At 39.1% G+C, this 72,089-nt stretch overlaps 1 pseudogene; it reads right to left on the bottom strand.

Moving 5' to 3' along the window:
- Positions 1 to 40,766: 40,766 nt before the first annotated feature.
- LOC123644130 lies at positions 40,767 to 64,288 on the bottom strand (annotated as a pseudogene).
- Between the last annotated feature and the right edge of the window lie 7,801 nt (positions 64,289 to 72,089).

The following is a 72,089-nucleotide window of genomic DNA, read 5'->3' as shown; positions in this document are numbered from 1 at the left end:
GAGTTTCTCTGTAATTTAAAAACTGCTCTATCGACTTAAAAAATTCTTAAACCCTCTTCCTGGTATTCTCCTTCCCTAATCTAGTCCCCAGGGCTCCTAAAGTCCTCTTGTTGACAATAATAGCTACTGTTTATCAACGATTATGTACTAGTCACTTTTGAGGCATTATATTGTCTTTGTAAGAGCATTGAGGGAAAAATTGTTATTTCAGTTTTACAGATAAAGAAACCGAGGCTCAGAGAGTTTATGTGAGTTGCTCAGGCAAGCTCAGCTAGCACGTGACAGAGCTGGGCTTCAGAAGAATATCTCTTTGATGACAAAGCTACCTCTTTGTACTATGATGTGTTTTGTGACTCTACCATTCCCACTCAGCCGCCCATATCTGACCATCTTATCGGGTTCATGGACCACTACTCCAGCATAGCTGTAGATTGTTAGCATCTCGCCTGCAATACCAACCTATGCAAAATGAGACTGGCCTGGGACGAACCATATGTAAGTTTCTCTCTAATTCCTATTATTTGGCCTTCTCTTCAGGTTTTTAAAGGTCCTCCCACATGCATTATTTTTTTTTCTTTCAAGAGCTTAATCTGTTTTTAAAAGTCTTATGTGATTCCTCAAGCTAACACTACTTTTCCCTGCTTTCTAAACAAAGCTGGTTATTGATTTATTACTTTTTCAGTGTGGCAGCAAATCAATACACCAAAAAGCAGTTTGTCAGATGATCCAAAGAATGCAGAGCAATTATTTTCTTGGGAAAATGAACACCAGGGCTTCCTGTGTGAGACTTGTGGGTGATCCCATCTTCCCAGCCCATCTTTTGTCCTGGAGGAGAAAAAGCTGGTCTGATGATTACTCACATCACATTTCCAGCTTTGCCATTCCCTTGGGCACTAACTTATTTTCTGGCATTTGAAAAGATAACTTCCCCAGGGTTTAATTGCAATTAGAAGAACAGGTTGGAGAGAACATCAAATTGCACTCTAGGAAAAAAAATTAATGTGGAAGAAGGGAGGAAGAAGGAAAAAGTTATTAATTTCCAAAATATATTTTACAGAAATACAAAGCTAATAATTTATACTTGGTGTTCCTTCTATTTCTGTGATTTGGCTCTTGACAGGCAATTTTATTTGCCACTTTATAAATTAATCACGAAATCAAACTGCTGATTGGCATGTCTGCTCCTTCCCCGGATCATCCTGGCAGCCTCCGGCTGACATGTCAGTTCTGACATGCGCAGACAGCCCCTGACTGTGAAATGTGAACCTGTGTTAATTCCCGATATGGACACCTCCTCTCCAACCCTTTAGGGGTAGTGTTACCATTTCTCCAAACAAGTCACGCTGCCTCAGCCACCTAACCTTTCCCTGGGGTCCCTTCAGTCTTTTGGGCTCTCTGTGTTTTGAAGAAATACCTTTTAAGAAATCACTATTCTATTAAGGCATTTTTTTTTTTTTTACTAAGGAGCTCATTATTATTATTATTATTGTGGTAAAATATAGAGATACTCTTTTAAACATATAAAAATTGAGATCAAATTCATTAACCAAACACCATAAAATTAGATTCAACCACAGATTGAGTATTTTCTTACTGTTCAGAGGTCAAAATTATCTACTCTTGTGTGCTGGAGTCCTGGCTCCTCGATGTGATGCCCCCTTACTTCCTGTGTGTTTCATATTTCATACTATTTTTTTATTCTGTTATATTTTTTATCTCAGTATAACTTGAGGTTCTCTTTGGGACAAAGGGGGGTGTAAATAAATTAATTGTCTGAAAAAGGGCATAGACCAGGAATTAAGATTTGCCATTAATTAGCTACAGGATCTAGAACAGGTCTATTAGATATTCTGGGTCTCAGTTTCTTCATCTGCAAAATTATAGGGTCGGCTTGAAATGATCTCTAAGGTTTTATTTTTGTTTTTGTTTTTCTCATTCTTACCTTGGTATAATAAAACTGCCACTCAAAGGAACGAATAAAAAAAAGAAAGAATATCTCAACTAATAGTAGGACTCAATGTGGTCATTTGGCTCTTACCATCCAATCCCACTTTCTTCTAATGTGTGTTTTTGTTCTGCTGAGGCTACAAAGCTGAAAATTACATTCTTTAGTCTCTTCCAGGTTGAGTTCTGGATGTGAATGAAATTCCACAATTAATGCACTTGCATGCAATTTTGAAGGTGGAAATAAAGCAGAAATTATCTTGGTGCCTTCTGTATTTTCAGTTGCTGTTGAGAAACAGTGTCATAGAAATGCCAGACCCAAAGTCCATGAACTTTTGAATGGATAAACAAAATGCGGCATATCCATACACTGGAATATTATTAAGCCATAAAAAGGAATGAAGTTTTGATACATGCTACCACACGGGTGGACCTCAGAAACATTATACTAAGTGAAAGAAGCAGACATATAGGTCACATATTATATAATTCCATTTATATGAAATATCCAGGATAGGTAAATCCTTAGAGACAGAAAGTAGATTAGGGGTTGCCAGGGGCTGAAGGAGAAGGAGAATGGAGGGTGACTGCTTAAAGTGTTTCCTTTCAGGTGATAAAATGTTTTGGAACTAGATAGAGGTGATGATTGCACATCATGTGAATCTACTAAATGCCACTGAATTATATGTACACTTTTAAATAATTAGTTTTATGGTATGTAAATTTTACATCAATTTAAAAAAAAAAACCTGGCGTACTTGTTCTTGTCTGCTGAATTAAGTATAAACTTCCTACTTTAGCTGGCATTTACTTTTCATTATCTGGCCCTATCTCTTTCCAACTTCATCTCCTTCCACATCCCAAACCCAGTGGGATGCACTGATAACTGCTTGAATCTTCTATGCTCTCACTAGCCCCCACACCTTCGAATGTGAAATGTCCTTTCTTTCCCCTTCCTATTGTGCTAAGCTAACTTCTACTTCTTCAAGCAGATTTGCCCTGCTCAGATTTGCCCTCTCCGGACAGCGTTTCCTGGTTCCCTCCCTCAGTCTTGTTCCCTGGCTCCATTCTAACCACGGGCTCCCGTCACACCCTTTGCATACTGCGGTTGTCACGATGTCTTCTTATTATCTATCTCCCCCTCCAAACTGTGAGTTTCTCCAGAGCAGAAATTGTGCCTTTCATCTCTATTAATAGCTCCTGGCAGTGGTCCTGGCACACAGCACATGCTCATGAAGCATTGGATTGTTAAACTTGATCACCACTTTCTCCAGCGTGATTTTTGCTCACGTGCTTCCTCCCTTGTTTGCACGTCAGCCTTCCTCTGTTTCTTTACCACAGACCACAGTCTGATCTACCCAGTCCCCTCACCACTGTGGGCAAGTGATCGCCAGGAGAGTGTAGGACTGGATCCTGACAAACACACGACCTCTGCAGAAACAGCTCGGCATTCGTGCCCTTTTCCTAGCAGATCACCAAGGTCATCTCTATTTAAAGGTATACAAGGGGAGAACAGAAACAGGAATGTTCTGAGGAGTTTCTGTTCCATTTACATGAGTAACATGAGTAACTGAGGCAAGCTGGAGGAGCTGGTGAATCCTGCTATCCTGGTACCTGATCAATGACTCCATTGTTGGGAAACGGTCTGGTGTGGAAGATCTATGCTATTTCACACAATGAAAGCTGCTTAAACTCCTGCCCAGAAAAGACAATATTTTATCAAATAAAATCCCCAATAAACAGCTCCCTAGCTTGAAATTGGAGTAAAAACTCTTTAGCAAAGGGAGTTGTTTGATTTTACTATATTGGTGAAATATTGTTTTACACTTTTCCAATGAGTTATATTTTAGAAAACTTTGTTCTTGCACTGAAATACTTTGTGATTTCCATTTTGTGACTCCCACTAGTGATGACTTAAGGGATACCTTAAACTTACCCATTCGTCATAAAAACCTAGAGTCAAGCAAGATTGACCAACTTTCCTACCTATGGTCAGTAATTGTTTTTTCCCCAATTAATGGCTAGTTTTAACTATAGTAAAATGGATAAATAAGGACAATAATTAAGTAGTTAATTTGGACTATTTATTTATTTACAGAATCTCTGTCTCCAGAAGTGGCATGATCATAGCTCACTGTATCTTCGAACTCCTAGGCTCCAATGATCCTCCTGCCTCAACCTCCTGAGTAGCTGGGACTACAGCACATGCTACCATGCCAGGTGTTTTTTGTTTTGTTTTTTGTTTCTGGTAGAGACAGGGTTTCTCTGTGGTGTCCAGGCTGGTCTTAAACTCCTGCGCTCAAGTGATCGTCTCACCTTGGCCTCCCAAAGTGCTGGGATTACAAGTGTGAGCCACTGAGCCCAGCCTAGGCTCTTTTTGTATTTGCTTTCTATAAACAAAAATTGAATCCAGTTTGAAGGAGTGATTCTTGCCATAACCTATCACAGGAGCATGAAATAGTCTAAGAAAAACTTCCAAGCCATGCACATCAGGAAAGCTTAATAGAGTAAAGGGGAAACCACTTCTAAAAATAGGAGAAATACTGCTTCCTACTTTTAGGTACCAAACAATCTGAGAGCTCTTCTATTTTCCATCAAAATTAAGAGTTTCTTATACAACCTTTCTCTTCCCCAAGCCTGTCCCTACCAAAAAAATCACAGCATAACCAGAGAGAGAAAAGTGAGAGACCTAACTGCCGTTTATAATTTGCAAAGAATATTCTGAAGAAAACAAACTTTAAGTTCCAGCTTTGCCTGAATCAGTGCAATAGTAAATTGGTGACAGCAGTAGCTTGAGCAATAGAAACAATGCATAAGACTTATCTAAATCTAAGTTTACACTCAAGTCTAAACATTGAGCAGTTACTGACTCCCACAAAATTAATACTAAATTCCTATGCAAATCTGCGTGGAGCAGGGTAGAATGATGAACTAGAATGATCAAAGAAGATAGAAGGTGTTTGTTTCCTAAATGAGGAGAGATTGGAAGTTAACATCAAATGGTATCATGTGTTATGTTTAAATTAAATGTTAAAGAAACCCCAAAATATGGCAACTAAGGAAGGCTTTTCCAACTGGCCCCAATTGTTTTGTCTGACAGTCTCTCCTAACACCCACCCCAAACAATCACAGCCACACTACACCAAAACATGCCTTTATCCAGTGCATACCCTTAGCAAATTCCTACTCTTTCTCATGACCCAGTTCACTTGTCATCTCTTCTGTGAATCCTTTTACCCAGACACTTTGCTTCATGGTATCACACAGCTTCATTCACTTCTCTATTAAAGCACTTATCACCTTCAACTGTAGTTCCTGGCAGTACTTGTCTGCTTCTCATGTCTTTTATATTTTTGTGTTCCTTGGACTTAGCAAACTGTCCAGGGTTGAGTAGGGGTTCACAAATGCTTGTTGAACAGATGACTGCACCTCTATAGTTCCTTGTCTAGCCAGCCAGCGATCTACCTCCACAGCAGCCTTGGAATCCCAGTTCCTATGTCCTACACCAAGTCCGAGATTGTATTCCTCTTTGAGATACTAACATAGGGGACAGATGAGTAAATTTTGGTTGCAAGATCTTTCCAGCATCATTTACTGTGGTTATGGGGAACATGCTAATTGCCTAGCCAAGGCCAGAATGTGTAACCATGCAGTCTTTATTACCAGTGAATTTATATCAAAGGAGACCAAAAGGTAGACAGGGAAGTCTGAAAAGATATTCACATATATTGTGCTCTACTAACTGGTGGTAGAAGATAAGCAAAGCAACTAGAGGAATAAAATACTACCCTGCATGCTTCAACATTCTTAAGAAGAATTTTCAGTGAAGATGTATTATGAAAGTTTATAGAGAAAAGAGGGAATGAATATCTGATTTGTTATACGTTGCTTTTTTAAAAATAGCATATATACACTATGCTGCACGGTCATGTTCTGTTGTTCTGAAGTATGGTTGCACTGGTTTGTTTTTCCTTGCCACCCCTCATCCATTTTCTGCCCTACTCTCTGCCTTGCTCTCTGTTCCAGAAGGCTGACTTGAATTTACTGTATCACTGGGCTGCCTTGCCCTCTGGCTTCCATGTGGGCCTAACCCATGGGATTCACCAGTTGAGATCAGAGGGCAAGGAGAGGGACTGGTGTCTATTTTCCCTGCACCCTCCCCAGTCAGGGCTCTGGCAGTGGCTGCATTCCTTACCAGCCCCTCTTCCCTGGCTCCAGCTCTCCCTAGACTCAAAATCCTGTTCCCAGCTAGCTGATTGTGCCTTCTCTTTCCATGAAGGAGCATGACTGATACAATGGTCACCTGCCCACAAGTGGAAAAGTATGTGAATAAAAGAAATACTGCTTGGGTGCTTTTATTTCTTGCTCTAGTGTGTCTTCCACTGAGCAGTTTGCTCCACTAAACCTTTTACTGCTGAGGGGAGATCGTGAGGCTTGAGAAGTGCAATAGCTAGAAATTCCAGTTCTAAGCCCATTGACGTTTTGCCCATCTCAGTAGGATTACAAGCTTTGGTGGAACAATAGACAGTTCCTCTTGGTGATTGTTTTGAACATCGACAATTAGACTTCACCAGGAGCACATGGCTAAAGGCTCCCCATTTCTTACTCCTACAACTAATCTTCTCAGAAAAAAGCAGTGCAACTGTGGCTCGCTTCCATTCAATTCAATGAACTTGCTTTGAACATCTTCAATTATTCATTAGTGTCAACCCCCCCCCCAAAACAGTGAATATCTAGGGAGGCTTGTGTGGCCATGTGTTATCTGTGTGAGATTTTATTTGTGCTCTTTTGTTTAGAAACACTTTGGATTCCCCTGAGATTATGATGATGCAGAACCATATTTTCAAAAAGATTCCTCAATTCTTGCCAGTAAAAGCTCATCTGATCTCTGCTCATTTTTCAAAATGGCTTGAGTTTCCTCATTACTGGCACCATCTCATTTCTCCCTTTCTGGTTGCTGAATACTCATAGCAGATTCCACAGGCGTGGGGATAATGTTGTCTGTCACTTAGAGAAAGGCAGATTCTTCTGGGAGTTAAAGGCAATGAATTCCAGAAAATGTTTTTCAGATGTTTGGGGTTTAATGAAACACAGGATGTGCATTGCCAGGTAGCACCAATGTTCATTTTTAAGCTTTCCTTATGTTACCATATATTTGCCTAAAACACTGCCTTATGTTACTTTGCCTTTCTGTTTGCCTACATTTCTGTGCAACATTCCTAAGACTCCAGACTTTTTAAAGCCCATTTAAAAAATTAGCCACCAACAAAAGAAAGATTAAAAAAAAAAAAGACCTCAGGCAACCACGTTCAGGTAGGAGCAAAGAATTTAATTTGCAGCTCAGAAGTAATGAGGCTTACGGGAATTCCAGACATGGCTCAGTACTACAGGCTTGAGAATTCCTTTGAACAAATATCCTTCTTCTTGTATTAAAATAACAGTTTGAGATATAAATGATATCTACAATATCAATCGGTTTCAGAGCCACAAACCCTGGTATTATTGAGGGAAATAGCTGTTCTGAGCTCTGGTCCCCTGAAAACCTGATTTTTCTGGAGGCTGATAGCTTTGAGTCAGTAGGAACCCTCTAGATTTCTGTAGCAATTTTGGAGGCCATTGGATCTCACCTGCCTCTGAGGGTCTGAAAACAATATTTATTCAGCCCTTGATCTATCTGGAGTTCACCATTAACAGTGCCACTAGTGTAAAAGGAGGGAAAGAAGAGGTAGCACTACCCTGCCCTTGGGAACCTTTAAGAAGTCAGGAGCACTCCAGAAAAAGTGAGCCCACAGATGCTGCATCCATATAAGGAGAACGTTTCCCAGCACTATTTAGAACAGCCAAACAAGAATACAGCCTAAAGGAGTTTATTTCTTCCTCCACATTGTGTGTCTAGAAGAGAACTCTAATAACGTATATGATCAAAATGAATTTGAGGCCAGGCATGGTGGCTTATGCCTGTGATCCCAGCACTTTGAGAGGGCAAGGCAGGAGGATTGCTTGAGGCCAGGAGTTCAAGATCAGCCTGAGCAACATAGCAAAACCCTGTCTCTACAAAAAATAGAAAAATTAGCTGGGTGTGGTGGCTCACACCTATAGTCCCAGGTACTCGTGAGGCTGAGGCAGGAGGATCCCTTGAGCCCAGGAATTGGAGTGAGCTATGAGTAGGCCATTGCACTCTAGCCTGGGTGACAGAGTGAAGCCCTGTCTCTAAAAATAAAAAGAATTTGAGTTCACTTTACCACAAAGCCCTTCTACATTGCTATGGCTAGAAACATGTTGGGTTATAATCATGATGACCACCAGAGTCCATATTATTGCTTTTCACAATCTTATTTTGTAAGTTAATTAAGCAGCTATTGAGTCTATGAAACAGTATCTACTGGGCCCTATTCCAGGTATCCGGGTGGAGAAATAGAGATAAATAACCAAATATGGTTTCCAACCTCAAGTTTGCCATGTGGCTGAAAAAGCCACCATACTTAAATGAAATTATTCCTGAAAACTCTGCACTTGTCTACAAGACTAAATCAGAAGAACAAAGACAAGTATTTGCAGAGGAGGAAAGAGATTTCCTTTGCCGGCAAAGGAGGAAAAATGGCAGACCTTCTCAACTCAAAATCCGTATTTCCTGAACATTTGCAGAAATACAGAGCTTTTAAAAGATGGATTCTCAGCTTCAGGCAATTACTGTTCAACCACAGGTGATGATTCTGATCATCCTGTCTCCTCAGCTGAAGACAATCTCGTGAACTCCACCCAGGACCCCCCTTTACCAGGTCCAGGCTGGGCCATCTCCTGTTGCACAAATAAACAAAAGACTTACCTTGTCCCTCCCAACCACTGGCCTGAGGCAGGGATGAGACTTTAGTTCTCAAAAAGGAGTGGAGGATGTTTTAAAGAGACAGAAAATATTCTTGCCGTTTTTTTCTAGGCCATTCCCTCTGTTACAAAATGGGTTGGGGAATAAATAAATACATGATCCAAAATACAAAATAACACATGTTGACTCCATTGGAGCTAAGGTAAACAACGATGTTAGTAACAAAAGCGATCAGATTGAGATCAAAATGTCTCCTGTCATCTAATCATTTGGTAGTGTAACTTGTATGTCTCGGGCAAAACTTATCTTTGAGAAAATTATACCCCAGGCCTCCCACCAGGCCCTTCTATAGAGTTGCAGTTTTACTCTTCTTCATGCTTGCTGGGTTGCATAGTTTAGATAAATGGTATGCTGAGCTTCAAGACAGACATGATTTCTCTCTTTCTCTTTTTTAAAATAATTCTACTTTACTCAGAACCCAATGTTTTTAAGACCTGATTTAAGTTCTTCCAAAGCTAAGGAAATAGTTTTCAAAATGTGTTTCAAGGGCCTCCTACATGAAAATCAATAGGGTGCATGCTAAAATTCCGTTTTCTGGGCTATACCACTCTCAAGATCTCTCAACCTAAAACGTCTGGTGGAATAGCCCCAGAATCTTAATTTTAATGAGTATCTCAGGTTATTATTATGCCCCTACCACCAATAGTTTGAGAATCCCTGGTTTAGGGCCTGTGCTGACTCTGAGCATCCTCCTAGCCCTATTTTTGACAATGAAATCTGCACTAAGAATTATCCTTTCTCATTACATTCTCCTCCATATTGCAAGAATTCTTAGCCTTAGAACCACTGATTTCTACAGAACCCCTGGATGGGCTTCAAGACATGGTTAGAGCCTCTTGAATGTGTATGCAAAATGGTGAGCAGGTGTGTGTTTTTTCTGGGATAAGAATCTATAGATATTTTCAAATTATCCAAAAGTCTCCAGGACATAGAATAGCTGACCCGCTGCTTTATGGGACTGATAATATGTAAACTTCAGGTTCCCACTGCTAAAATGAGATTACATGGATATTAAGAAATCTAAGAAACAGAACTCTTAAGCTAAGTAATCAAAAGAATGGGCGTTTGTTGAGCATAATGAGTGATTATTATGCACTGGACACATTCATTCCTCACAGCAACCCTTCTTAGTCCTTTAGAGTGGAAAGTAGCATTATCTCCATTTAGGTTTCTAATAACAATAATAATGGTTAACATTTATTGAGCACTTACTATTTGCCAGGCACTATTCTAAGTACTTCTCATATGATAGCTCATTTAATTCTTATAAACACCTCTATAATTCTTACAACAACCCTATAATCTATAAAGTGGATTCTACTATTACCCCCATTTCACAGATGAGGAAACAGACTTTTCACAAAGACTCCTTTTCTCATCTCTGTATCACTAGTAACAATAATAATGATAGTAGCTAACCTTTATTGAACTTATTATGTACCAGGCACTATTCTAAGTGCTTATTTTATGGAAGAGGTACCTAAGGCACAGAGAGGTTAAGTAACTTGCCCAAAGTCACCCAGCTAGCAGGAGACAGAGCTAGGATTCAAACCCTAGGCTAACTAGAGAGACCACACCCAGCGTGCTCGCTACTGCTGCAAATTCTAACCTCTACTGAATAATTGTTGATTCTATAGGCCCAAGTTTCTGTGGGTGCCTACCTCAGTCTAATGGATTCCTTTTCTTTCTTCATTTTAAAGCTCCATTTGCATCCCAGGCTTCCAGGCATGGTCTCCCAGTTTCCACACACGTCCCCATGGCCACCTCGTGTTGCACACGGGTCCTCAGTGGGTGTGCCAGGCCACCCGTGGCTCTGTCCCAGTTCCCAGACCACACAAGGTCACACCAGTTGCTCAGGGATGTCAGAGCTCTCAGATGCCTTTTATGATCCCAGACACAATAGGACCTGACAGCTCTGCTTGCTCGCAGGAGAACTGGGCAGTGTCACATTTCAAATATTGCCTCTGTGTAATGTGCTGAGACCATTCAGAGCCCGGTTAAAAAAACACAGTCACGACTCTCCTCAAGGCTGGGGCTGTTGATTTTGTTAGGTGAGATCACTTGAGGAATATAAAACGCAAGCGAAAGAGTGGCAAAGAGGAAAAACAATAGACGAATATATAGGGTCAAATAAAAGTCACCAAGCAGTGGAGGAACTGCCTGGCTGCAGCGTTCCGCTCAGTTTAAACCTAAGGTTTAAGAGCTTAAGGAATTAGTCAATCTCTACTCATTTCAATTCCTTCCCAATTGTAAAATGTTTACTTGCACAGTGGCTTTTAATTCTCAGTGTGTGTGTGTGAGCATGTGTGTGTTTGTGTGTGAAAGAAGCTAAACTATGACTATTAAAAAACCTGACAGTAGCCCGTATTTCCCTGCCCAACACACACGCACCTCAATGGTTTTGCATTCAAAGCACACCACATTTGTGTGCCTAACCATCGATTTATGCTAGGCTTTTAATGTTATGCAAGACTTTTTCCTTCCTTTACTCACCACTGAGTGACTGTGCTGATTCAACATTTTATAGACGCATCAATTTTCCTTTAGAAGCTGTGCCGAGTGTGTGACTCCCTGGGCCAGTTTCTTATTGAAATCAGATGATGCAGAAAGTAGCTCACATTTCGGTGACAGGCTGCCCCCTAGTGAAAATTCTCAACTACACATTCAATCTGTAAGTTTATTGTTGCAAATACCACAGAGCTTTCTTGACACAAAGGAAGAATGTCCTTCAGTTGCAGAGGATGTGATAGAATAGTGTCATTTAATCCCCAGCCTATTTTCTGCACATTTCAGTGTTTTGTAAAATTTTCTTTGATAATTAAAGATTTCTATGTTGTTAAAATACTGTCCTGCACTGCGTTATATATGACCTTTTGGTCACTGATGGACCACATATACCACATTAGTCCCATAAGATTATAATGGAGCTGAAAAATTCCTATCACCTAGTGATGTTGCAGCCCCCATAAGGTCTTAACATAACGCATTACTCACTTGTTTGTGTTGATGCTGGTGTAAACAAACCTACTGTGCTGTCAGTCGTGTAGACGTATATACAGTACAGAGCCTGGCATGGTGGCATGCACGTGTAGTCTCAGCTACTAGGGACACTAAGGCAGGAGGATCGCTTGAGCCCAGGAGTTCAAGGCTGCAGGGAGCTGTGATCAGGCCACTGCCTTCCAACCTGGGCAACAGAGTGAAACTCTGTCTCTAAAAAAAAAAAAAAATACAGTACATAACACTTGATATGACCATGTTACTGGTTTACATGTTTATTATACTATATTTTAATTGTTATTTTAGAGCATACTCCTGTAAAACAACCTCAAGCAGGTCCTTCAAGAGGTATTCCAGAAGGCGGCATTGTTATCACAGGAGATGACAGCTCCATGCCTGTTTTTCCCCTGGAGACCTTCCACTGGGGACAAGATGTGGAGGTGGAAGACAGTGATATTGATGATCTCTGTGTAGGCCCAGGCAAATGTGTGGATTTGTGTCTTGGTTCGTAACAAAAAAGTTTAAAAAGTGAAAACATGAAAAATTTTAAAATAGAAAAATTCTTATAGAATAAAGATATAAAGAAAATATTTTTGTACAGCTGCACAATGTGTGTTTTAAGCTAAACATTATTACAAAAGCGTCAAAAAGTTAAAAAAATCAAAAAGCTTATAAACTAAAAGAGTTATAGTAAGCTAAGATTAATTTATTATTGAAGAAAGAAAAATATTTTCTTATAAATTTAGTATAGCCTACGTATTCTGTACAGTGTTTATAAAGTTCACAGTAGTGTGCAGTAATGTCCTAGGCCTTCACATTCACTCACCACTCACTCACTGACTCACCCAGAGCAACTTCCAGTCCTCCAAGTTACGTTCGTGGTAAATGCCCTATACAGGGGCACCATTTTTTATCTTTCATAGCATATTTTTACTGCACATTTTCTATGTTTAGATACACAAATACTTATCATCATGTAACTATTGCCTGCAGTATTCAGTACAGTAACATGCTGTACAGGTGTGTAGCCCAGGAGCAATAGGCTATACCATGTAGCTTAGGTGTGTAGTAGCCGTGCCATCTAGGTTTGTGTAAGTACATTCTATGATATTCACATAGAGTGCGAACTAAATCCCCCAAGGACGCAACTCTCAGAATGCATCTTGGTTGTTAAGCAATGCATGACTGTATACACACAAAATCACACAAAATATATTCTTTCCTAAGCCAGTAGAAGTATCTTCATGGAACTAAGTGAAAGATGCTGATGACCAGTGCCCTTCCCTAGTGAGCTGTGTGTGTCTTTACATTTCCACTTATTTTATTTCATTTCCATTTATTTTATTTATTTCATGGTATTTTTTCCTGTCTAGGATAACTGAACAAAGTAAATGATTTTGCCATATCAACATTCTCAATACTTCAGTGTTCAATGCCTCTATTTTTTCTTAAGAGGGAGGGTCTCATTCTGTTACCCAAGCTGGAGTGCAGAGGCATGATCATAGCTCACTGTAAGCTCAGCTCATTGGCTCAAGCAATCCTCCCTGAGTAGCTAGGACTACAAGCACATGCCAATGTGCCCCACTCATTTTTTAATTTTTTGTAGGACAGGGTCTCACTATATTGCCCAGGGTTGTCTTGAACTCCTGGCCTCAAGCAATCCTCCTGCCTCCACCTCCCAAAGTGCTGGTATTACTGGCCAATGCCTCTATTTTTAGTTGAATATTTGTCCTTACATAGGTCTATAAGATAACTTATATGAAATATTTTGCATATAAGGGAAGACTTAGAAATAGTCATTGCTACTATTATCATAGTAGACAAAACTTATTTTGAATGTTAAATAAAAATATAGTCAGTGTTTGGTTTCTAGGTTACTTCTACATTGTTGTACAGAAGTGAAATAGTTTTTATGACAGAGTAAAACATAGTCTTTCCATTAAAAGTTAATATTTAGAAACTTGAAAACAGTGGCAAATTTGTCCATCTTTGTTATTTTATTTCTCCATCCCACATCCCTCCCATCCGTCTAACATCAGTAGAAGGGATAGTGTATTGTCTAAATTAGCCTTTTCAAAACTTATAGGACTTAAGCGTGAAAAATCAATGACAGTGAACAGTTGTTATAACATCTGAGTGCTTGGAAACTCATTCCTCTTTGCTTCTCTATTTAATTTTGTACAGATACCATCCAAGAATAGGATCAAAGAGCACTCCATACTTTATTTTGGTGGTTCTTCCATGGATTTTAACCTCTCTGGAGTCAGAGTTCTCTTAGTGTCTCCTACTCATGTACACTAATGAATACCTTCCATTTTGTAGGTAGCTAAGGGCTCCTTTGTGTGAAACTCCCAATGCTGTGAGATAGGCATTAGTATATTCACTTTAGAGAGAATGAGACTTGGCTCAGAGAAGTCCTGTCACTTTCCCAAGGATACACAGCTCATTAATGGCCATGAGAATTCAAACCTTGGCCAACTGAGGCCAAGTCCCATGCTCTTTCTCATCAATGTTGCTCCATATCTTGCCCTTGGCTTATTTATTAGATTGTACAGATAAAGGCTGTGTTGTCCCCATTTCAACAGACAATATTACATCAAGAAAGAATAAAAAGCCAGGAAGTACATATAAAGGTCAGTATTTTACCACTAAGTATAACTGTTGAATTGGATGTTGTATATTAAGGAAAGCTACTTTTGCTGATCCTTGAGAAGAATGAATGGGAGCTGTCCCTAAGGAAGTGAGAAGGGGTGGCAATGCCTCTCTTCAGCGATTCTCCCCAAGGTGGGATCCTCCTTCCCAGCCACGAATAAGTTACGAAGGTAAAATTTTTCTACTTACACAGAGACATTGTTATCATGGAAAAAGAAGGAGGATTCAGATAGACACTGAATTATCAAAAACAACAAATAAATAAACTGCTCTATGTGGGATTACTGTATCATGGGAGTTTAAGAAAGTTACTTGAATGACAACATCCATAAACTGTGATTCAGCATTGAGTTTGGAATTTCATGGCTGAGGGAGTATCAGTAATATTTTTACCTTCAGTTATCAAGGTGGGTGAGCTTTTGTTGGGGGGGGTTGTTTGTTTTGGGGGTTGTTTTGGTCTTGTTTTGTTTTTTGGTCCATTATCTACACTCTTAGGATGAATAACAATAAAGAGTCCTGGCTTCTGGAAGTTTTGAGATCTTACTAGAATGTGTAATCTGCCTTTTTAAAAACCATGGCAAGGTGATCTGTAATTATTTTTCTGTTTTGAAAAATCTAAATTCACTTATAAAAAGCAGCAGTTTACGGCCAATTAGGTAATGTTCAGCAAATATTTGTTTGTTCTCTGTGGGAGGAATATATTTCCCTTCCCCCTCCCCCTTGTTGTTAAGCTTGACCACGTGGTTTCCTGTGGTCACTGTAAGGTGGGTGGAAGTAAGAGTGTCCCAGCTCCACGCCTAGGCCTTAAGAGAAATCATGTGTCTCTGCTCACCCCTCTTGCACTCTTACCTTTGCCTCAAATAGCTATTGGTCCAAGAAGACGGGTTATGGCAGTCCTGTATCCAAACCACAGTTTTGAGCCAAGCTCAACCAAACACACTTAGATTAGCAAAGCTCTAGCCAACCAGCAGACAAAGAGAAATAAATGCTTATTGTTGCATGTCACTTAGTTTTGGGTGGTTTTCTATGTAGCCTTATTGTGGCAAGAGTTGACTAATACAAGCCTAGTAACACCGAATAAAATTTACATCCTAGTGGATTCTACATTGTGTAAACAATACATTTACCTCTCAAGTAGGAAGGAATCATATAACTGCTCAGCTTGGTCACCGAGACCACACTGAAGAATAGGAAGAAAGCAAAGCTGGTCCTGCGGAAAGAGACTCTCAGTGGTCTGTATACCGACACCTGCATACGTTATTCATGGGAGAGACTCTTCTCACTGAGAGTGCATCCATCTATTATTACTCTAACAGGCTTTGTTATCTAATTTTCCAGCCACTTTACAGTAGGCAGGGAGAAATTGCTAGAAGCAAACTTGCTGTAAAAGGGGAAAAAATAACTGCATCAGTGAAGAGAGAGACAGAAAAGCCACAAAACAGGCAACACAAGAATTCAAAATCATAGGAATGTAGGATAAATTAATAGGAAAACAATTTCCCTAAATGTATCAGTTTCCTAATTAATAGCAAATAGAATAGGGAAGTTAATGATCGATTGCCAAAAATTACTTCAAGAATTGCTTAAAACAGTTCTTAGTGTTTGGGGATCATGGTCCATTTTTTAAAAACTTGTAAAAATTATGGATTCGCTCTTCAGAAAAATGCGCGTGAGAAAAACCCCACAAAATCTTCCATATAATTTTAGGCAGTTCAGAAACTCCCTAGAACTAATTCATAAACCCTGGGTTATAAAGCATTATTTTAAAATAAAAAATAGTCTTAGTTTCAGGAGGCATATAATTTAACTATCTGAAATTTTTTATTTCCGTGAAATAGGCTTATTCCTGTGAAACATGATTCCAGATAAATGAGGTGTCCTGGAATTCATAAAGCTGTAAGAGGCCTTCCCCAATCACCACCCCAATACTGGCTAACATGGCCCCGGAGAGATTAATAACCTTTACATCTCAAAGACTCCATGACACACCGTAGTGGTACATTTCCACATCTCTCATCTTCGTTTTTATGAACTTCAAGTTTATGAGAGCTTAGTAATTAGATCATTCTTCTACACTCTTGTAATCTCAGCTTCCATGTCACTGGTTCATTGCTTCTGGGAAAAATGAAAGCCACTGGTGCCATTTTCTTCTTTTTGCTGATATATTAAGGGATTTTTTTTTGCGATATCTGCTCCTTTAACTCTAATTCCCTCTATGAAATATGAGGTACCTATCCTGCTTTTGCTTATACTGACCCCCTAATATATGAGTAGTTATTAAGGTTTTCATCTCAGATTCCTGAACATTTATTTCTACAACTCCTTATTGTCTCATCCAAAAAGAAAAAATAGGCCGGGCGCGGTGGCTCACGCCTGTAATCCTAGCACTCTGGGAGGCCAAGGCGGGTGGATTGCTCGAGGTCAGGAGTTCGAGACTAGCCTCAGCAAGAGTGAGACCCCGTCTCTACTAAAAATAGAAAGAAATTATCTGGCCAACTAAAATATATATATAGAAAAAATTAGCTGGGCATGGTGGCACATGCCTGTAGTCCCAGCTACTGGGGAGGCTGAGGCAGTAGGATCGCTTAAGCCCAGGAGTTTGAGGTTGCTGTGAGCTAGGCTGACGCCACGGCACTCACTCTGGCCTGGGCAACACAGCGAGACTCTGTCTCAAAAAAAAAAAAAAAAAAAGAAAAAATAGAGCCCCACAAACTGACAGTTATTGTTAATAGATATCACAACAGCCCAGTGTTCTACAGCTACACTTGGTAGACCTTAGGATCAAATTTACAGATTTTGAAGACCAAGATAAAGTATGCAAATCATTCTTAATAAAATTATTGATATCATGGTGCTATTACCACCAATAATAATACCTTATTAATGTTACATTTTCAAAACACATTTATACTTTAAAAGAAATTATGAGCAATTATGACACTTTCCAAGAAAGGAAGAGAAATAACATTTGTTATGTCTGTGTACCTGGCATTGAATTTGATTTCCTAAAACACTTATTTCATTAAATCCCCATAGCATCTTATGAGGTAAGAATTATTATTCCTATTTTAGAGATGATGAATCTGAAATGGAGTGACTTGCCCAAGGTCACACTTCATAAGTGACTGTGCAAAAACTTAAGCTGAAGTCTGTCTCATTCCCATTATATCTTCTTTTTCTTTTTTTGAGAATAGAAATGACAGGGAGATTTTTGATAGCCTTTTAGAAAAAATTAAAAGGACAGTTTTTGAAAAGGGATTAAAATTGTTCAAAAGTTGCTATTTATATCAATGTGTGAATATAATTGGAGGCAGATTTGGGCTCAAATATTAGAATGTTGAGGAGTATCCCTGAGACAGTAAACACCCAGCAAAGCTTTGAAATCGATGAAAACAAGCCCGCTCACACACAAAGCTGGGGTCTGAGCAAGGCTAGGACTGCCTTATGATGAATGAGTACCTCCTCAGAGTCCGTGCACCCCAGCAGCAATAGAAGGGGTGACAGAGATTGCACCATGCCACTGGGCAGAAGAGCCAAGGCAGTTGTATAGATTCCTAATGCCCCCGTAGAGACATGAGGAACAAATCAGTGCTTGTCCCCAAGGCCGAGTGTTTGAACCAGCTAAGAGAGGGCTGGAAGGACTACAGGAGCCTCACAGTTAGAATGCAGAAAGCTCTGTGTGTCTAGGCCAGCAGTAATCAGCGTGGTTCACAGACTCCCAGGGGTAACAGAGACCCTTTCAGGGAGGGCATCCACAAGGTTAAGACTATTCTCATAATAATACTAAGATGTTGTTTGCCCTTTTCATGATGCTGATATATGCGCCAATGATACAAAAGCAGTAGTGGGTTAAACTGCTGGTGCCTTAGTATGAATCAAGGGGCAACAGATTGTACTAGTTGTCGTATCCTTTATCACCACACACTCATATTAAAAAAAAATGCTTGTTTGACTTAAGAATGTCTTTGATGATACAGTACAAATTTAAGTTTTATTAAATCTCTTAAGTGTATTTTCAATATTCCATGTGATGAAATGGATAGTATGCATAAAGCACATCTGCTACACTTCAAATGCAACGGTTGCGTCAAGGAATAGCAGGCATGCAACTGAGTTGTAAGCTGAATGAGCTGCCTTTTTCACAGACATCATTTTTATGCCCATAAAAGACTAAAAGACAGGTTATGGTTATTAGACTTGAGTATTGGCAGACTTGATATTTTTAAGTATTTTCTCAAAAATGAACCAAGTGGGCCCAGCACATCAAAGAGAACAACTGACAGAATTTGTTGCCCATAACTCAATTCTTGCTTTCAAGTAACAATTAGGATTTTGAAAACTTATATCCACCACCGTGAACTTGACAGCTTTCCAGCATTTAAAGACTTTTCTCATGAAATAGATGATGATAGAAATGAATGTGAGTTTTGATGTTATATAATGAAATGTGTCAATACTTAGAAGATCTACATAACTGAGCGAGCCAATTTTCCAAATGACCAATGCGTGATGTTATGAAATCATGCATGAGTACAACATACACCAGTGGATTTTCACATAACAGAATATGAAATGTTTATTGCTGTGGTTTTAGATTGACACTGTAACTAAACTTTAAGTTAACTTGTCGAGTTTTGGTATAGTATTAAAGAAGAATCTGAACAGCATCTGAAAAGGCTGCTAAATATTCTTCTCTTTTCCAACTACACATCTGTATGAGGCCAGATTGTTTTTATATGCTTCAACCAAAACAGCATATCACAACAGATTGAAGGCAGAAACAGATATGAGAATCCAGCTGTTTCCTATTAAGCCAGATAGTAAAGAGTTCAGAAATGTTTCGTAAAAAGCTACTCTTAACATTAATTTTTCATTTTGCAAAATATAGTCATTTTTGTAAACAATATTTATATTAAAATGCAGTTTTTAATTTTTGAATAAAGTAATAAACATTTAAAAATTCTGTTTTTATTTCTGATGTGATAAATATTGATGAACATAACACACAAAAACAGATTATTGGAGTCTCAATAATGTTTAAGAATGTAAACAGCTCTTGAGACCAAAAAGTTTAAGAACTGCTGGTTTAGGCTAATCTGAGATAAATAGGAACTTGAACCTCAAAGTGAGTACCAACATGAAAAGGAGATATACCCAGGAATCAGAACTGGGTGTCACAGTGGGTGCCAACACGTGGCATTTCTCCACGACCAGACACTTCCCAGAAGCCTGATGTTGCCCAAGCCTGCCTAGCCTATAGTCTGCCACCCGAGAGATGGCTTTGGCCGAAATGGCTGAGTTTAAAACCTGAAATGACTAAGAAACACGGACTTGACTAGATTCATTTTTCGGCCACTAGGTAGAATGGGGACATAAGAAAGACATTCCTGCTTAATTATTGAGAAACAAAGTTACTAATGTATGGTTAGCAGGCCTAGCTGGATAGCTTTGAAACATCTTGCCCGCTAGATTCACCAGCAGCCCCTGAGCAGAAGGCAAATGATTGCTGGATAGGAGTGATGTAGGGGCTGCCTGGGGGAAATGTAACACCTCAAGTACTCAAAGTCCTTTCCCAGATCTTCACAATTCTATCTCTTCTCTTATTTGATGTTACCAAAAACCCTACCAAAAAGATAAGACAGGAATGATTATTCCCATAGAAAGAGAGAGCGAGCACAAGACTCAGGAGGCACAAACGTGCCAGAGATAGCCAACACGTGGCAGATCCACTAAAGTCCCCATTAATTAAACAGAGAATGTGTAATCAGCTGGGGACTGCAAAGCCTGTGAAATAATTAAATTCCCTCTCACTTCAGCTGAACAAATGTTCACTCCATCCCTATCAAGAACAGAGAGAATATTAAGATAAACCAAGACGGTCTCCACCCTCTAGAGACTGTCAGTTCAGGTTGAATGGAGGGTATGCACCACTAAAAGTAGAATAATGTGCTCTAGGAACACAGAACAAAGAGAAATTAATTTTGACATTAAGAATCCCACATAAGCTCTCCGCAGTCAAGGCCAACTCACAGTTCTGAGTCAAACAGAAACATGCGATCACTGCTCCCTAGGCCTCCTCCCCATGGTGAGGCTGCCCACTGAGTTGGTTGTAAGACTCACACCAGTTCTCATGGAATTTAGCAGAACACAGATTTCTCTACTCTGTGGCCCTGGGGGGCCTCCACAGAACTTCCCTGCAACCCATCATTCACAGCCTGCGATGACATCGGGGCCCAAAGTAATTGGTACAAGTGGTTATTTTTCTTTACATGCTCGTGAGACTTGGCAGGGAGGCAATGTATTCTGCATGGGGAAATAACAGTTTGTTAGACCAAATTGCCCCAGCAGTACGTCTATTTTCTAGGAGGACTCCGGGCTTTGTGACCTTGGCTGCTGAGCGAAGTGCATTCTTTCCCTGGATGAGTTACCCTTTCCCAAGTGGATCTCTACACTCACCCAGGGTAACCAGCTGCTTTGTATTCTGAAAATACGCCTCCCGGCTGCTCGTCCCACCCAAAGATTGCCACTCTGCTGCTTTCCCAAATGCAATTAATATTAAAGCTGTGAGTGCCGTAGATGACTGATCGTATTACGCTTTATGTTTGGGTGCTGGACACAGTAAATAAATCACAAATTTTTCTTTCATTCACTAAGGCATAATTTGTTTTAGGAACTTTAGTCATATGAAAAAATATATTTATTTTGGAAAAGATTTTATATTTTGTATGTGGATTCACCCCACCTACCCACTCATAGCACTACCCTTTCCTTTGTAGAAGAAGGGGCAAAAAACACACTTGTGTATTGGTAACATAGTTCAATAAAAAAACATATGTCATGGTTAATAGTATACCAAAAAAGCACTATATACATTTAAAAAGAAAAGAAAAAAAACCCCATGTACCCACATACCTTAGTATTTATCTTCAAATGAGTATTGGATTCCCCAAAGGTGTGAACTCTGGTTTAGTAAAGGGAAAAAAAGAACTTCTGAAAATGGTGCCCTCTTTCTTCAGATGTGTAAGAATCTAAATGGTTTATTTATACAGAGTGCTATTTATTGATTACATTATATTGAACATTATGTGATGCCATAAAGCCATTAAAGACATTCTGATTTCTTTGGGTTCTGTGTGGTGCCAAAAATAACCTCTAATTTTGCAGATTGTGATGAAGCAATGCTATCAAAATTGAATTATCTAGTTGATCTATGATTGAATATTTTGTTCCAACCCGGAGAGAAGTAATCCAAAAAGACTGTGTGATAAATGATAATTCTGTGAGTGATAACACCCTCATCCTATGGATGGACTATAAGAAAACTTTGGGGTCTTCTTCCTCTGGGCCGAGGTGCCACCACACTAACCCCTTCTCAGAGCACCAGTGACCAAAATGTCAGAGGTGTAGAACTCCCATGGGAGGATCTGGAAGTACTAATTCACTTAGGGAGAACAAGAGCTCTACAAGGGTGGACATCACATTTATATTGTTCTTCACTTTATCTCTAATGCCTAACATAATTGCTAGTAGGAGTTGTCTAATAATTATCATTGAGTGAATGAATGAAAGGAACAATTTAAGTGATAAGGCAACAAATCAGAGCAGATCGTTGGCTCTGATGGTCCCAGAAAAGCAGGAGGTAAGGCAGGCAGGGTGCTGCTGAGCTCTGACCCACAGAGGCATGCTGGCAGTGAGCTGACGTTGGCTCTCATTGACGCTCAGGAGCCAAATATGTACATCTTTTCCCAATTCTGCTTTCAGTGTCTTTAACCTGGTAGCTTGAAATGGGCCACGGTGGGAGTATTTACACCATGGAAATTGGCAAACACCATAAATCAGGCTTTTTGTTTGTTTGAGAGCCAGTTTTTTGTTCGTTTGTTTTTGTTTTTAAGAGAGCCACACAACAAGCACAGCTACCAAACTTGTGTTAGTTCCCATCAGAAAGTCCTCAAAACCCTGACCAAAACAAGGAGGACAGAGGTGGGCCAGACAGGATGAGGAAGGGGTTTTCCACCTCCTTATTTGATAGTGAAAGAGTTTCTGACTTATAACTGAGAAAGACTAATCTGAGGAGGTACCACATACCTTCAGGAATTCTGCTTTTCGTTTCTTTCTTGCCCAGGGGAACTCATAATTTCAAATGTTGAATTTGAACCCTAGATACCCTTCCAGCCTAAATTCAATGATTTGTTCATTAATTGACAAACATTTATTGAGTATACACCACGCACTAAGGATAAAAAGCTATGATAGATCAGTTGCAAAGCCCCCCCCCCATATCTACATCCATTGTAATGTGACACTCCAGCTTCCCCATCAAAGGATAACATTTATTTTCCCACCTCTTGAATCTCAGCTAGTCTTGCAATTTGCTCAGACCAAATGAATGGAGAAAAAGTGAGTGAGCCACTCCTGTGCTTAGGTCTCCAAAGGCCCCGCTCTCTTAACTTCTGCTTCTGCCTTGCAAATAAGCCCAGGGTAGCCTGATGGAGAGTGCGAGACAACATGGAGCAGAGCCAAGTCATCCCAGCCAAAATTATCTTAGATCTTCTAACCCCAGGCGACCCCACAGCTAACTGCAGACACATGAGCAAGCCCATCTGAGGTCAGTGAGTCTCACCCAGATGAACAGAACTGAGTCTGGCCAACTGTGTAGATTCTTTTGAAATAATAAATAGCTAATTAAAAATAAAAATGATTTACTGAGATAAAATGAACTATCTTACAGTGAACAATTCAGTGGCATTTAGTGCATTCACAATGTTGTGCAACCATCACCTCTAGCTCTGAAATGTTTCCATGGTGCCAAAAGGAAACCCTGTCCCCATGAAGCAATTTCTCCCCATTTCCCAATCCCTTCAGCCGCTGACAACCACCAATCTGTGTTCTGTCTCTAAAGATTTATCTATTTTATTAATAGATATTTCATCTAAATGGAATCATAAAATACGTAACCTTTTGTATCTGGCTTCTTTCACTTAGCAAAATGTTTTTGAGGTTCATGCATATTGTAGCACATATCAGTACCTTATTCCTCTTTCTGGTTTAGTAATAGTTCATTGTGTGTATACAAGTATATCTCATTTTATTGCACTTCACTTTATTACACTTCACAGATATAGTATTTTTTTTACAAACTGAAGGTTTGTGGCAACCCTATGTTAAGCAAGTCCATCAGCACTATTTTTCCAACAGCATCTGCCCACTTCATGCCTCTGTGGCACATTTTGGTGATTCTCTCAATATTTCTAACTTTTTCATGATTATTATATCTGTTATGGTGATCCGTGATCAGTAATCTTTGATGTTACTATTATAATTGTTTTAGGGCACCAAAATTGCACCCATGTAAGACTGCAAACTTAATTGATACATGTTGTATGTGCTATGGTGGCTCCACCTCCATTTTTCCCTCTCTTCAAGCCTCTCGATTCTCTGAGACACAGAATATTGACATTGGGTCACTTAATAACCTTACAATGTCTTCTAAGTGTTCAAGTGGAATGAAGAGTCACCTGTCTCTCATTTTAAATCAAAAGCTAGAAATGACAAAGTTTAGTAAGGAAGGCACCAGTTAGCCAAGTTGTGAGTGCAAAAGAAATTAAAAGTGCTACTCCAGAGAGCACATGAATAATAAGAAAGCAAAACAGCCATATTTCTTGTAGGGATAGTTTTAGTGGAAGCTAGTAGAGGTCGGTTCATGACATCAAAGGAAAGAAACCATTTCCATAACATGAAAGTGCAAGGGGAAGTAGCAAGTGCTAATGTAGAAGCTGCAGTAAGTTCCCCAGAAGATCTAGCTAAGATCAAAGATGAAGGTGGCTACACTAAACAACAGATTTTCTGTGTAGATTAAACAGCCTTATATTGGAAGATGATTCCATCTAGGACTTTCATAACTGAAAATAAGTCAATGCCTGACTTCAAATCTTCAAAGGACAGGCTGACTCTCTTGTCAGGAGCTAACACAGCTGGTGACTTTCAGTTGAAGCCAATGTGCATTGCCCATTTTAAAAATCCTAGGACTCTTAAGAATTATGCAAAAACTACTCTGCTTGTGCTCTAGAAATGGAACAACAAAGCCTAGATAATAGCACATCTGCTTATAGCATGGTTACTGAATATTTTAAGCCCATTTTTGAGACTTATTGCTCAGAAAAAAAGATTTCTTTTAAAATATTACTGCTCATTGACAATGCACCTAGTTACCTAAGAGCTCTGACAGAGATGTTCAAGGAGATTAATGTTGCTTTTATGCCTGCTAACACAACAGCCATTCTGCAGCTCATGGATCAAGGAGCAATTTAGAGTCTCAAGTCTTATTAAGAAATACATTTTGTAAGGCTATGTCTGCTCTAGATGGTAATTCCTCTGATGGATCTGGGCAAAGTAAATCGAAAACCTTCTAGAAAGGATTGACCACTCTACATGCCATTAAGAACATTTATGATTAATGAAAGGAGGTCAAAATATCAACACTAACAGGAGTTTGGAAGAAGCTGACTCCAACCCTCATAGATGACTTTGAGGAGTTCAAGACTTCAGTGGAACAAGTCACTGCAGATGTGATAGAAATAGAGAACTAGAGAACTAGAACCAGAAGTGTAGCCTAAAGATGTGACTGAATTGTTGCAATCTCATGATAAAACTTGAACAAATGAGGACTTGCTTCTTAAGGATGAGCAGAGAAGTTTCTTGAGATGGAATCTACTCCTGGTGAAGATGCTGTGAATGTTGTTGAAATTACAACAAAGGATTTTGAATATTGCTTAAACTTAGTTGATAAAGCAGCAGCAGGGTTTGAGAGCACTGACCCCAATTTTAAAACAAGTTGTATTGTGGGTAAAATGCTATCAAACAGCATCACATGCTACAGAGAAATCTTTCATGAAAGGAAGGGTCAATTGATACAGCAAACTTCATTGTTGCCTTATTTTAAGAAATTGTCACAGTCATCCCAACCTTTTAGCCACCATCACCCTGGATCATTCCACAGCCATCAACAATGAGGCAAGACCCTCCACCAACAAAAAGGTTACAATTTGCTGAAGGCTCAAATGACTGTTAGCACTTTTTAGCAATAAAATATTTTTAAGTGTATACATTGTTTTTTTAGTCATAATGCTATTGCACACTTTATAGTATAGTTTAAATATAACTTTTATTTGTACTGGGAAATGAAAAAATTTGTATAACTCACTTTCTTGTGGTATTTGTTTTCTTGTGGTGGTCTAGAACTAAACCTGCAATATCTCCAAGGTATGCCTGTCTGCCACAATTTGTTTATCCATTCATCCATTGATGGACATTTGGGCTCTTTCTACTTTTTGGTTTTTATGAATGCTGCTGCTATTGTGTATATATGTACTTGTTTGAGTACCTGTTTTCAATTCCTTTGTGTATATATCTAGGAGTGAAATTGTGGCATCATATAATTCTATGTTTAAATTTTTGAGGAAGTATCAAACTGTTTTCCAAAGCAGCTGAACTGTTTTAGTAATACATTCCCATAAGCAATATATGAGGGTTCCAATTTCTCCACATCCTCACCAACACTTATTATTTCTTGGGTTTTTTTTATTATAGCCATTCTAGTGGGTATGAGGTGGTACTTCATTGTGGTTTTGATTTGCATCTTACTAATGACTAATGACACTGAGAATCTTTTCATGCAACAATCAGTTTTAAGTCACTAAATTTTGGAGTCATTTATTATGTAGCATTATCTAACTGACAAAAAAGGTGAGCAAAATCAAATGGCCTGGTACTCATGGTGCTAACGGTCTAGTCTGAATGAAAGACTATAACAATTGTACAAATACAAGTGAAGTTACAACTGTGGTTAGTGCTATGAAGGAGAGATCTTCAGCGCTCTGAAAACACATGAGAGACCTGAGATGCAACGTCAGGGAAGGCTCCCCTAAAGAAGTGACCATGGAACTAAGACCTAAGGATGAGTAGGATGTAACCAGATTAAGAGGAGAGTGAAATGAGCATGTAAAAAAAATGCCAATGCTAGAAGGGAAGATGGCAAATAGGAAGGATTGAATGAGGTCACAGAGTGTCCTAAAAAAGAAAAACCCAGAGAAACCAAAAGATACAAATATAAGATGAAGCAGGACATACATGTAAAAGCCAGACCATGTAAGGCCTTGAGGGTCAAGTTAAGAAATTTTACCTCTACCCAAAAGCAATGAAATGTCATTAAAGGTTTTTAAGCAATGTGGTGACACAAAACAAATTTATATTTTGAAAAGATCGCTCTAATTACAGGGTGGAAAATAGATTGGAGGGGAGAAAGAATATAAGTTGGGAAATTATTTGAGAGATTATTGTAGTAGGGGGGAAAAGCTTTGACTTGGTAGTAGTGACCTAAATATAGAGAGATGAGAAAATTCAAAAGTTGTCTCCATAAAATCAACTGGTCTTCATGATGGATCAAATAAAAAGCAGAATAAGATATCTAAGATGACACTTGGGTTTCTGGCTTGAGTAAAAGGATGCAGATGGCTTTAAACTTTATCCTAAGAACAAGGGAAGTCATCGAAGGATCATAAGCAGGGCAGTGGAGTGATCAGATCTGCATTTCAGAAAAATCTGTGCAGTAGCAGCAAAGCAAGCAGGTCAGAGGAGTTCAGACTCAAGGCAATTTGAACTCCTGGAGTTGTCCAGGGGACAGTGGTTAGAGCGTGAGCAATGGCCATGCAGACAGGAAATTACTTGGTTCCCTTCATGAGATTATTAAAAAGCCCATCAGCCATCCACAATGACTGTGTCTTTTTTTCCAGTTTCCACCTAGATTTTAGGGAGAACCAGAGACACGAGTCAGGAATGGTTTCTCTTCGCTGGCAGCTGGTTCTAAAGGAACAGAACGGATTTTAAATCCTTCAGATCCTTTGACCCTATGACTCAGTGTGTACCCAGAACAATTCAGCCACATATACATATGCTCCGTGTTACCAGTGTGAGGATTCTTGGTACATCACACTACACTGTGTTTCTCTACACACATCTGAACTGTTATCTTCTAATTTATTCAACTGGAGATAGAACTCAGAGCAACTGAGAGTCATCGCCTGTCACCCAGTACATCCCTGGGTTTAGAGCATCATCCCACACAATGCTGTTTAGATTATGGAAAAGGCTCACACACATGATGGTCTTAAATATGTACAGCATTTACAAAAGCACTTTCTTACAAGTTAATTCATTGAATCCTTCAGCAACCCTGTGAGGTAGGCAGTGGCATCCCCATTTTCTAGACAAAGCAGCAGAAGCTCAGAGGGGAAAGTAAATTGCCCAAGGTTACAGGTTAGCAAGGGGCCTCCGGGCTAAAATCCTAGTTCTTCCATGAAGCCTGTTTTTGAGTCATGATTTTGAGCAAAGACTATGGAGCCAGATTTCCAAGTTTAAAATCTCAGTTTGTCTCCAATTAACTAAGTACTTTAAGCAAGAGATTACTGTATTTCTCTTGTCTTCAGTTTCCTCACCTATAAATAGAAATGTTTAAAATAATCTATTTCAGAGGGTTGTGTTGTGAGGATTAACTGAGTAAATACAAAGAAGGTGACCTGATAATTTACTGTCCAAAACAATATACTTTTGAGAGTGAAGAAAGACACTAAAAATAAGTAAAATACATATGATTTTTGAAATATTTATTTACCGACCAATAAAATTTTTAAACTTACTGGTGGGTCAATAAAATAGTTCTATTCAAAAACTATTTTAGAAATACATTTTCCCCCAAAATAAAATAATACATAGTGTACATTAAAGCCTAAAAATCTTTTTAACTTTCTGAATATTAAAAAAACAATGTAAGTGGAATATTCATTTTGGCAGATAATCCCATACATCAGTCTCTTAGCCATATTTGTCCCCAGAGCTTTTCTTGCAGGCTGTGTCTCGCAGGCCTTGGCACATCTGGCTGGTGCACCAAGTGGCCAACAGGGACAGCACTGTGGAATATTTCCCTACCACCACCCAACCTGGAAGGAGTTAGCTGTCCCTAGTTGCTCTTCCTAAGAGCACTTCGACAGGGAACGTCCTCAATGCAGACTATGAAAACTTAAGTGTTAACTTATATTGTATCTGGAAGAAGCTGGAAAAAAGAGATCGGTCATCCGTGGTTTATTTTATCACAGGTTAGCCAAAGCAATGACAGACACTCATTCTGACTTATTTTACTGCAACTATTAATACAATTGCTGCTAAAAAGTGAAAAATCCAGGGTAAGTGCTAATTTACACAGGAAACACCAGGGCTTTTCCAGGCAACTGAATATGTAGTCCATTCACCTTAAGAACAGAGCTCTATAACAGGATCTGGACTAAGTAAGGACTAGGTAAGGACTAGCTATTTTTACTCGTTTAGACCCTGGTATTATTGCCATGGTACCACTTTTGTGCATTTCTTATAAGCAATGCACTGGGCCTTATAAACACCATCTCATTTAATTTTGCCCCAATGCCCCACCAGCTGCATTCATTTACTCCTACCTGCATGGCCCTTAAAGGCATTTGCATTGGTAATCCCTGAATCTAGTCTGGAGTCTGAATCACTACACTCTACTTTCTCTTCCTATTCTCTATTTGCGCAGTATTTTTTGTATGAAGCACAACCTATTGGATATAATCTGACATGCTATCTTATGTATTTCAGATGTTTCATGTGTGTTAGTCACCTCCACCCCAGGATGATAAATCCCTTGGGGGCATGGGCCAATGTATCAATCACAGTTCTCAGATGCAAGCAACAAGGACCAACTTGGGGTGCTTAAAGCAGAAAATAATTTATTAAGAGGTATTACATAGTCCACAGGATCTCTAGGAGGGTTTAGAGACTGTGCAGCCCAAAACAAGGTCCCGGATCACACCACGGTGCTGGTCAGTCCTGGGAAGACAAACTAGCAACATCACTGGACACAGCTCTCCCAGCCAGTACCTCCCAAAACCCTAGACACTGGACACTGCAAATAAAACTTGTCACAGCCACTTCAGAAACCTCTAGGTAGCTGGTGCTGTGAACACCACCCTCCTTAGGATAAAATTCAAGTGGTCTGAGCTTCTGTGTTCCATCAGCTTCCACAAAAGGGCTGAGTGCATCAGTTGGTAGAACCCAGTCACGTGCCCGCGCTCTGGCTGCAAGGAAGGCAGGAAAGCAAGTATTTGGCATTTTCAGCTTCTTTGGTGATGAGAAACTTTGCCTCATATGAATAAAATTACCACAAACCCAGGCAGGGTGTTCAAATACTGGGCAGTCAAAAATCATGACAAATGTCTACCATGACTTGCATTTCTTTAGTATCCTGCTCAGAACTGAGAAGCACTGAATCCTGAAGACTTGCACCCCACTGACACCATAAATTATCAAAGTATTGCTGTGGAGAATAATTTAAAAAGCAGGACTTCAGACAACTGTGTAAAATGAGAATGTAGCTCTTAGGATCATAGAGCTCTTTCTATTCAAGTTCTCTTTGACAATACAGGGGTTCAAATTAGTCCATAAATTCACTGATAAACTGATTTAGAAAAGGAGGTGACTATAACTACTATAAATTGTTTTGGTCTCTCAACTTTAAGGCAACCTAGGAAAAAATAATAAAAGAAGAGAAAAAGTGTCTCTGTATCCATTAATCAAGTGGCAGCTTCCTAGTAGCCCACTTGACTCCTTAAAGTGAGGCTCTCAAGTAAGTGTCATAGCCAGCATTAGAATCCAGGTTTCCTGACTCCAAAACCTGTGCAATCCCTCTATAGTCATGAGACACTTAAGGGAAAGAAATGTTCCCCATCCTTCTTGTGGCCTAGACGCCATATATGTCCTTATATCCCAAATATGGAGAAAGGCCATTTCATCTTGTCACTCGGTGTGGCAGTGAGGTGTGTGTTGGGAGGAGGGTGATCAAGGGGACACAGAGTTCTAAGGGGCTGTCCTGGTATCTGCAAAGATGGATGTTTAGCTCTGCTGAGATGCTGCCCAGGCCCACGGTCCGCAGAGAGGCCCTCAGCACATAGGTGGCTGGGGACGGTTGAGAAAGGGGCAAAGATCGCCGATATCTGAACCAGGGGACTGAGCCTCTGAAGGGAGAATTCAAAATTCAATCTGAAGTTGAGCCAGTTTGGCTGTCGCTCTGTCTGAGCAGGTGTGGCCTCAGGTGTCCTAGGTTCAGGATGTCCTCAGATGGCACCTAAGGACACAGCGCAGGGCAAGCTTGCCAGCAGCATGGAAAAGGGTGAGAACGCCGCACACCTTGTTTATAGCCAAGAAATCAGGGCCCCAGGAGCCTAACTGGGCTTTGAAATTAGCACTTCGTGAAGGGGAGATTCATTCTTCCCTGGTTCTGTCTCCCCTGCTCTGGCGGCAGGTTCTGTTTAGCAATTAGCCAGTGTGGTCTGTGAACTTTACAGTTCTCAGTCCCCACATCCATGTCTTGCAGGCAGCCTGATCAGCATGAGAATCGGCTTTTTTCACATTTTACGGAATAAATTAAAATATGAGAGATTTGCATTAGATAACAAGTTACTTTCCTAATGGGGAATTTGAACACTAAAATATTAGCATGATATGCCTCTGAGCTCGTTTAAAATTAAGGTTGATAATAACGTTTCATGTGCAATGAAACCAGATAATAGAAGAAACAGAAACTCTCATTTTTAGCTTAGATATTATTAATGTGTCACACATTTATACGCATGCCACTGTGTGGGAGGTATTATTATACCCATTTTACAAGTGAGGAAATAATGACTTTCTCAAGTTTATACATGTAGAATAGTCAAAATTCTACCGAGACCTGTCACATGTCAAATTTCTTGATTTTTCCAACAGAACAATACTATCCAAAAAGAGCCATATTATCATTCCATCATAGGCCTCTGATTGCACAATTCCATTCTTAAATCCCCTTGTCTAGCACCATTTGACTTTTTACTCTTTGTTAGTAAACTAGTTGCTCCAAGAAGGACTGCCTTATTGAAAAATATTAGAGATTCTAAAATATCTTGGGAAATTGAAACACTGTAGAAAAACCAAAAAGGAAAGAACTGCCTGAATAAAATCTTTAGTCTTGTGGCCCGACAAGGCTGACAGGCCATGGGGAAGTGTGTCAGCCGCAGATCGTGGGTCAGTTTGGCAAGAGTGGGATAGAAATGAGGAGCTGAGCAGGGATACCAGAAGTCCTGACAGATTGATAGTAGTCCCCAGTTCTACACACAGGTTTGAATGGTGACAAATTCTCAAAAAATCTTATCTTATCAGCAGAAATCTTGAGAGATGAGAAGTCAAGTTCACATAAGCTAGTACAGAGGTTCCCCAGTCTGCTGGTCCTACCATGGCTCTCTTGAGTACTAGAATTTGAAATAGGTCAGTTTGAGAAGGTTTCAAGCCCATGTTTGTAAAACATTATTTATTTATGTCACCTCAAAACAAAGGTACTCTTCAGAAGTTTGGTAACCTAGCATTTGAGATCTCTATAAAAAGATTGGCCCCCACTGTCTGCTCACTCCCCTTCCCCCAACCCTGTCCCTGACTGGTCCAGAGATGGTTGGCTGATGGGGTTCTCTCCAGGCCAAATATGTAGCCACATGCTGCTCCCCGCCACCCCTTGCCTATGGCTCATATCATATAATTGATTGTAGTACTCTTTCCTCTTGAAGCCAGATGCATCCTCAGAATCCTTCTCAACACAGCTTCAGACAACCGCTATCAGTCATTTGGAGTTGACATTCAAAAGGAGATCTATGTTGCCAAATTGTCCTAGGGACTGTTGAATAGTGAGCTTCCCTTGTCAGATGTTTTTTGTGCCCATTCTCCCAGAAACAGTCATTATTTAGAGAAACATCCAAAAGAAGATGAAAGAAGAGCTTTGTTCATTACTATCTTTAAAAAGATAGTAATGGCTTGGGAATGAACATAGATATCAATCTTTTTTTTTTGAGACAGAGTCTCACTTGGTCTCCCCGGGTGGAGTGCAGTGGCATCATGGCTCACTGCAACCTCAAACTCTTGGGCTCAAGCAATCCTCCTGCCTCAGCCTCCCAGGTAGCTGGGAATGCAGGTGTGTACCACAATGACTTGAGCTCAGGCAATCCTCCCACCTCGGCCTCCCAAAGCGCTAGGATTATAGGCATGAGCCACCACACTGGGCCAAAGTTATCAATCTTTAAAATGCATATGAATCACCTGGGAATTTGTTAAAATACAGATTTTTGTTCACTAGGTCTGGAATTTATTCCTTCTTAACTTTTCTGCCATTATATTCTATCTCTTTGTGCTTCATTTTGAGAAATTTAGGGAGTTGTTATTATAATGCAGCAGTTAAATGCAAGGGCTCTCCTTGGATTCAAGACTAGTTGCATGACTTTTGGCAAATTACTTATCCTCTCTTTGCCTTAATTTCTTAATCAATAAAATGAGGATGAAAAGAGAACCTATTTTATTTAATTCTTACAAGGATTAAATGAGATTATACATATTAAATGCATAGAATAATGGCAAGTAGTAAGAACTCAATAGATACTAGATAATATTAATATTTCTTCAGCTCAATTTTATGATTCACTAATTCACTCTTCAGTTATATCTAGTTCATTATGCTGATGCTTGTTATTTCAACAACCTTATTTTTCATTTCCATTATTTCTAATTGGTTCTCTCCCATAATAGCCCATTTTTTTATTCATAACATCATATTTTTATATATCTATGTCTGTCTACCTAGATCTTTATATATGGGTACTTCTCTTTCATATTTGAGGTTATTAAATGTCTTTATATTTTGATCATATAAAAATTACTCGATTTTCTTTACTTCCTCAGATTTAAGTTTTTTTGTATTTTTTTAAGTTGTGTTTTCCCTACCTATCTGGAGGATTTTAGCTATGAACGTATTATGGTCAGGAGATGTTTCAAGGCTCTCTGCTGAACTATGATTTCCACCTGCAGACTTTGGGCAGGGCATAGTGCCAGTACCCAGGCCTTGCTCCAGTAGCTGTGTAGAGAACTGCAGATGATGCTCTCCCTCTACCAGAAGGTGCAGTTCCAGACCCTGTTCCTGCAGCCAAAACACAACTCTGGCCCTTGGGTTTAACACAGGTGTCACTGCTGTGACTCTGAGCCTTATGCTGGCTGTGCAGTTCCAACTTCAGGTAGCTCCATTTGCAGACTGGCAGGGCAGTTCCACTCGTAGCTCTCCTCTGGCCTCATGAAGACCTACCTTCTTGGAGACTTTTCTTATATCTTCCAGGTCCAGCCATTTTTTTTCAACAGCTCTGGGCTCTGTTTGGCACTTTTTCTTTCTGCATTATCGTCAGGCTCCTCCCATGAGCTTTATCTCTTCCCACCCTCACTCGTTCCACATATTCCCCTTAACTCTAACCCCAACGCTACAATTACACTTAATGGGACATGATATTCTTCATCAGAGACACTTAGGGATAAGTTTGTCTTCTCTCCCCTACTTCTATAGCCCCAAGTTGCAGAAGCTTTCAAACCTGTCATGCCACAGTCTTTTAAAAACCCACAATCTCTCCAAACCTCCCATTTTCTCCACACTCTTCCAAGAGACACCAGTACCAGAAGCTATTTGGGCCTTGGCAACACCAATCACTTGGCATGACAAGAAGTCTTGAATACAGGAGAGAGGGGCACTAAAAGTGCCAGGAAGTGGAGGAGATTACCATATTCATACAGATCTCAGCTCTCTACACCCCTCCCTGGCTCTCTCTTTACAGTGCCTACAAAATTCCCCTACAAGACATAGCTTAGATATGTAGCACATCGGAACACATTAACCATCACGACAACCTCAGGGTAGACACTTTTTTGCTCTCTCATATGGTACTCACTGGACTTTTCTTCTTCCAATCATGTATATATGAAAAAAGTTAGCTTGTGTGTATACACACATACATGCACGTGCATACACACATTTCTCAAGATGAAAAATCTCATGTGGTAAGACTTGCTGCCTTCTTCCATGATTCATTTCCCCCTTTTCCATATGCTCTCTGCCTACATAAATACCTTTAGCCTGTTCATTAATTCCCTGGTAAATATATTCAATTCTTCCCTCTGTTCCTTTTTTCCAACACTCCAGTTGCTTTTTAGAAGTTTTAGCTCTAACCTTATGCTCTCTGTCTCTCTAACCCTGCAGTGATTGTCACTATCTTTCTGTGTTTCTCTTTCCTCAAAGTCTTGTAAAATATAACATACTGCAAAGCAGTGGTGTTCCTGGGATTTAGCATTTGGGGTGGCAGATGGGGTGGTAACAAATCTGCTTGTGGGGGCTGGGTACATCCCCCAGCACTCACAGCCCATTGCATACATTTTGAATTAAAAATATGAAAGGTGATAGAATTAAAATCTTATTAATATTACGTTTAATCTATTTAGAAGTCGAGAAGACAAACTCTTTAATAACACTTAATCTAACACAATTAACATATAGCTAAACATAATCCCTTTGATTAGCAAACATGTGTGAGAGATTTCACTTTTGTGGGTCTCCCTACAACTTAGCCATTGGTGACGAAGGTACCAGCAAAGGGGTGGCTCTAGTACAAGAAATTGAGGTTGGTGGCCAAAAATGTTTTGCTTAGACTCTCTTGAACTCTGGTTATCACACGTTCTTTTAACTTAGACTATATACACACTCATTGTTAAATAAGACCAGGACAGCTGTTACTTATCTTGGTCTTAGAATTATTCTTTTTGATGTTCCCCATCTAGATTGTAAACTCTCTTGAGGATAAAGACTGTGTGAATCTGATATCAGCATGCACAGTAGGAGGCAAGTGATTTTTGTTGATACAGCATCTTCTGTCTATGAACAACATACACCATGCAGGTATTTCACTTTTATATTCTCATGTAATCATCACAACAACCTATGTCCACAGATGTCAACCTGGAAGTTCATGAAGGTGAAGTAATTTTACTGAGATCACAAAGCTAGTAAGAGAGCCTCCCAGTACTGAAGGAATGCATGATGAGGAATGGATGAAGGAATCAGTCAAGCCTGGACCCAGAGCACTTAACCTTCTATCAGCTGAATTCTCTGATCGCAAAATAAAGCGTGGCCACTTAAATAGTGGATATGAAAAATAAGAATGTTCTGTAAAAAGAATGACATTGAGCTTTAAATGAAGATTTTCAACATTTATATATGTAAAAAACTGACAACGATGACTCTCCTTACAATACTAGAAGCCATGTCAGTTTTATTATCCCGTCTGACAATTGATTGAATGGAAACAGAGAGAAAGGCCTGCATCAATGTCATGTAGGTTATCATCGATCTGGAATTAGAACCAAGAGCCTTGGAAAGCTGCACCCTCTGTTCAGAAATCCATAATTTTTTAAGTGCCAATGTACAATTCTTCACCCCAAGCACTAAGGGAAACTGTGCACCAGGAGGAAACCTTTATTATCAATCAACCGGTATTGAATACCTATTCAGGATAGACACTGCATGGGTGCTGTTGTGTTTTCTAGAGTCAAAAAAACAGACTTCAGTTCCAGCCTCTTTGTGAGGTAACCATAGAGAAGCTAGAGAATTACATCAAGCACTGCAGATGGTATAGAATATGTGAATTACAATTCCAAATTGCACTAAATGCTTTCTGAAATAGAAAAAAACCTCGGATAAATTAATTTGAAAGGACATATAAAATTGCAGTCATGAAAAGATAAATCTTTCATTAGCAACTCTTTCCATTTTGCCTGACCACTTCTGAGTGAGTTTTAGATCACTAAGGAGTCACACACATACACACAATTTTCTATGGCTTATAAAAAAAAGAAAAAGCATTTCCATTATGTTCTGTCTCTTTTGAAGAATTCCCTGAGGAATTCTTCTAAAGTTGAGGCAAATCAGCATACACAGATACATCCATTACAATCTCCCTGGAAACTAGACTTGCTAGCCAATTCAGGCACCAAGCAGCAAAATGTTTTCTCCAGGTTTACTTGAAAAGAGAAAAATATTGTGAAAAATTCAAAGGAAGGTATATGCTGAGTTGCAGAGTTTGATGTGCTAGCCTCTAGGGGCCTATGTTTCCACGCACCAAAAAGATTGCTGCTTTATGCCAAGATTGCATGCTGGGCCATCAAAATGAGATAAGCCAAAGGAAAATGACAGCAAAAATGGCTACCATGTATAGAGCACTTAGCAGGTGCAGGCACTACACTAAGCACTGTGCTTACATTAGCTCATAGAATTCTCACAACCACTATAGGAAGTAGGTATTAGTTTCTTCATTTTACAAAATAGAAAATGGAGTCTCAGAGAAGTGAAGGAACTCACCTAAGGTCACACAGCTAACAAATGATGAGACTTGGTAGAGCTTGGTGCCTGTCCTCCGAACACAATGCTACATTCCCATAGGCACAATGGTGTTGTCAACAAGACCACCTTGTTTTTCCCTCCCCAGTTCCATGCCATAGCTAATGCCAAGGTTCAGACGGGATTTTTCCATTGAAAAGGCTTAACTGGACCCACAAGTTTTCAGCAATGACATAGAACTGCTAAAATAAAGGCACAAGAACTGTTCCCACGGATTATATGGCCATTTATTTACCTATTCGTCATGACTGTCTTCTGTTCAAATCTATACTGAAATGAAAAATCCACAACGAGAAAAGTGACTTGTTTGTGCTCTACCTCTAGATGGACAAAAAGATGAAGAGGCATACTGACACACACCCGCACACAGATGGAAAACACAGACTTGTTCTGACAACCTATTATACTACAAAAATATTTATGAATGTAAGCTGCAGTAAAGTGCATCCATCTTCCAAAAGCACACACACCCCGCCAAAGGCTGCTTAGATTTGAGGAAGGTGAGAATACCCTCTCCAAATTAACTGCCCTCGGGCTGAAGGGGTGCGTAAGAGGGAAGCCTCCAGTTTTCTATTATCAGGATTTCTCATAATGTCGTTCTTTTCACAGCACACTCTTATTTTTCACATCCTCTGTTAAGTGACCACCCTTTATTTTGCAATCAGAGAGTCGAGCTGGCAGAACTGAAGTGCCTTGGCAGCTGCAGAGATGAAACTCAACTGAACAAACAGATTCTTAAGTGATGCTTAGATGGAAGAACTTGGACATGGTTCAGATTTTTTTTAATTCATTTAAATGTGTGATTGAATCCTGCTCATTACCCTCTCGGCAGTATATTATATATTCAGCTCTTTATTGTATAATAATATTGAAAGTGGAAAATAAGAAAGGTACAATATTACCAACTCTTCTTATTATAGAAGAAGAGCAGCTTTGTTTATGTCATAAACAATAGTCAATAAATGCATATAACAAGTTAATTTTTCACAGCAATCTATACCCAGAACTTGAAATATGCTATTTTGTTCTTTGGTCCAAATTTCTTGAGACAAATAAATCCTTCTGTACAGTAATCATACCAAAATCTTGGAGTAAACAGTGAATGAGAACATGCAGGCTCAATTTTAGAATGTTGTTCAATCCAGATTGATGACAGATGTCTTAACTATGGCACTGCCCACCACCTCTCTGACCTCATTTCCAGACATTCTTCTCCCCTTGCTCATTCTCCTCCAGTCATTTGAACTCACTTATTTTCCATGAATGTCCCAAGCATGCTCCCTCCTCAGTCATTGCATGTGCTATTTCCTCTGCCTAAAACACTCTTCCCCCAGATAGCCAGGTGGCTTAAACCCTAGATCCTTTCAAATGTTACCTTACATCTTCACCCATCACTCTCTATGCTTCTAACCTGCTTAGTTTCCTCATATTTGCATCATCTGATAAATATTTGGTTGATTCTTCACTTTCTTCTCCCACTTGAAAGTAAGCTCCATGAGCAGAGGGACTTTGCTCATGGCAGTAACCCCAGCACATGGAACAGTAGTTGCACACAGCAAGTGCTCATGAATGAATAAATGAATGGATATCACAGAGCCAGTTTGGGGCCAGGGGGGACAGTGGGGTGGCTGTCTAAGATGTCAATCTGTAAAAGGGGGCTCAAACATCACTGGAAAGGTAATGAGATGGAGAATATTTATTTTAGAACTCCTCTCAAGAAAAGTGTTGCAAATGTTTAGAAGGAATACTTTGATAAACCACATGAGGCTGGGGGAGGATGAGCCCCCACCCCCGTGGAGATATTGGCTAAATTGCTCTTTAAGGAGGGCACATACAATTAGCTATAGGGATTTTCTTCCACTGAGTGGAGTTTGCAAGTTTGGATTGGAGCAGAATTACTTGGTTCTAACTAAGAGAGGCCAAAAACAGCCACCAGTGGCTCTCCTTTTTTCTCTTCCCTGTGTCCCTCTCAGCCTCTCCTCTACATAAGTCTTGCATGACTAGTTAAACAATATTCATTTGAAGATATGTCATATCATCAACCTGTCCTGCATACCGACATACCTCTCCTCTGTTCAAGAACCTACAATGCTTCTCAATTACTTTTTCTATCACATTTAAACTCCTCAGCTTGGCACTCAGTCCCTGGAATCTGAGAATATGTTGTCTTACATGGCAAATGAGACTTTGCAAATGAAAGGTTATGAACCTTAACATAGGGAAATTGGACATTATTCTGGATTATCCAGCTGAGCCCAATGTAAGCACAATCACCCTTTAAAAAGTGGAAGAGAAAGACAGAAGAATCAGTGTGATACAGCAAAAGACTGAGGCACAGGAGTATTTGAAGCATGAGAAGAACTCAAAAGCCATTGTTGGCTTTGAAGATGGAACAAGGGGTCCATGAGCAAAGAACACAGGTGGCCTCCAAAAAACAACCACCATCCAACAGCCAACAAGAAAAGAGAGACCTCAGTCCTATAACCTCATGGAAGTCAATTCTGCCAACAACCTGAATGAGCCTAGAAGCAGATTCTCCTCCAGAGTGCAGCTGTACCAATACTTTAACCTTAGCTTTATGAGTTCAAGGCAGAGGAGACAATCAAGCTTGCTGGATTTTTGACTTACAGAACTGTAAGAGAATAAATTTGTGTTGTTTTAAAATACTACGTTTGTGATAATTTGTTATGGGTGCAATAGATAACTAATACAAGACCTTTAGCAATCTGGATCCAACTTATGTGTCTAAAACATCCCACTACTCTGACCGTGAATCATCTGGTCCTTACAGTTCATAAACAAGCTCATTTCTTATTAATCCCACAGGGCCCCTCCATTCCAGCCATTTTTTCTGCCCCACTGATGCAAATCTGGTGCTCCAAGGCTGAGCCAAACCCAAGTCCTACCTTTTTCACTTTTTAACCTGGTTGCCCAACAGGACTTTCCACTTAGGGACTTCCAAGTGTCACAGTATGCTTCAAAAAAATTATATATTTTTGTCCAGCTTCTTTAAAATTTTCTATCCTGACGAAATTTTATGTCCTTTATGAACTGAAAGCATGTCTCCTTTATGTCTGGCAAAGCACAAAACAATGAATTCACAGTAAACATTCCTTAGGAACTTGCTCACTTCACTTTAAAATGCCCACTTGGAGATTTTGACATGTATTTTCTAATTTTCTAAAATGACCGAATTTGCCTTTTTTTTTTTCAGCATACTTAATTTCAGCTTGTATCACAGATCAGCTGTGCAGAGGCCTAACAGATGTGATCCAGTGACAGAAAGCACTTAATGTCATTTATATCCATCAGATGGGTACTCCTTGCAGGGACTGAGCTCTCACCTGGCACCTACTTCTCCACTTCATCCTGTTTCTGAGGACTTCAGTGCTAACAACATCAAAGTCATAATCATACCATGTGGGGACAGCTCACCAACCTTAGTGATAATAGTATTGTGTCTCATTGCCTAAATAACATCTCCAACTTTCATTGCAGTAGATAGACCAGATAAACAATGACACCTGCAGTCCTCTCCAGAATAAGCTCCTACTTTCCATCATAAAGAGAATTTGAAGTTTTCATCCTGATACTAAGAAGCTTTTATTTATTTTTTAAAGGTACAAAAATAATTATATTAAAACAATGACATAGATTTGAGGAGGGCTATTGAAAATTAACATATTACATAATCCCAAGAGAGACCAAAAAGATTCCTTGCTTTACCCTTGGGCAACCAAGAACAGTTAAAGTTATTTTATATCCCAAGAATAAAAAAGAGACTTGCTGGAAATAACAGTGCCCGGTGCTTACAACCCAAGCTAGTTTATACTCTTGTTAGATCAGTCCAAATTCTTAAGGCTACAAAAATTCATTTGTTAGAGCAAAGAAAAACAAAAATCCACTTCAGGACGAAGTTATTCAAGATAAAAGGAAGGTGTATTTTCAGTGAGAGAACTGCCTGCTGTGAGATGATTTCTTACTAATGTTTTTAAAGATTTTGGACTTCTCAACTTTCCTGGCTCTCCGGTGGCTGAATCCACCACTGCCTCCTCTCTTTTCATGCTTGCCTTCATTGCTGTTCATGTTCAGATCAACAAAGGAGACACCTTGAAACCACATGACAGAGCGACTTGAGGCAAACGTAAAGATCTATTTCAGAGAATGAGAATCATGTGCTCGTAGGTATGACTTACATGCTTCCTGGGCTGACTGATGAAGAAGGTAGTTCTTTCCAATCAATTTTTCAAGCTGAGACTGAATGTCAGAAATTTTAGACCAGGAAAAGTCAAATTCATTTAATGAAACCTTGGATTGCTTCAAGGAAGGAAGGAAATCCAATTCTTCTGGGCACAAAATGAACAAGGCATATTCTCTTTCGTTTAGGCCTCTGGCTATTCTGCCCACACAATGAATATATTCCTAAGGTCCTCTGGAGGCTCATACTGAACAATCCAGCCCCCTTCAGGCATATTCAGCCCTCTCCCTGCCTGTCTGGACCCAACAATATCCCTGAATCTGCACTGGAGAACTGGAAGAATGTGGTTGTATGCTTATATTGTTTCTGCAAATGAATGGCCAATGCAGGCAAATCAATATAGTTCAACAACTCAGTGATATTTCACGGACTTACAAGATGAAAAGAAGACCATCAGTTTCTTCTTTCAGTTCTTCTTAAGGAAGGTGAAGAGCAGAATGAATCTCTTTTCAGAGGGACAAATAACATATCTCTGCTTAAGAGCATCCGCTGTTGCGTTAGCTTCATCTTCATCAATACCAACATGCAATGGCTCCTTTTTCAGAGAAATTCTTGCTAGGTATTAAACTTTTTGAGTGTGTGTGGCAGAAAAGAGCATGGTCTATCTATGTGTTGGTAGAAGTTTAATAATTTGCTTTAATTTCTTTTCAAACCCAGCATCCAAGATGCCATCAGCCTCATCAATAACCAGACACTGTAGGTTTTTATACATAAACCATGGGGTAGTCTGTCTGTGGTCCAAAAAATGGCCTGGTGTGGCCACAATGGTGTTGGTCCCATCTGCAAGTTTCTGTGTTTCAACAGATCTGTTACTGCCACAATGCTGTTGACCCCATTATCGATCCTTGTGTGTGAAAGTGGTGAGTCATTAGCTCCTTAAGCAGACCAAGAGTCTGCATGGCCAGTTCTCTAGTAAGCAAGAGAATAAGGACTCCTGTTCCATTCCTGGGCTTGTAGCTTTGGGATCTAAAATTGTGTCTGACATATAGTGGAGTCTCAATAAATAACTTTTGAAAGGAAAAGTTTTAAGTATAGTGGTTGTTAACTCCTCAAGTCACTCTCAAGAAGTCAAAACATGGGTACAAATATTAAACAGTATAAGGTGTGTCACAGGCTGGGCTGGGTGTATTTGTTTCCTAGAGATGCTGTACAAATTACTAGAAATGTGGTGGCTTGAAACAGAAATGTATTCTCTCACAATTCTGGAGGCCAGAAGTCCATGCTTTCTCCAAAGGCTCCAGGGTAGAATTCTTCCCATACCTCCCTCCTAGCTTCTGATGGCAGCTGGCAATCCTTGGTTTGTAGCCATATATTCCAATCTCTGCCTCTGCCTTCACATTGCCTTCTGCGGGTCTGTCTTATGAAGATATATATCATACCATTTAGTGCCCACTCAGATAATTCCGGATAAACTCCTCCTCTCAAGATCCTTAACTTAATCACATCTTTTGCCATATAAAGTAATATTCCCTCTTTTACCATATAGGGTAACATTCACAGGTTCCAGGGATTAGGATGTGGACATATGTTTTCAGGGCCACTATTTGATCCCCTACGGTAGGTGTAAGTTGGTGGGGTATCCAAGACAAGTCATGGGAACTCAGACGGAAGAGAATCCAATAGGTTGGGGTGACGGCCGCATGATCTCAAGACTTTATGTGTTAAGGTAATGTGTAGTTATCACTGTAGCTCCTTTGAGGTAGCCCGGTGATGCCAACTCCTTTGAAGAAGAAGCTAAGGAATGGAAAGGATGTGTGCATATTACCGAAAGGCTAGCAAAGAGAACAAGATCAGGATTTAACTGTCTTCTCTTCAAGCTTTGACTTATTACCTATACTCTTTCATCACCCAAAACGAGTTTAAGAAAAATTAAATAATAGACACATCACAGAGCTTCCAACCATTATTTAAATGACTGGTTTTCAGTTTCTTCTTTCATTCCTGCTGAAGTTCTCATCGTGGATTTGCTAATGCAATATACCGGACAAAAGGAATGCAGTATAAAAGCTAGGGGCTTCCCATAGTTAACAAATATTGACTCAGCATCTGTCCTTAGCAAAATATTGTGAGGAATATGAAGATGAATTAGACATGCATTCATACTCAGGGAGCTACCATTTCATAGAAAACATGAGAGCAAGTAACAAGCACAAGGCAGCATGTCTCACAGTGCCCAGATAGACTGCCCTGGGAGTTCAGAGCAAAGAGATCACTCCTGACTGCAGTCATCAGGAAAGTCTTCAGGCAGCAGATGGCATCTGAATGTTAGGTAGATAGCAAGGGATTCTGGGTCTCCTAGGGATGAAAGTGAATGCTGCTGCTCCAATTCCCCCCACCCCCCAAAGGGGCTTTCAGAGAGGCTCATGGGAGATCTGCATGCACAATAAGACTCAGGTCATGCAACTCCCAACTGTCCAGTCAAAGTGGTTCCATATTGACATCTGAGCCACAGGGAGGTCCCAGTCTGGGCACTATAAAACAAGACACAGACCATAACCGGGCCCTTTTGTACCCTTCCTTTTGCTCTCCCTTTGCTGTGACAGTGGGTCTGGTTGTCATCTGGGCTGTACGTATCACACTCTGTAAACCTGTGTCTTGCTCTTGCCCTATAATCCCATCTTTCTCTCCTCAGTGAACCTCATTTTCATGCTTGCCTTACTTTGGTGTGTCTATAGTCATTCTTCGACCATGAGCACGCCAAGAACTGACATTTCAGACTAAAACCTGACATGAACAGAGCATTGAAAAGAAAGCACTTGAATAAGTAGAATTGGAGGTGAAGAAGAGGGGGGAGTGGGCTAGGGCAACTTAAGCAGAAAGGAGAATATATTTTTTAAAACTGTGGAGGTAAAAGACTAGAAAGTGTGTCGGGAAACAATGAGACATTCAGGGTATATGCAGGAGAACAACCAGATAAAAATGCAAAGAAAAATTGTTATATGTGGTCCTTGACTGTCAAGCAAATGATTTGGACTTTATTAAATAGGCATGGAGCTGTCATTAAAGATATTTTGAATAAGGAAAAGACATAATCAGATATAATCAGAGTTGCTTGAGAAGATCACTTTGGCAGAGGTGTGAGGATGTATTAGAAGCCAGAGGAGGTTAGATGCTGGAAGATTAGCACAGATAGGAGTTAAATAAGGGTCTTGATTAGGGAGGCGGCCATGGGAAAGGCATGTGAAAGGAGCAGAAGTGAGAGAAATTTCAAAGAAAACTCAATAGGATATAATGACTTATTGGGTATATGGGATTGGAGATATAGGAGACATCAGAGATGAGTTTGAAATTCAAATATGATAATGCAAAATAGCAATGCCATTGACTGAATTTGGAAAGTCAGGAGGAGGAACAAGTTTAACAGCAAAAAGGATTAAATGAGTTTACAAATGTTAAGTTTCAAGACCCAGCAGGACGTAGAGATGCTAAGAAGAAAGGACGTGATTACAGTATAAATGCAAGAGTCATTCCCATGGAGAAAATAATCGAAATCATAGAAATTTATAACATCACAAAGGGGAGACAGAACTCCTAAAGCTCAAGGATTGTCCATAATTAAGGAATAGTAGAAGAGCAAAAGCTAGCCAAGAAGATCAAGATCAAGAAGAAATGATTTGGCTGAAGAAGTAACAAGAGTCCAAATGCTGAAGTGAATAGAATTTAAGGGAGAGGAGAATTTCAAGGAAAGGTCATCAATATCGCATACTTCAAATTTTAAAACTGTGTTTTCAAGGGGGAGCTGATCATGACCCTGAAAGGCACAATGCTGAATGCTGTCATCCTGAATGTTGAAATATTGAAAGATCAGCCCCTCTAAAGTCTAAAGTATAATTTTTAAAATAATTTTTTAAATTCTTTAAAAGATGTTTATTTGCATTTTTTAAAAGAGATTTATTTGGGAAGCATACAAAAACATGACAGAACAATTCATAGGCCACTTTGCACAATAAAATAGGCAATAATAATAAACATATTGTTGCAAGCATAAACACTCTGGTGTAGTAACAACAGTCACACAGGAATAACAGTTATGAGCAAACAAACCATATTCATAAAGAAATGGGTCAAAAAGGGAAATGTATAAACGGATATCACTATGATTGGTAATTGTATGAACCCAGCTTTATAAACTGCAGTCATCTGAAATACCATCACTGACAAACCATATTTCCTGGATAGAGCTTGAGCCCATCCTCCGAAATGAGGTATCACAAGAATGGAAGAATAGGCACCACATGTACTCGCCATCAAACTGGCACTGACTGATCAACACTAAGGTGCTCGTAGTAATATTTTTTGGGGGTAGGGAGGTTGGGGGTGGGTAAACTCACAACTAATGGATGCAGTAAACATTGTAGGGGGCGAAAAGGCACGTCTCAAATCATAGTTGGGATGTGGCAAAGTCATAACATGTAACCAAAATGTTTGTACACCCATAATTTCCTGAAATAAAAAAAATAAAAAATAAAAACTTTGATGGGTCATCACTGCATATGTAGTCACCTGGAGCCAGGATCTCAAAGAGATTTTATCTTTCACAAATGCAGATGTCCAAGAAGGACATCCCTTCATTTGTTGAGGAAGTTTCAATGTTTTTACATATACGCCTAATGCTTACACACAAAGTCAACTTGTGATAATGTACTTTTGCAGAGTCAGATTTTCAAAAAATGCATAAAAGGAATTAGACTCTCTAAAAGTCTCTGCATAATTTACACCTTCAATATTGGAAACGATGGCAAGATGAAATACATGGCATAGCGAATTGTAAAAAATAACACTGACAATTCAAAAGTGAAAAAAACTAAAAAAAGAAAAAAAACCCCAAAAACTAAAAAGATAATTCACCATATGAAAAAGTGCATTACAGGGGCAGATTATGGGCAACTGCACAGAGATAGTCTACAAGAGTTGCCCCAACAGGATGCAACTATTCTGTGATTTTGCTTTTCAGGATTTTAGACATTAGGAATTTGGGACTTTAGGGATTTTGATCTTTAGGTAGTTCAACATTTCAGGATTATGGCATTCAGGATGTGTTTTTCAGGATTATGATCCAAACCTTCACAAAGGCACAGATGAGGCATTTGTATTTAGAAGGTTGGTGTTGTGTTTTGTTTTGTTTTGTTTTGAGGGGCAGAGGCCAAATTACAAGGAAATAAACACTAATTGGTAATGAATAAGGACTGCAGATAAATTTTCAAGAAGTTTGAGGATAAAATATCAGAGGAGGAAGTAGGGTCAAAAGAAAGTTGACATGTTTAGGTATTTGTTGCTGTTTTCTTTTTAGAATAAATGGTTATATTCCAATCAACATTTACTTAGTGCCTATATTGTGCTATTGCACTAGTTGGCAAGATCCAGAGAAGATTAGAACTTGATCCTGACTCTCAAGTAGTAAACAATTTAATAGAGAAAATAGAAATGTAAATGCATTGCTCCACACGTGGTAAAGACTGCTGTCAGGTAGGTGCAGGCCACGGGAGCTCTGAGGACGTGCACCAGCCTGGTGGCCTGGTCTGGTCTCAGGGTAGGGAGGGGACAGGGCTGAAGAGCCTCCTGAATGATGCCCACTGCGTCTTAAAGGAGGACTGGAGGCGAGGCTGGCGTATTTACACAAAGGAGTCAGAGAGAGAAGTACTGCGTACGTTTTCTGCAAAGACAAAGAATCTCACAGGAGGGAAAAGCTGAAGTTGATGAGAAAGGAAGCAAATAATGGCAGCTTGGTTCTGAGTGAGGTGGGAGAGGATGAGCTGAAGAAGGCCAGTAAAGAAATTAGCCCTTCCCGGGAGGAGACAAGAGGGAAGGAGACAAAACCTGATGGAGGAACAGGGCACTGTTCAAGGAGCAAAGAACGTGGCTGTGGGGACCAGGTGTTGTGCCTTGTTCCTTTTTATACAATGGAAGTTCGACCGTCTGCCGAGTGCAGAGTCAGGGCTGGGAAGGGCAGAGAAGTGGTGATTAATAGATTAATCATCTTTCATTCTTTTAAAGTAAAGAGATTTCTTTAAATCAAAGGTGGTCTGGAGCTCAGTCTCTTCAGTGTGAAGAAGCAGGAGGTGCAGGGCTTGGGCTCTGGCGACAAACTGCCTGTGTTGGTCTTGTTTTTTCCACATATTAAGGCCGCGACGTGAGTGGTTTTATGATGTAAATAGGCTCTGTGCCTGTGTCTGCTCATCTATAAATCAGACAAATAACAGCACCTAGCTCATAGGTCTGCGGTGAGGAGTAAGAGAATTCAAACATGTCAAGTGCTAGAACAGTTCCTGGCACATAACAGGTACTCAAAAAATGTTAGCCCTTATCATTGCTAGCCCAGTGCTATCCACTAGAATTTTCTGAGATGATAGAAATTCCACTCTGTTGTCTAATACAGCAGTCACTAGCCACACATGGCTACTGAACACTGGAACTGTGGCTAGAGTGCCTGAAAATTCAATTTTTATTCATTTAAATTTAAAAAGCCACATGTGGCTAAGCAGAAGACTGAGCAACCATTTTAAATGGGATTTTGCTGGCACAAGAAAAGGCACTGAGTTCCCATCCCCCAAGGACCCTGGGCCTGAAATCCTGTCGAATAGGCCAATTAAAGATATATGGTTGGAGCTCTTAGGACATGCTTTGTTTTGTTGGTGTTGCTGATCAAAGACAGCATGGAGAAGAGATGTACTCACAATCCTTGTGCCTCCGGAGGAGGTTTCAGTTGCCAGTAGGATATTTATTAGATAAACAAGAGGCAAGTGGCATCTCCCCAAGAGAATAGAACAGAGGTTCAACCAGCTTTCTGCGGAAGTGGGTCAGTTGAAAGCCATTAAGAAGGACGACTGGAGGTCTCAGCAAAACAGAGAGCTGCCACACAGATGTTTTCTTGAGCCCTGTTAATGTCTGCTGACAATGGTGTAATTTCACATCAGAGCCACCAAAACAGCCGATATCACAGCCTGTGCAACAACGTGAGATTTAGATAGTCTACGGTATTGATAAAATGCAAAGGGAGAGGGGAGAAAGGTTGTCCATGAATAATGCATTTCCTTTGGTGGAAGCAGGAGGAGAAGAAACAAATGGATCATTAATGGGCTTAATGCGATTAGGGTGCACGGTGGAAGGGGGCGAGCACCGGTGCCTGCCAGCAAGGCCACCAGCAGAGGAGGCTGCCGCAAAGTGGAAGGGGAGGGCAGGAGTTGATGGCAGCATTAGTTTGGAGTCGCTGTTTTTCCTTTCCAGGATTTCAAAGCCTCTTCTTGAATGCAAGATTAGCTGCGTTATCTCTCTTTTCTAGAACAAAATAGCCTACTGGTGAAAACATCATATTTCTGAGAATTTATGAAAAGGTATTATCACATTTGAAAAGCTTAATAATTAAGATGATAGTGTGGGGAAAGGAAGCATAAAACAACCCAAACAAAAGGACAGGGAGTAATTAAGTGAAGAAAAAAACATTCTTGAACACTGCCAAGAAAACAGAGACATAAAAGTTGCAAGTTGTGGCATGCTTTACACAATAAGGCACTTTGCTGTAAAGTAGCATATCTTGATCTTTGCAAAATCAAATGTTTGAAATCCACTAGTAGAGTTATTTCACTATTTAGGGGAAGTCTGTGTGTTTAATGTCTGTGTACGTGAAAAAATCCTTTATGATGTAAATAATCATACCTAATCACCATCCCGTGGCAGGGATTTCTCTTCCTGTTCTGCAGAGTGGTTGCAGGCTCTGGGGTCCAGCAGACCTGGTTTCAAACCAAGCTCTGCTTCCTGTTGATTATGTGATTGCATGAGTTTCTTTACCTCAGTGAGCCTCAGTTTCCTCCACAGTAAAATGGCAGTAGTAACACACACTCACAGAAGGTCACAGAATCCAATGCCATGAGGTCCCTATAGAAAACTGCTGAGAGTGCCTGGATCATAGCAAAGGCATAATAAATGCTAGTTGGTCCTTCAGGGAGGGGTCAGGTTGTGCATTCTCCCAAGAGGAATCGGACTCCACAGAAGCCCAACATGCCGAGGGCTGACTCGACTCCAGTTCAGACACAAAGGCTCTAGGATTCCTTCTCCCAGAGAACCACACTTGAGCTTGGGGTTCTTATGGGTCTTCAGAATAAATCAGCAAAGACCTGGGTGACCAGAAATAAAGGAGCAGCTGCTGTCTCAGGCTCCAGATAAAACCCTAACTGCAAGGAATTCTCCCTGAGCTGTTGTGACCCTGGCTCCAGCGGGCTCTGCAGCCTTGAACTGTGACCCGCTCTGACTCCAACCACCACCCAGCCCCTGGGGTCAGGCACTGCTGCATGCCTTGCGTTCTCAACCACCCAGCTAAGCTGATTGTTCCCGTGCAGAAAGAGGAGCACTGCCTAGACCATCAGATCTGAGGTTTTGATTTTCAAATATCATCTTTCCTAACACTGAACAGTGTATGTTTGTACTATAGCAAAAGAAACAGAAGCATGTTTTAGGGAAGCGAACTGCTAACCTTACCTGAAACAGGAAATGGGGATAGACATGATCAAGACTGGTGATGGGTGGCACGGGGCTTTGGCGTAGATCAGAGAATTGGACACAGCTGGAACAAGGAGTTGCCCTGGAGTTAGTCAAGCTGCCTTAGCATGGCCTGACTCCAGAGCAGACAAAGGACGGAGATCAGACACTGGCCACCAGGCAGGGAGAGTTCCAGGCAGAAACAGTCTTGTTCATGCCCCAGGTTTCTGTTAGAGAAGTTGACCCTTAAGCTCAAAGCTTGTAACACTAGACTTCTAAACTCAGAGCCTCAAGATTACTTCATTAGCTCAGATTCCTCTTGGAACCCTCTTGATCTTGGAAGAATCACAGTCTTTGTATTCTAGATCTGGTTCCTGTAAAGCTGGAAAGCATCCTCATGCCCCTCTCAGTCTGTGGTTCCATTCAGTAGGAAGAACAATTGTCTAGCCTAACTGAAGCCTCCAAACAAAAACTGTATCTTCATAAAAGCATATCCTCATCACCCTTAGAAAATGTATGAGAATTCAAATTTTCCCCAGCTTCCTCTCTTCCTGAGGTGAGGACTTAGCATCAGGCTAGAATCCTAAAATATTTAGAAAATAGATGTTGGAAGAATGCTAAAAAGTGGCTTATGGGTGCAAAGAAATTGTCAGATTAAATAGGGGAAATGTTTGGAAAATACACAGAAAGCAGAGCCTTCTTGAACATGAGTCCTCTCTAACTTTGCCATGAACATGTATGTGTGGCCATTATTCTCTAACACAAAGGCATGTCCTGATTTCAGGATCTGGCCTTAACAAACAAGTACAACATCAGTGGTATGGATCCAGGGGGAGAAATTGCACTGACCTTGATCTTTGAGGATGAAACCTAGTGTTCTCATAAGCCCATTAAGGATAGCTCTATTGTAGAACATAATTCACTTACAGGCCTTGGAATTCACTTAGAGATTAAAAAGATATATTTACAATCATCTAGGAGCTGTATTCCATTTCTACCCAGTATTCTTCATACTCATCCAAGAGGATCATTACCTCTTGCACAAAATGAACGAACAAGACACTGAACAGTTTAAGCCTTCTTTCCCTCCCCACTTTTGCCTAGAAAATTAAGAAGAATTTGGGTCTTATGGTGATCCAACAATGAGTTACAAGATTGGGCAGAACACACCCATCTCCCCTTTCCTTGAATTCCTTTTGGAAAATGCACATAATGTCATAGATTGCTTACCAACCTCGTAAACAAGACCTGAGAATTTCTTAAAACTCTTGAGTTCCTTGTAAGAAAGCCTACATTTCTGTGAAATACAAATAGCTACAGAGAAATGCCCTGAACCAAAACTTCTTTCCATTTCAAGGAAACTGGAAAGAAAGGCACTTTGAAATGTAGGAATAAGATAAGAAAAAGAAGTAGCAACCCAGATGGTCTACATCCCTCTCAGCTGTGAATGCTTACACTCAGTCTTGCTGGTCCTGGGTGCAGGTGAGGCTGAATGACAATAATGGAAAACACCTGTTGACTCAAACTCTGGCCCCAGGTGGGCCTTTATCACAAAGCACTGGCTCTTCCCTTTTGCTAATAGAATCTCATCATGAACAGATGTGGTCAGAATAATCTCCAAGAAAGGATTAAAATTAAAGCCTCTTGACTTTTCCGAGAGTGACTTTCTGTCATCCCACCTTCTCTGTGCCCTAATAAATTCTCCTTTCCACTTCTCCCAATGCTTATCTCTTCTTTTCCCTTATTTTGGTCTAGGAATTGAAGTGAGACTTGGGGTGCAGGGAAAGCCACAGCTCATATTTCATATTTCAAGGACCTTTTGCTGGAAGAAGACACCAAGTGTTTCCCACCAACTTTTCTCAACAGAAACCATCTCTTTCCATCTACGTCTCAAACCTTATTTATTGTATTTATTATCTGTGATGCACTTCACACACTATACGTAACAGAGTTCCCTAAGAACGATCTCTTTAATTCATTGTTTTAATAACACATTTACTAGGCACTTATTATGACAAATCAATATATTAAAATGTTTCTCTTCACATGTGGTTTCATAGAACATACACACATATGCAAGACCCACTGTCTGAATATTACTCATCTCTGAGCCGTAAGGACTGTAAACAGCCCCAAGGGCAATCAACATCCCTTGTTCACAGCTCACCAGCAAAACCTTTTTGTTTTAGAAATGAACCAGGGTAATCGATCCAGCTGATTATCTCTAAAGTGAATCACGTCCTTTTTACCAAAATTTGGCCCAATATTCCCCTTCTTGGCTTTGGTTGGTTTTTTTGTTTTTTGTAGGTTTTTTGTAGGCTTTGTTTTGTTTCGTTTTACCATTTTCTTTTCTTCTTGAAGATTATAGACATGGTAATTCACTTGTGATGCACTGAGAATCTTAATCTGGTACCAGCATTACTGGTAAATTGCTTCCTTTTAGCATGAGATAGGGCAGCCTGCACTTGCTGCAATGGGTAAAACAGCCATTTTCGTGCACATTCACAATGACAAGCTGAAGCTCACTTTTTTTTAACGTAACATCCATATTTCTTTCTCAGAATAACAAATGAAAACATGACAGCTGATTTTGGAGGTGGAAGAAAGAGAATCCCAATAAACCACTGTAGGAAAGCATCCCCGTTAGCTTGGATACTTGTGAGGAGTTGTGGGGAGAGGAGTGCCGAAGAGCAATAACTACCTGTTTATTGTCTCTCTATCAAATTATAACAATTCATGAACTGACTCTGAGAACCCCTGAATTCCAATCGACCTCAGATGCCGGGCAATGAAAGATGACCAGGATTGCTAAATTCAGTGTCAGAAGAATATATCATAATTTGTTGTATTCATTCTCTTTTTCCTGTTTCTTAATTTTTTAATAAGAATGCCTCTGGTTGATTAACTTTTTCCAGTCCACTTAATGTTCTCATTTAGGGGGCTTGGCTGTTGCAATGTTCCTTTATCAATTGGAGATTGACTGTAAAAGCCAGCCACAGAAGTCTGGACCCCACTTGTCCTGCACCAGTGTGCCAAGCGGCGCTACACAAGCATAGTCTCACTTTCATTTAGTGCAAACTTCCAGAGCTGAGCAAAGGACAAGCCTCCTGTTAGTCGAGCTGCACAATGTTTAACAGCTGTGCCAATACAAAAGAAAATATTTTTTGCATTATCTGCCTAATGTAAGGGCTTGTGTAACATCTGAGCACAGGGCCCATAGCATGCATTTTTAGCAAGGCAGCCAGAATTTTAGACAGGAATATGCTATTCAACTGGCAAATGCAGCATAGCTCTATGTCATCCTAAATCTTTCCAAGAAGCTGATATGTTCAAATGTGTAAGAGATACACTTTCAACATTTTCTGCTTGTCATTTTTGCTGTTCTGATTCTGGCTACCAAATCCACAATTAGACCACCAAAATAGGAATTAGGCTATCGCTGTCATCTCCCTTCATTTTGGCTTGCCTGTTCTCAGCATTACTAACTCTAACTTGCCAGACAGAACACTATTGGCTTTCCCTCTGGGTTAGGTAATGGCCTAACATGCAATCACTCCCCCTCCTCCTTCCCACATCCAGTGGGCTCCTGACTGCCTGCACTGTTTTCCTATTCTGAAAAATCATTCAGATCTTCACATTTCCAAGAGAAACGCCCCCTCTTGTGGTGGCTGCTGGATACTGCAGTCTTAGCTTCCAGCAGGAGAGCTGCAAGGCACGCAACTTCCTAGGCGTAGACCTGCAAGGTTGCTAGGAGCTCCAGCCTGCCCGGTGTTGAAAGCGTTGAGCTTTTTCCTGTGAGAGCTGAATCCTCTCTAGCTGCGTCAGGCTTTCATTTATAGATTGAACCGGATGAAAGAGCTGATAGTCAGCCATTTTCGACCTATAAAACAGTAATTTCATACAGTTCAACATAATGCATAAAGATAAGCCAAGCAGGGGACACTCCTTAGCAAAACCCTATGACTGCCAGCCAAGAATGGAAATCTTTCCTATTCTGGGAACTACAGTAAGGAGTTTTAATCATAATAAATAAATATTTTTCAAGCCCTAAATGTTAGAAACTTTGTCAATCTCTGAACATAGCCTTTTCAGGTTTCTTGGTCACTTGGCAGTTGATTCTAAAAATCAGGCTTAGAATGTTGGACTGCCTTAGATTTGTCACTTATTTATTTAGGAGCTTTAGGCAATTAAATGACAAAACTACTTGTACCCCAGCACAGGTGGCTGGTGCTCTGAAAAGGATTATTTGTCTGAAGGAAAGCAAATAGAGTAAGATTAAATGGGGTGCTGTAATTCTTCTCATAGATGTAATTATTTTGTAAGTGTCCTATTTATTTATTTGTAATGTGATAAATTATGTGAAGTAATCTTTTTCAGCAATGTTAATTCATCATGCTAGCAAAATTTAAAAATAAAATTTTGTTTAATTATTTAATATTTAAAATCATTGATGTCAAATGGGAATAAATATCAATAACCTCTTTTGAGAGACTCTTTATAATAAATAAAGAGCTCCTAGAAATCAACAAAAAAGATCAGCAACTCAGTATTGTAAAGGATGTGATCAAATGATTCACACACTTAAAAGTGGTTTTAAACACATGAAAGATGCTTGGCTTCACTTAAAATTAGAGCTATGAAAATTTAACCTATATTGAGATATCATTTTCACCTTTCAGACTAGCAAAAGGTAAAAACTTTGTTAACATACTCTTGACAACGTTATGAAGAAATAAGCAGTGATAATATTTCTTTTTTAAGAATAAATTGGTATACTTCCTAGAAAGTGCGATTTAACAAAACTGTCCACATCTCAAATACATTTTGCTGAGGCTATTCTAGGCCTCAGCAAATTTATGTCTTGGAATATATTCTACAGATATGCTTATACATATATATGATGTATGCAAAGTTATTAATTGCAGAATTACTTGTAACAGCACAAAATTGCAAACAACCTGAAAGTCAGTCCATAATTATACTGTTAAATAAAGTACATCCATATAATGGACTATTATCCAGCTCTTAAGGAAAGAAAAACATGTAGGAAGCTCTCCATGTACCAATATAGAGCATCTCCAAGATAAATTATTTGGGAGAAAAGAGGTATGGAACAGTATGTACAATATGCCATTTTATAGTTACAGTAGGAGAGAGAATAATATCTCTTCATTTTTGCTTTATAAACATAAAGAAATTTTAGAGAAATACCCAAGAAAGTAATAACATTGGTCAGTGGAAATAGTTGGACCAAGCAGACTGCGGAAAGAAAAGATTTCAGTGTATTCTTATTAGGGGGAGAAGGTATATGTGGAAGTATCACCTATGCAAAAATTAAATGTAATAGAATCATTTGTGTCAGTAGGTTAAAAAAAAAATCTCCTCTTCTCTCTTCAATAAATTTAATGAATTGTGTGTTGATGTGTAGGAAGAGTGTAAGTGAAACTGTTTAAAGGCTTCATAATACTTATTCCTTAATGATAAAACCCTGGTCTGGCCCCAAACAAACTAAGGATGCCGTTTCTCAGCAACCTAACAGTAACAGAATTTGAGACCCAGTAGAGCAGCTGACCCCAAAATATTAATAAGAGCTCTGCTGAGTGTCCAACTTTTCTTCAAGACCTCAGGCCACTTTTAGCATAAGAGCAGATGTCTGACAGCCGGCAAATGAGTCAGTGTTGCTAGTTTCTATGTGAAATGAGTTTCACTAATAATTAAATAATTTAAAAGACAAACAGTTCTCAGTCCTTTTGAGCCCCCGTCTTCCTGCTACTGCCAGTATTCATGCATTAATTCATAATTATGAGCACCTTCGACATTTTCGGTACTATTGTAGCACCCAGGTGGACAGCTCAGGAACACCCCAAATACACAGCAGTTTGAGTGACACACATCCCAGGGTCCAGACTTAGCCCCAGGGCTGGTTCACTCCTTGTTGTTGACCTCCAAAAAGTTGGGATTTAGTTATTTGTGGCTTAAGGGTGAAATAAGACCATAAATAACCACCCCCCTACAAACCCAGAAAGAAATGAAGCTAAAGGGGAGGACATCATGGGATTGTCAAGCTTGGTAAAGTAATAAACGGTTCTTGTGCCTTTTGTTCCTAAAAACGAGGATTTATTTTCTAAGTATACAACATGCATATACACGACTGACTAGCTGTATGACTGAGGCATCATCTCACTCTCTGACTTTCCTCATCTGTTCCCTAAAAAATGAGGGAGCCGGAGTTACATCAGTGTTTCACAACCTTTTTTCAATATCACCCCCCAAGGAGCCTTTTTAGACTCTTTGGTCTCATATCACCCCCCATCATAAAATGTTAATGCCACAGTTTATACTGGATATCTGGGTATGTACTGTATATATATATATATGTATATATATATATGTACTTTATGCACAAAGAGTATTATTTTGCCCCTGAAGAACCAATTTTGCCTCCACTGAGTATGCGTGAATTTTATCCACAAGAAGGATTCATAAGATTCCTTCTCATTTTAAAACCAAAGGGATGGTGCAGTACTCTGGGGAATAAATTCATGAACTTGAGTGCCAGATGGGTTTAAATTCAAATCCTGATTCTACCACTTGCTTATCACATGACCTTGAATAAGCTATTTAACTTCTCTGATATTAAGTATCCTCATATGATACCTCTCACAGGGTATCACCAATTGAGGCGAAGTGGGTAAAGCCCCTGGCACTGGACCTGGTACCCTGTAAACCTGCAGTCCCCAACCCCCAGGCCACGGACCAGTACCAGTCCATGGTCTGTTAGGAACCAGGCTGCACAGCAGGAGGTGAGCGGTGGGTGAATGACTGAAGCTTCGTCTGTATTTACAGCTACTCCCCATCATCATTCACATCACCACATAAGCTCCTCCTCCTGTCAGATCAGCAGCAGCATTAGATTCTCACAGAAGCTCGAACCCTACTGTAAACTGCACATGGGAGGGATCTAGGTTGTGAGCTCCTTATGAGAATCTAATGCCTGATGATCTGAGGTGGAGCTGAGGCAGTGATGCTAGCACTGGGGAGTGGCTGCAAATACAGATTATCATTAGCAGAGAGGTTTGACTCCACAATAAATGTAATGCACTTGAATCATCCTGAAACCATCCCCCCCACCCCCAATCCATGTAAAAATTGTCTTCCATGAAACTGGTCCCTGGTGCCAAAATGGTTGGGAACCGCTCATGTAAACAATCAGTAACTGGTACTTTTTCATTTGCTTAATTTAAAACAAATCGATACCTTACTTCTGTATATCTAAAAAATGAAACAGTGATCACAATGTATGCAATAATTATCATCAATAACCCAAATTTTAAGGTACTTTTTATTTGTGCCTGTAATGTAGCCCCAAATGCCAACTTCTATCATGACTTCAAAATTCTATTCAACTTTCAAGACCAAGATCAAATGTCACCTGCTTTAAGGCAACTTTCCTCAGTTTCACCAATTGTAAATCTCCCCACCCTTCAACTCCCATAGCGTACTGTTTATGCCATTAGGATGTCAAACATATTCTGCATTATAATTTATATTGATTTTAAATACTTTGAGGATAAGAAATCTGTTTTATTCTTCAGTGCTACACACACACACTCACACACACACACACACACTCACACTGAACATAATAGATTTTTAATAAATATTTGTTGGTCAATGAATTAATGCTGCAAAATTGGATTCCAAAGATCAAATGTAACATTAACACATAAAAACAAAAGGAAAAAAGGAGACTTAAATTAACATCTATGTTAACATAATGACTTAGAAGAGTAGTTAAAACATAGGCAGAATCTTCTTTTTATCATTATTTATCCCTAAAATCCTAAACATAAATCTCGAGTAAAAACATCTCATCTTCCCATATTGTAGAGATTGATGAAAAATCCTTCTAGTAATAGACAATTTATGAGACACATGAATTTTTTAAAAGACGATATTCCGGGGAGGGTTAGGTTACCTCCTAAAACACATCTAACTTGAGTTCTAGTAAAAGTGTACAGAATCTCTGTATAACAGGCAGAGCAGTTTCCTGGATCTCCTACTTTATTACCATTATCAGTGGTTGTTCTTTGTCATGTTCTTGCCTCAGCTGGGGAAATTCTGTGATAAAAGAAACACATACGTCAAATGTAATAGCAGAAAGCAAAGAGAAGCCAGAAAGCGAGAGTGACTATGTGAAGCATTTGTTTTTTAGACCCTATGATGTTTTAAGCATATACCTAATGCTTTTTACACATGCTGAATAACCAGGCTAATTAAAAAGCCCATACAGCTCTTGTTAAAATCTGTTCAAATTTTTTGGAGCACCTGTTATAACAGAATGCCCACAGACTTGATAGTTTAGAGCCAAGACACCTGCTACCTTATGTCTCACAGTATGTTCAGTTTTATACTGTTAGCAAAAAAATAAACACTTTTTGACATTTAGCAATCTTATACAAGAGATATGAAATTATCAGGAAGGAGTGATAGTTTAACCCTTCCTGCGCTGCTCTAAGAAACCACACCCTTTCTTCTCTAGAAGGAAGTGGATTTCTAATTTTGCCCCATGAAGTTACTGTTGCTTCTTTAATCATCCCTAATCATGAAAAGTTTTCTAAAGAGTCCAGATATCTTTTTAGAAATTTAGAGCAGGGACTTTTCTAGTTTAAAGTTCTCAGTGAGTTTACTCAATATACACATTTAAGTGATGGCCAATTTACAAATTAGCCTTTCAGTAAGCCCTTTAACAGAGCATGTAACTGTTTAAACTTTGTCAGCTACGTAAAACTCCAAGATAGGTTTGATGATTATTCCTGATGATATTTTTATCAGAACTTTACTTGAAAATGCATTTACTTTTGAAGGAGAAATATCTAATAACTTTCTATAGTTAAGGCATTTCAGAGTCCAGATATATACATAGGAAATTTGAATATCTCTTTTAGATTCTATTTTATGATTGACAAACAAATTTTATAAGGATGATGTTAAAGTGGTTTTCAAGATACATACTTTCTAAACAGCTGCCATTTTGTCTATAGCATATCAGTTCCTTGAGGTCTAAAGCCATATCTCATCTGTCTGTGTTAGCTCAAAGTTGGACAATTGGGTGAACAAAATTTCACCTTAATTTTAAAAAAGTCTTCAATTTTATGTGGTCACACAGTTTAAATTTTAATTGATGCTAATGACATTCCTATTAAGAAAAACTGCCTTTGATCTAGCCATTCCACTTCTAGTATTATTCCAACAGTAAAGTCACACTTTATAAAGTGTGTATATAGAAAGATTTAAATATAAGAATATAATTTCCAGGATTGTCTATATAGCAAAAGACTTGAAACAGCATAAATGTCCTTTGATAAGGAACTGGGTAAATAAATGACTATTGGTCAATACAATAGAATACTATGTAGTTGTTAAGTGAATAAAGAATTCTGTAGATAGTAATATGAAATAGTCTCCAATATACATTGTTAAATGAAAAACACAAGATGTAAGAGCAAACAAATAACCAAACACACACACACACACACACACACACACACCTGAAAATTCATAGAAATATAGACTATCTTTGGAAGGAAACATAATAAATTGATAACAGTGTATATCTCTGAGGGGATAAATTCAAGGATTAGGGAACAGGGATAGAAGGAATACTTATTTTTCACTAAAAATTCCTTTTGTACCTTAAGCTATTTGTATTACATATACATATTACCTATTCAAAGTATCTTAAGATGCAAATTAAAATATTGCATTAAATTTGGGAGGAAAGAAGAAAATATGATATATTATGGCCATACTTTAATATTTTTATTTTATTTTAATATTTAATATAATATAATATCCTAAAGTAATCCTAAATTTCCAGACTGTTATTTGGTTAGCTATAAATCAGTATTTAACAATATAAATCACAATTTAGTGTCTAATCATGATGAAAACAGCTTTTGAATGTTGAATGTGTATAGCTGTGTTCAAATACAAGCTGTTTTGACTTTTAACCAACATAGCAGAACTAGGAGTGATTTCATTGCATAATTAGAAAACAACCTAGAATATATTTGTCTAAGATATTTTAAAGATAATGAAAGCATTTTTAAATGTTCAAGAGAGAAATGATGTTTTAATTTCTGTATGTCTATCAGAAGAGAAATTCTATTTGTATTGGGCACCAGAGAATCTATAGTCCAGCATGCACTGGTCATTTTGTGCTGGAAGCATCCCAAACCTGGGACTTCTAAGGCCTATTTCCTAAAATGAACAAGAATAGATTGTGTAGCTCCTCCAGGGCTTGCAATAGCATTGTGCATAGCCCTATAAATCCCCACACCTGTGGGTGGGACCTACCCTGGGAAATGTATTGAAGCGATAACTTACTTTCAGACATTCTTTCTCTCATTCATGGGAGAAGATTCTAGTCTTTCAAAAACAACTTTTCCATCCTTGAGAGACCCACATCAACCAGCTCCCCAAAACCATCAGAAAAACACACTAAAATTATACTACACTTAATGTTTATTTGCATTTTAAGAACAAACACAAAATTATGACTAGAAGAAGCATAAGGAGTAAATTCTAATGAAGGAATAACAGGCTTTAGTAGTTGATTGGGCAGGGCAAATGAGGGAGACTGAGGCTGAGACAGACTGAGACCAACAGTCACACCAATCAGCTCCCCAGCCTTCTCGGTTAATGCTGGATTGACTTTAAGGGTTCATTGCCACTTCATGCAAATAGCAATGGCATGCTAGTCATTAGTAATACTCACCAAGTACTTTGGTTCTTCCCTTTCTGGCCTGTGGTAGGATTTTATTTCCTGGCTCCCTTGTGGGGTGGGGCCATGTGTGCTGTGAGAAGAGGGGATATATGACACTTCCAGATCAGAGCATTTCCTTGTTTTAGGCCAGTATGAGGCCCTATAGAGTTCTCTTCCTCTGCCATGGAGACCTGCAAGCATCCATCACAGGTGCTCTGTCGACTGGGTCCTGGAGGAGGAAATAAAATGTATGTGAGCAGGGAATAAACTTTTGTTGTTTTAAGCTACTAACACTGGGGGGTTATTTGTTATCACAATATAACCCAGCCTGTCCTTACTGGTACATAGGGAAGGCACAGTAAACATACACAAATGACTCAGAATATCTTCATGTTTACAAAGGCAGTAATGACTTCTAGGTTATCACAATTTTAAGTATGACCTTTTTTCTTTCTAATTCTATAAAACGTTTTTCCCTTGTCCATTAAGGTCTTTTCCCAAACACAAATTTTGACTACATCCCTGGAAGGTAGTAGAATTACACAATTTGGAGACTGAGGAAATAAGAAGCAATGTCTGTCTGTCTCTCTCTTTCTCTTTCTTTCTCTTTCTCTTTCCCTCCTCGCTGCTTTTCTCACTAAGAAAAGAAAAAAAACAAGAAGTGGATATCTAAACAATTTAGCACGGCCGGGCGTGGTGGCTCACGCCTGTAATCCTAGCACTCTGGGAGGCCAAGGCAGGTGGGTTGCTCGAGGTCAGGAGTTCGAGACCAGCCTGAGTGAGACCCTGTCTCTACTAAAAATAGAAAGAAATTATCTGGACAACTAAAAATATATATAGAAAAAAAAAATTAGCCGGGCATGGTGGCGCATGCCTGTAGTCCCAGCTCTCGAGAGGCTGAGGCAGGAGGATCGCTTAAGCCCAGGAGTTTGAGGTTGCTGTGAGCTAGGCTGACGCCACGGCACTCACTCTAGCCTGGGCAACAAAGTGAGACTCTGTCTCAAAAAAAAAAAAAATTACAATTTAGCGCAAGATATTTTATTAAAGTGCTATTCAGAAAATTGTCTATTCATGGGAAAAGGTTGTGTCATTCTATGGCACTCTGAATTCCTCAGTTTGCCACACTGATCCCATGGAGGAGGTCACACATCCCTGGATTACATTGTCGTAGTCAGAGAAAGTCTTGGGAGAAGTTGAATTTGATTCTAAGAATATCACCTTCCCACATTTGTATAGCACCTTCCAATTTGAAGAGGACTTCCTTCAATATGACCTTTCCCAGGCTCTTTCTTTATCCTACATGGGGCTCCCCTTTATATGTAGATGTCCACACAACAACACTGTCCATTTTCTGGGACAGGTTCTCTTAATTACATATTATTGGCATGAAACTGAAGCTCAGTGAGTCTAAGTGATTAACCGAAAATCTCATAGGCAGTAAGTAAAAAAGTCAAGATTCAAAATCAGATTTTCTGACTAACTCCAGGGAATTCACTCACTGTTCTACTCTGCTCCATGGAAATAGAGACAAAGGAAAGAAAAGCCCCAGAGAAGGATCAGCCTATGGTCAGGGAAAGCTTCCTGGAAAAAGCGACACCTGTGCACATGCCTGTCCCTGCATTGCCAGGTGTCTGTCTTCCTACTAGTCCATGATTATCTCTGTAGCTTCAGCATGGTGCTTAATGTTTGATGAATGAATGAGAAAATGTATTGGATGAGTGAAGATATTATTTTTAGATATACAGCCATCCCTCAGTAACCATGAGGGATTCCAGGACTATCCCCTCGTACCAAAATCCAGGGATGCTCAAGGCCCTTATATAAAATGGCATAGTATTTGCATATAACCTATGAACATCCTCCTGTATACTTTAAATCATCTCTAGATTACTTGTGACTAATACAATGTAAATGCTATGTAAATAGTTGTTATACAATATTGTTTTTATTTGTATTATTTTCATTGCTGTATTTTTATTTTCTGTTGTTTTCTGTGTATGTGTGTATTGCTGATCTGTGGCTGGTTGAATCCACAGATGCAGAACCCACAGATACAGAGGACCAACTGTGTATGGAACTTTCCTTCCCAGGAGAATGCGCTTTTAATTCCTGAACTCACAGTCCCAGGCCTTGACCCCAGGCTCAGCCTTCACATTTGCAGGACCCAGGGCAATGGTACAAAGGGGAGCTCACGTATGATATGTCCAATGTCCAATTGTTTTAAAAGTAAAAAGCCAACTAACAAGCAGTTAGATAAAATACGTTCTATTCTCCTACCTTGACAAATACATCTTCATAGTGATAAAAAAAGTTGAAGGTATGCAAAAAGCTATGATTTTTGTATACAGCAATTGAAATTAGGCAAAATACCAAAAATGAATGAATTTAATTTTTATCATGCATGTCTGTTCATAGGTCAATGTTTGGATGATAAAATAAAGACATATATAATTCATAAATTATCATATATTTATTCTATAACATTTTACTTTCTGGCTTTAATTTCAGTAGAATCACTAATAATGTTATACTCAAGATTTTCATATTATTTGTGATTTATTGATAGTAATGCCAAATTAGACAAACTTTCTTGAGTCATTGCTTTTAAGTAGATTTTTATTAATTTCAGTTTGAAGAAACTGCTCTGTTAAGACAATAGAAATAGGAACTGCCAAATTAGTGACACAATAGCTAGATTTAGAAACAAGTAAGATATACATATCTTGTTCAAACATTATATTACAAAATATTTTTAGTTTCACTGTGTGCATAGCTATCACTTATAACTATTTATTATCTCTGAAAGCAATATATGGATTCATGCAATAATGTAAAGAATCAATATTCTTTATATGCTTTATAAATTTTAAGCTTTGACCTACAAATATACAAATTTGAGTAATATAAATTATTTAATAATACAGAATTTCCACAGCCTTGTGCAACTGTTTCAAATATTGCACTAATTTATGAGTGTCTCTGGAACCATGAATTGGAACAAGAAGTGAAGCAAGTTCTACTGGGATACTTCCTAACAAGAATCTACTTCATTCATGCTAATTTAAAGGAAGAATTCGACAAGTTAAACATTTATATTTTCACTTACCTGTTTCCACTGCTTAAATTACCCCCTGGAGTCTACACCATGTGTATCTCCAATATCAACAGTGCTTCAACCCATATACCTTCATGCTATTTGAACACTTGACTTTTGTTTTGAGGCCACTGAGCAGATTTGGAGAAGGATTCCTCCGAGGCCTGAGTGGTGTTAGTCACGAGAATAAATATTTAAGTTTAGCAAGTGACAGAGGCACCCATGTGTTCTTTAATGACTTTATTTTATGCACGATACACAGAGCTCTCTACAGTGTGGGACCTGGACAGAGATTCCTCTTGCCTGGGCTAAGAGTTGTACCCATTGCAAGGATGCTGAGGGACATTCCAAAAGCTATTAAGCCACTTATGTAAATTCTTCAGAAAGACTTTGCCAGCCCCCTTTTCACTTTAACTGTTTATCATCAATTATCCATGGTTGAGGAAGGCTAAGAAAAACAAAATAACCATAGTATTATTTAGCACATATATTTTTAAGCATTGATAAAAGCATTTTACATGCATTATCATGTTTTATACTGGTAACAGCCAATGAGATAAATAATCTTATTATTTCCTCTCTTGTAAATGAGAAAACTGAGACACAGGAAAGTTAAGCAACCTGCCTCAGGCCACAGAGCTGGGAATCCACGGAACTGGTAGGACTGAAACTACTCATGATCCTTTTTCACAACTTCCTCCTTCTTCCGGTCTTGCCTTTGATTTGCTTTTTGATTACTTAAAGATTTTCCAAAATAGTGCACATAGAGGAGCAGTAGAGCACTGGGTTTAAACTGCTTGGGTTCCAATCCTGGCTCCACCACTTACCAACTGGGTGACCTTGGAAATCACACTTTGCAAAGCAGACAAAGTCATAGTACCGACCTCATAAGGTTGATGTGAGAAATAAATTAGTTAATAATGTAAAACACTCTTAGTACCAAGTGCCATGTCAATGTTTGCTCTTGCTCTTGTTGTTGTTACATATGGTTTATTTTCTGAGCTGCCCAATAAAGATAAAAATAGTGCCCTCCTCTGAGCTTTGTTGAGCAGTAGAGTTAAAATATGGAAGACACTTAGAACAATGCCTGACACAAAGTAAATGTTGTATTTGCTAATTACATTGTTGTCATCATCATCATTGTCCATTATCATTATTTTTATTATTATGAGTGGTGTATTTTCAGAGCCTCCCTACACATGAAAAAAAAATTTCATTTAGTTCACTCATGAATGAAAATTCAGGTCAATATAAATATTAATAGCTGGGAGCTGGGCACAGTGGCTCACACCTGAAATCCTAGCACTCTGGGAGGCTGAGGTGGGAGGATTGCTCAAGCTCAGGAGTTGGAGACCAGCTCTGAGCAAGAGCGAGACACTGTCTCTACCAAAAATAGAAAAAAATTAGCTGGGTGTGATGGCACCTGTAGTCCCAGCTACTCGGGAGGCTGAGGCAGGAGAATCACTTGAGCCCAGGAGATTAAGGCTACAGTGAGCTATGATGATGCCACTGAACTCTAGCATGGGTAACAGAGTGAGACCCTGTCTCAAATAAATAGTAAGTAAATAAATAAAATATTAATAGCTGGGTCACAGCAGGTCACGTCACTGCTTTTTGTTCCCCCAAATTTTGTGTATCAGTGGGGATCATACCAACTTTTTTTTCCTTTGCCCTAGCATGCCGAGGCAGAGGCACACTCCCAGAAATAGCAGGGGCTATTGGGATATCTTGAAACTATTTACATGGTGAGCAGAAGGAACAAATAAGCGGAGAGACAGTAAAGAGACAGTTAAACATAAGCGAGAATGAAAGAACTATGAAAAGCATGAGGCTTTGGAAGAACGGAGGAACGGGATTTCAAGGGGTCATGAAGCAACTAAGCTCAGGAATAGGAGCACATCTTCCTGGGCAACAGGAGGTGACAATGAAAGCGTGGTGAGAATACAGATAGGATTACAGATTTGTTGGCAGAATTTGGGGGAATTTCTCTCTGGTGACCTCAATTTTCCCGTTAAAATAGGAAGTGCAGTCACCATAGGCAGTGAGGGTGGATGTGGTGAGATCCACATTTTGAAGAAGAGAATAGAGGAAGTTTGAAATAGTAGTTGTAGAGAAGGGGGGTGATGGTGGGACAGCACTGAGGCCCTAAATGACTTTACTGTGGTTCGGCACACGTGACACGGCTGTGTGGTTTCCTTCAGCAGTGCTCAGAAATGCTGTATGAGTGCAGGGAAGACAGACAACGGGGTTCGGGTTTTGCATGGCTGTTGCAATAGAAGGAAACAGAAGTTTGAAAATATTGACAAGACAGAGGATGAAGTGATAAACCGTAACGACTCAGTCGAGGAGGAAGAAGACCGGGGAATTAGAAGGGAGGAAGTGGGGTTTATCTGGGGATATGGGTGAGATTAAAGAGCAGACAGGATGGGAGTAGCCTAACGTGAAGGTCACACAGCAGCGTAAATATGGTCAGAGATTAGTCAACAGTACAGATTTGAATGTAATATTTCAGAAGTTAGCAGTTCTCAATTATGACGGTTCTCGGTTATGACAACATCAGGGTGCTGCCCTGGGAGGATGGGCTGAAGAGGAACAAAAGTGAAGGTCCCTGGCGATGAGAAAATGAAGAATCTGAGAGTCCAGACAACTGGATGGTGTATGAGTTTGCTAGGGCTCCCACAGCACCACAGACTGGGTGGCTTAAACAACACAATTTTGATTCCTCTTATTGGAAGCTAGGACTCCAGGGATCAAGGTGTCAGCAGGGTTGGTTTCTTCTGAGGCCTCTCCCCTCAGCTTGTAGGTGGCTGTATTCCTCCTGTGCCTTCCCATGGTCTTTCCTCTGTGTGTGTCTGTGAACTAACCTCCTCTTACAAGGACACTCACCAGTCATGTTGCATTAGGGTCAAATTCCAACGACCTCATTTAACCTAATTATCCTTTTGAAGGCCCTTTCTTCAAATATAGTCACATTCTGAGGCATCAGAGGTTAGGACTTCAATGTGTGAATCCGGGAGAAAGAAGGGACATAATTCAGCCCACAACAGATGGGTCATCCATGAGGAGGTGGAAGGCACCAAAATGATGGTAGAATTCCAGGTAGAGAGGAAGAGGGTAATTAAGGTACCAAATTCGTCAGTGACTAAGGTGACTAAGCAGCTTGCTGTTGTTTCGTAGAGGCCATGTCTTGTTGCATATTATTTAAGATTCCAAATCATTTTCTTCTTGCACTAGTTTTTTCATAGCCCTACATCCCATGTCAGTTTTTTTGTGTAATGTTAGTTTTTGTCTCTTACCAACCCCATCCATTTGGGCATTGGTGTGGGCTCCTCACTGATGTGCAGCTGGATATCTGGCTGATGTGAAGAGTTCCTGGCCATGCCTCAATATCCGACAGACATTCACCTCGTGTGACCTGCAGCACTGAGGGAGAACCCACCCTCCCGCCACGGCTACATTCTCTGACACGCTGAACACAGAAACGGCACAAGACAAAGCTGTAATCTACAGCACACACACACACACTGCCAGAACTGTTGGAACTTTCCCATTTTCTGCCTTTCTTTGTTATAATAAAAATAATGTCAGCCACTTATTGAACAAAGCATTGTACCAGGCACTGTGCTTTGTGCTCTATACTCATTATCTTCTTTAATACTAACAGCAACCCCAGAGGAGGAAGTTGAATAAAGAAAGGTTAATGAACCTCCTCAGAGTCACCCAGCTGGCAAGTGGCCAGTCTGTCTGACTCTCAAGTACTGTAATCAACTACAGTGCTCTATTTGAGGGGAGCAAATCTCCCCCGATGCAATGGTCTACCACCAATCCCATTTCCTGCCAGGGTGTTTATGAATTGATGTAGAAAGTGGGAGTGAGGGAAAATAGTATACCTCCAAAAGTACTCCTTCTGCTGTCTACTTTTCCCCCAATTGTTCTAAATCCTGGACCAAATCAGCAGGGGTCAGTGGAGAAATATAGGACATGTTACCTTCTTTAAGCTTAGCTGGCCTATTCTATTTCAGGAGGCAAAGATCAGTTAGGCTAAAAAATTTTTTTTCTCAATCTACTTCTATTTGGTTTGTAGAAATGAGTAAATTCCTTTTAGGTTTTAGCAATAGATCATCTGTCAATTTTAGTTTCCAACATGATGGAATGTGAGATTTTGTCTGTTGTTAATGTTCCGTAGACATTTTGGTGAGAGATTGAGAGAAGCTGAATCAGTGTCTGCTGATTGCATGCCATTTTATCATAGGATTTTCACCTTTTATGTTTTTTATACATACCTCTTTATTATACTGTCTACCATCTTAGAAAATTATTGGACTAACTGACAATTTGGTGTTTGAAGTTGCTGAGCTAATGCTGGGAGGAATGCTAATGTCAAGTCATAGTGAGAATCCACCTACCCATTTATTAAGTAGGTTTTTTCTTTTCATAGACACTTTCAGCTTTGGAGGTTGGGGATAGAAGGATTAAGGCAGAATATAGTGGAAAATTTCTTGCTATGAAAATTGGCCTTTGTAACACGCACTCTGCTCAATCTGGGTTAAGATTAATAATCAAACTCATGAGACACAAAACTCCAAACTCATGAGACTTTACCCAACTCCAAATTTGCCTTTATTTTAAGAAAGAATCATAACAAGTAACAGCACAGTATGCAAAATAACAGTAGAGGTTTCACAACTCCTAGGCACAGCTCCCAGTGCCCAGCTCCCTTGGGACACGCATGGTCATGGCAACAGATTAAGCTGTCTGAGACACAGACCCTCTCAGCTCAAGGAAGCCAGAAGTCTCAATCCATACTTCAATCTAATACCACAGACTTGGTAAATTATAAAGAATAGAAGTTTATTTTATTCACAGTTCTGATAGCTAGAAAGTCAAAGATCGAGGCACTGCATCTGGTGAGGGTCTTCTTGCTGCATTAGCACATGGCAGAAGGCATGGGGACAGAAGGTGAGAGCTCAAAAAACAGAAAGAAAAGGCGGGCGGAATTCCTGAAGTAGCTAAACCCACTCTTGCACTATCTAACCCACTCCTGCGATAATGACATTAATCCATTCATGAAGGCAGAGCTCTCACAACCTAGTCACCTCTTGAAGGTCCCACCTCTTAATACCATCACAATGGCAATTAAATTTCAACATGAGTTTTGGAGAGGATATTCAAGCCACAGCACCATCAGTTCTGGAGTACCGTCAGCTTTTATGGCTAGCTAGCCATGCAGTCCCCATAGGGGTTCAGGACTCACACCCATTCTCTGGTGTGGCTGCATGTCACCAATACTAGTTACTCATTTCTTGATAAACAATCCCAACAGTGAGGTACAGATGCTAGGCTTGGCATGCAGTAACAGTTGCATTTATTTTAGATCTGGTGTAGGGAAATTCCTAACAGTTCCTTGAGTTGTGTTGTAAGGAGGATAAGACTAAGGGTCAAATCCTCAGGCATCCTGAGGCAAAAGGGCCAGACAGATGTTAACCCTTTCTTTCAGCCTGCAAAGCTAACTATAAAAACAAGCTTCAGATAGCAGAAAGTTCACTTAATTTTCCAAAAGACAAACACATCGTTTAAAAAACAGGGGGAATTTCAATTCCTGAAATTCTGTTTTTCTTTTATATAAGATAAATAAATATTGCTCTCTAACCCAAAACACTGTTTTACTTTACCTAGTATTCTATCAGATGAACTTCTAGAAATGTAGTAATTGGAATAACATTTGAGGGAATCTAATTGATCAGGAAAATCTATCAAAACTAAGACACAGCACTCACTTCTGCTGTTTTGCTAATATTATACAAAGGAAGATATTGCCCGTGATGTGGATACTTTTATTTCCATGTGCATGTTCTATATGTGAGTATGTGTAATATACATTATATTGTTTAATCTATAAAGTATATAATAGCTTTCTTTTATATTCTCTTATCCCCAACCATCTGTTATGGTTATTTATCCTGAAAAACATAATTTAAAATGTATGCACATATATAAATAAATTAAGTCTATAATCTACATTTTTTTAAAAAATTCTTTGGGAAAACTTTATCATGCCTTTAAAATCCGTAGTATTTTGACACATTTCACTACTAAAATAAAACTGTTTTAATTTAAGCTAAGAAAACTAATTGGTATCAGATACTAAAAGTTCTTGTAAGTTGTTGAAAGTGTTAGTTTGGGGAATAGCATTTTTATATTTTTCGTATTGATTTGCCTTTGAGACACACTGCAACAAGAAAGCAGGTGATAAGCCTTTGTTAATGCCTCTGGGAGAAAATGCCTGTAGCTACAGACTATTGTTGATAAACAGATTTTGAATTAATTAGTTCTACATAATTATGTGGGCCATCAAGTGCTCACATATGCAATTGGTCTTATATTCCTGTATATATTACATAAAGAAGAAAAGGAAAAATACTGTTTAAAAATTTACCTCTTTTAGAGTATAGGCTTAATTTTTTTAAAGCAAAGATTGAAATTTTTAAATGGCATATGTTCAAGGCATATTAAATATTTATTCTTAGATTTATAAAATACGATGAGATTTGCTTTTTATAAATTGTTACCATTACTGACAGAACTGGGAGTCAGAGTGTGCTACAATTCTTGCTTCATAGTTTGTGGATTTTGTTACCAGAAAATGCCAAGGTGAACATCTTCAGAAAAATAGCCTTACACTAAAAGGGCAGGGCTTTCAATAATATGCTTTTAAGAATCTTGGCTATACATTTACAATAGCAACAACAACAAAAAAATGTAAAGAAAAGCAGAAAAAAATGCTGAAAAAGGAATAGGGAAAAACTATAAATATTTCTAAGAGACATAAAAGAAGCCTTAATAAATGGAGAAATGGAGGAGGGGTAAACCCACAACTAATGGAAGCAGAGTGCACTGTATGGGGGAAGGATATGCTTGTAGCCCTGGCTTGGGTGAGGCAAATGCATTACATGTAACCAAAATGTTTGTACCCCCATAATATCCTGAATTAAAAAAATAAATAAATGGAGAAATATATGAGGAAACAGCATAAGAAGATTCAATATTGCAGAGATGTTAATTATTACCAAGGCTATATAGATGTTTAAAATGACTTAATCAAAAGTTTAATTAGATTTTTTTGGAGTTTTGGCCAATTTTTAAAGAAATTACGTAGAAGAATAAGCATGAGGATAAGAAAATTATACAAAAGAAAATTTGTGTGTAGCAACTTGCCTATTAGAAATTAACATATATTATAAAGCTACAGTAATTATCAAAAAGTGATACTAACTAATGTTAGAATAAGCAGAAAGATCAATGAAACAGAACAGATGGCCCAAAGATAGACCAGTACAAATTAAAATTTACCCTAAGGATATAATACAAGCTTTGCACTCGGAAATATTTGTTTTAATATTTCCTTATAATAAAAATCTGAAGAAATCCGTGAGATGGTCAACCAAGGAGACTGGGTATAAACAATGATAGCACCTCTATTATTAAAAAATTTAAAAACAATAGATGTTGACATGGCTGTGGTGAAAAGGGAATGCTAATACACTTGGTGGGAATGTGAATTTGTACAACCACTATGGAAAGCAGTATGGAGATTCTTCAAAGAACTAAAAGTAGACCTACCATTCAATCCAGCAATCCCAATACTGGTTATCTACCGAAAGGAAAAGAAGTCATCTTATCAAACAGATTCCTGCATAGAATGTTTATTGCAGCACAACTCACAATTGTAAAAATATGGAATCAACCTAAGTGTCCATGAACTGATGAGAAGATAAAGAAAATGTGGTATATATATATATATATATATATATATATATACACCATGGAGTACTACTCAGCCATAAAAAAGTATGAAATAATGCCTTTTGCAGCCACTTGGATGGGACTGGAGACCATTATGTAAGTGAAGTATCCCAGGAATGGAAAAACAGGTACCACATGTTCTCACTTATAAGTTGGAGATAAATGAAGGATATATATGGTCATAAAGAGCTGTAATGGACACAGGAAATTAAGAAGGGGGAGACTGGGAGGGGAGTGAGGGATATAAATTTGCCTATTGAGTACAATGTACACTATCCTGGTGATGGTACAATAAAAGCCTTACCTTTAGCATGATACAAAACACTTGTGCCCCCTAAATTTTTGAAATAAAAAATAAATAAAAGTAAAACTCCCTGCAAAAACAAACAAACAAAAAACAATGATGGCACATCTATCCAGGTGATGGAGTATTATATAACCATTTAAAAGCATCATTTTGAAAACTAATTACATGGAAAAGTGTTCATGAAAAAATATTAAGTGAAAGATACATGATTTAAGACTATCTATATACTTATATATTTTACATCTTTATATTTTTATGCATTTTTAAAAGATTTAAAGCAAATGCAAAGTATTTATATATGTATAATAGAACTACGTGTTACACTTTAATTTATTTTTTACATTTGTTTATATTTTTCAATTTTCCTACAATTGCTGGTGTCTAAGAGATTTTATGTCTACCAATACCTCAGTATAAGGAAAAGATAAATAAAAAATTTTAAAGCCAATTTATGTTATTTTATTTTTATAGTTAATTTACAGGTTATTCAACTCTGTTGATAGTAACTTCAGCAACTTAAAATGTAAAGTCAGTTTTCTCTGTTGCTTCAAATTCCAAAAATCAAA

The sequence above is a fragment of the Lemur catta genome, chromosome 8, assembly GCF_020740605.2.
Source record: "Lemur catta isolate mLemCat1 chromosome 8, mLemCat1.pri, whole genome shotgun sequence".
In the NCBI taxonomy this organism is placed as follows: domain Eukaryota; kingdom Metazoa; phylum Chordata; class Mammalia; order Primates; family Lemuridae; genus Lemur; species Lemur catta.
The sequence above is the reverse complement of the archived record's forward strand: the minus strand, read 5'-3'. Positions and strand labels throughout refer to the sequence as shown.